Source organism: Arachis hypogaea, chromosome 16 (assembly GCF_003086295.3).
Source record: "Arachis hypogaea cultivar Tifrunner chromosome 16, arahy.Tifrunner.gnm2.J5K5, whole genome shotgun sequence".
Classification (NCBI taxonomy): Eukaryota; Viridiplantae; Streptophyta; class Magnoliopsida; order Fabales; family Fabaceae; genus Arachis; species Arachis hypogaea.
The window spans coordinates 133,907,112-133,979,200 of NC_092051.1; the positions used below are offsets into that span (position 1 = coordinate 133,907,112).

The following is a 72,089-nucleotide window of genomic DNA, read 5'->3' on the forward strand; positions in this document are numbered from 1 at the left end:
TGAACAAGCTGGTTCGGCTGCATAAGCAAACAACCGAATATGCAACAAAAAAGAAAAAAGGATGGTAAGGCTTGGTGTGACAGCTGTGTGCTTTTTCACAGATTTTCCATGAAGCGTAAGCTTGGAAAGCCAGTTACGTGTTGAGTGTTGAGAAGCTGCTGAATAAATGATGTGGTGTCCACATGAAGATGCGTTGTAGCTTAAGCTTTTGCATGACATTTTAAATGTATGATTAAGTACAGACCTGCTATGAAATCATAGAGATGGCTGTCTGTACCAAGTAAAGTGTTATATATTTCTGTTAAAACCAAAGAGGAAAAAAGTGGTGTTTTTTGTAAGATTATCAAATATTAAGTTGCTTGAAGTGAATCTTTACTTACTGTCAGTTTGGTGTCCTCTCAAAAATGAGAAATGGATTTTTCTTTTTAATAATTTTTTTTTTTATATAAAAGAAGAGAGTTCATTTAGAAGCTGCTAAACACAAAGCACCGACATTCCACCAAATTAGACAGAAAAAGGTATACCATTCTTGTTTCAATTATAGAATATCGATGAAGGACATGGAATGGCATGGGTTGGCTCTCCGTGTCAATATGATTAAACAAATCACATTTTCCAAAGGAATATAACATGACAGAAGGGGTGTGTGTGGTCGGGTCCGGTGATCTGGATTTGATTTTAGTATTTTGTTGGTTTATTGTGAAGTTTTGAATTTGATTTAAATTAATTTGAAATAATTTGGATTCAATTGGATCATATATAGTTAGTATAATTTTATAAATTTTAAATACCAAAATAAAATGACTTTAATTAAATTTAATAAATATTATATGATATTTATATAAATATATTTAAAGGTATCATTAATTTTATTATAAAATATGTATTTTTGCTATAGAGTATAAAAAGAATAGTGCATACATAAAAAATTAATTACCAAATCACTTATTATGTATTTGTATATAAATATATATTTAATTTATTTTTAATATATATTTTATAAAATTTACTAAATTTGGTGATTGCTTTTTTGTTGTATATAATTAGAATATAATTTTGGGATAGATTTGACCAATCCTTAATCCTAAACATAACCCAAAACTGAAACAAACATCCACCCATGACTTGTGGTGAAAATTGAATCAGTTGCCACCAAGTGCAGAAGTGCGTATGTTTGAAAAAACAGAACTTTGAAACACAATTTATTTATTTCTAACTTCCTTATTTTTTGGGGCTGGGTTTCTTTTTCCAATTTATCTTGAGGGGTCGATAGAACGAAGTGTTTTATTTTTTGGGTTTGAAAAACATAATCCATTAAAGTTTCATGAATTGATTTTTTTTTTAGTTTTAATTAACAATTCAGGTGATGACCCAAAAAACTTTTTTGAATAATTATTTTGTTCTATAATTTGTATATTGCTTGAAAATTTTGAGTATAATAAAATAATGAGTATATATAACTTTATTATTATCTTTATATAAAAATGTTTTCCTTTACAATTAATTGGTGGAATGTAGAATTTATTTTTAGCATGTTATATAAGTCTTATCTTTATCTAAAAATATCATTATTCTCTTTAAATAGTTATTTTTATCTAATAAGCCACATTTTTAGAGAGTGGCTAAACAAATATCTTTATGGAAAGATATTTTTAACATTTTGATTGGATTTAATAAAAAATAATGAAATGAAATTGTTTGATGCAAAAATTATTTCGTAAAAAATTAAAGTATAATTATTCTAATATCTTTTGAAAATTAGAGGATAAATTATTCTTTGTCATGTTCCCCACTTTTAACACAAATTGGAGGATAACTTATTCAATGACTTGTGTACTTCTTCTAACACCTCACACACTCATGATATCATGGATTCCACATCTTATGGATCTATCTCAAGCTTGGGTACTTGCACATGCAAAACCTGAATAAGATCTAGCTGTAGTGGGTCTGGTTGTGACTGCGAAGTCAAAAAGTATAACAAGTTCGCATCAATCGACGGAGTCGTCTGAAAGTCGAACAATGACCCAAATCCTCCAACGGTGGCGCTAGGGGGAGATAGCGACAATCTAGTGTAGTCCACTCTGTTGTGGATTCTACATCGGATGTTGTGCAACGCCTAGTGGCCTGATTGCGATTACCGTCCTTAGTGATACTCAGGCGTGACACGTCGAAGCTCCTCATATGAAATGTGAGCCACATCGAACATGTCATCCATATCAATGGCTAAGTCATCATGCAACTAACCGGCCACCGATGATGATCTAAATTCGTACACCGTGTGCCTCGGAGGCTGAGATGGCTGCGTAGTGGGTGCCTCATTCGCCGACCATCTTCTGGCTTCTCCTGTCGATGGTACTTAGGCTCCTCATCCTCATCAACATCTAGCTGTTCCCTATGCTATTTATGTCTCTCACCGATGTGTGCCTGTGTGTGCCTTTGTCTCCCATGGGGATAATTCACTAGAAGTTTTCGAGGATCATACAACGGTACATACTGTATTACTGTAGGCTACACGAAGGTAGAACATGTAACAAATGTGCATCCAGACGATCCAGGAACTTGCTACGGCAATCGCTAGCCCACCAAGTAAAGTACTCTACTGATGGTCGCATATTTGTTGTCAATATGACAATTGTTTGTCGGTGATACTCAAAGCGGGCTCTTCATGCACCGTACAATCTACAAGTTCCGATGGTCACCACTTGTCCTCTAGTCTAATGTGGAAACGATATGGGAGGAGTGTGTTTAATAGTCCTTAAACAAATCTCTATTTCTCTTATGAAACAAGACCCTTCGTCTTTGCTGAATTTTAAATAAATAGTATATTGACAAATTTAATAAAAAATAAATTGACATTAATCTAATAAACTGTATATCCTTAAACCACATATATACAATGTCTACATTTTGTATTCACTTGGAGCATAAATAACTTGCATACTATTTAATATTTTGTTTGGTACCAATACCAAAAGACAAATGACATAGTAAACTATAAAGATAAAAAATTAAAAATTTATATAAAATAAATTTTTTTTTGAGAATTATAATTTTTTCTATTACAAAGAGATTATAATAGTATTTTTTCTTAATAAAAAAAAAATACACCTCTCTCTAATTATAGGAAAAAACCTCTTTATGTAACTCAATGTTACTATTATTTTTGTTGGAAGGATTGATTGAAAACAAAATGACAATTTATAAGCGAATCCTTATTACGTAAATCACCCGACGTTACTATTCTCCCTCTCTCTCCATCATCAAAGTTTGATGGCTATTACGTAGGAGTATTTTTCTTCTTTCATTATTTAGTTTTTCTTTTCTTTTCTTTTCTTTTCCTTTTCCTTTTCTGTAATTAGCTTTACTAAACATACAATCTCCTACTTAAAGTTAATTTTGGTAAAATTTTAAAATTTATATTGCTCATGTATTCGATAGGCCATATGAGAATCTATACTATTCAAAATTTTCAGTGTTGATTAGTTTTGTTATGGCATATGCTAGGTTATCTTTAGTGTGAATCTTTCGCATATCAATAATTTCTTCCTCTACTATTTTCCGAATAAAGTGATATTGTATTCCAATGTATTTTGTTCTCGAATGAAAGGCAGGATTCCTTGCAATACACAATACACAAGAATCTTCTGCTATTTGTGGCCGAGTTCCTCCATTAATTTTTGGATCCAAATAGCTTCCTTGCATGCTTGTGTAGCTGCCATATATTCAACTTCTATAGTACATAGAGCTACAATAATCTATAACTTAGATAGCCAGCTCACAGCTCCTTCTGCAAGTATAAACACATATTCTGTAATAGATTTTCGTTTATCAAGATCACCTACAAAGTCTGAATCAACATATCCATTAGCAATGAATTCCGATCCTCCAAAATATATTGTAACATTCGAGATCCCTTTGATGTATTTTAGGATCCTCTTAATAGCATTCCAATGCTTTTTACCCAGATCTGCCATAAATCGACTTATCGCCGCAACTGCTTGAGAAATATATGATCTTGTACATATCATGTCATACATAAGGCTTTCCACCACTGTTGCATACGGTACTCGAGACATTTTCATCCGCTCTGCTTCACTACTAGGGCACATACTTAATGATAATTTAAAATTCATAGGAAGTGCGTGGCGTTGAAATTAGCTTATATTCTTGCATGTTGAAGCATTGCAAGATCTTTTTCAAATAGTTCTTTTGCGATAGCCAAATCTTCCTATCCCTTTTGTCTCAGTGGATTTGTATCCCTAAAATCTTGTTTGCTGGTCCCAAGTCTTTCATATCAAACTCCCTAGCCAACTCGGCCTTTAATTCTTGGATTTGATTTTTGTTAGAGCCTACCACCAACATGTCATCTACATACAACAGTAGAATAATGAAATCATTAACACCAGACCTCTTGTAATAGGTACAATGATCTGAACTAAGTATGTTGTACCGAAGGCTAATAATGAAAGAATCGAGTCTCTTGTATCAACACCTTGACGCCTGCTTTAAACCATATAGGGATTTAGTTAACTTACAAACCAAGTTTTCTTCACCTTGTTCTTCAAAACCTTCTGTGTAATACCCTTACTACCAGAATGTCACGCTTCTGATTGCGCCACTCTGATAGCGAGGACATTACGACAACATCCATATATTTAACAATAAGATAGGAGTCTTTTAACTCGAAACCGTATAAACTTTTCTCTTGAAAATATGGAAATATAATAAAAATTACAAATCACGACTCCTATGTCCTATCCCTATTACAAAAATATAATAATAATGGCGAGAAAAAAAATCACTAAGCTAATACAATGATATAACATAAATCATTAGCACAAGAATCCCTTCATAAGCTTCTTCGTCCATCCTAAAAGAGAAGTTTGTAGGGGGTGAGAACCTAACCACACGGTCTCACCATAGGAATTTTAGAATTGTCATAAGATATATAGAAGAAGTCTGTTTTCAATCGCAATGATCATCGCAAGTCTTATGAATCTTTTTTAAAACCAACGGTTAATTATCCGAAAATCCAAATTCATATTTTATTTGTAAAAAACTCTAAACCAAACATAATTCCATAATGTTCCACTGAGATCATTCAATCACGACCTCCGGCCCAAACATAGTCAAATCATAGCCTCCGACTCAACACAAAATCAAGTCACCACTCAAACAACCATATTTCAAACCAACCAGTTACAAACATAAGTAATGGAGTTCAAACATAATCAATAGCAATTACAGAAAATATGGCAATTAGCAGTTAAACATCAACATTTACATAGGCAAACCAAATACAATATGCACACCTAAACAATGTCACACATAAATGCATATGATGCATGCTTGTCTTACTAGCCATGAGCTCATGCACCGGTTAAACTGCCAAAACCCGACAAACCCGGTAGTTAACCTGAATATGGTCTCTCTGTTGCGCATCTCGAGGAGGCATATAATCGGGAGATTATTGTCCTACCACCTTTTCTTAGAGGTAGACATCAGCAGGGCATAAATCGGCAGATGATTGTCCTACCACCTTCTCCTGATGAGATCGTGCCATACAGATCGGGGAATTAGTGCCCTACCACCTTGCAACTAGAGAGAAAACCACGAACAAGAGGGATTAACCAAACAACCCTTGTTTGAGTTGTCATACATATCTAGGAGAAATCAAGAAGGGGATCCTAACCTTCCACCGTCTCTCTAGAGGCGATCTCACATTCCTAGGAGGAACAAAAAAGGGGATCCTCTCCTTCCACCATCTCACCAGGGTGGCACTTTTGACATATACAACTGGGATATAGTGCCCATGCACACTCTTGGGATATAGTGCCAGACGCACTTTTCAATCTCAATCAAACTCAATTCATAATTATAATCTGCAAGCGGGGTTAATCCCGGCCCTTGCCAGCACAGTGAATCATATCTCATTTCAAAGCTTAAAAATCAGTTTTCAAATGTCAAATGGGGTTTCCAAACTTGCTGGGAAGGCTAAACCCATCCAAAAACGGAGTTCTTTCAAGAAAATAGGACGGGTTCTACAAAATTTTTACGTTTTAGTTTTAAAGCCCAATTTTCAAACCTTCATAACTTTGTTTCAAAAATTCATTTTTTTTGCCCGTTCTTCGAACGTTATAATCTCGTCAAACCTAGTTTTCGTTCAAACCAATTTCACAAATTTTCGAGATCCAAGGACCAAGTTATGACTTGTCAAATTTAGTTAAAAATGAATTTTTAGCCAAAAACTCAACACTTTCAATATAGACTCCTTTCCAAATTCATTCTTTTCAAAACTTCGCTTTTCTTACATCACACCGTTTAACAGTTTTTCTCGAATCGTTTTCCTTTAAAAACCAATACCACCTTTTATAACCTTTTCCGAAAACTCCAAAACTTCACTTAAAACCATTTCTCTTTTATAAAAACTCATTTTCATTTAACCAAAATATCAAACTAACTTCAAAAACTATTTCAAGTTTGAATCTCTTTCAAAAGATTCAAATATCATTTATCGTTAAATCAATCACTTAATTAAATCCAAACTTATAAAAAAATTGATAGCTTCTCCCCTAAAATCCGAACTTTGCCACCCTTCACGGGTTCCATCCAAACCACATTTCTCAGCCCTTCTCAACAGATTCAAAACTAAACAATTCCTCAATATAAATATATAAACAAGATTTTCGATACAAAATCATTTCTCAATATAAATATATAAATCCGATTTTCAATACAAAATTATTTCTCAATATAAATATATAAATATGATTTCTGATACAAAATCATTTCTTAATATAAATATATAAATCCTGTTTTTAACATAAAAACCATTTCTCAGTATAAGCATTCAAATCAGCTTTTCCAAATCTATTTTCATCAACAACCGCACACCAACTCAAGAAATTAATAATTCAATTAATAACCAATATAACCATCAAGCGACCACTTCGATAACAACCAATGATTTCCAATAATTCAAGATAACCAATTCAACAACACCAACCGGCAAACCAGAGTATCCAACTTCTCAAACAGTTAATAAATCAATCTATAAAATTCACAAAATCATAAAAATATATTTTCCATGGTAATATCGACTTGTAATAATTCTAGATAATAAAACATTTTAAAGAAAAGACCCCTACCTCGAATAGTCAAAATCCGAAAGCTATAAAATGCGTCAAAACCCTTCTTACTCCCGGCCCACAACAGCGACAGCCGTTACCTCAGCTCCACTCTACTTTTGCAGCAACCGTAGCAACTTTAATCGTACATGCAAGAACTGAAATTCAACCCTACGGCAATAATGCCACAAAAATCTCAACAACATGTATTGGAACAACGATTAAAAAGGTTTTTGGACCAAAGATAACTTACTGTACCAAAAGGAACTAAGTACAGCGCAGCCGCAGCTCCAGCGGTTAACTTCGGCGAGCTCCAACAGCGGCGACTACACCTAGCGGCGGAAAAACCCACTGTGACAACATCATCCAATATATACGACTTAAGCAACAACCTTCACGGTAATCACGACTTTGGCATCACAAAAAGGAATCAAAAATAGGTGTAGAGCTTACCAAGAGGGTGGCGGATCCAACGGTGGTCAGAACGGAGGCATGGAGCTCCACTTTACTTTTTAAAATTAACGTAATATATAAAACATTACATAGTTTCAACACTTTACTTTTTATAGTTTCAAATACCAGGATATTCATATTGGCATAAAATATAAGAAAAAAAGTGTGATGCGAAACATAAGCTATAAGGTAGGCTTAATGTAAAAGATTACATGGTTCAAACATGTGATGGTAGTGTAATATGGTGAAAGGTTACAAAACAGGTTGGTATTAAAACCACAGGGATAACGTTCACACACTGATCTCGTACCAACTTCAGAACTTCGACGTGACGTACCTTCACCATTCCCAACCGTGCTTTATCGAACGACTCATCCAAAAGTTCTCAACGTCATCAGTCACTTCGCAAACATATAACTGGTCACAAGTCTAACATCCATAAAGCTCTTTCACGTGAATCAAAGCTCCACTACTTCCTGTGACATTACACACTTACAAGCTTCACCTTTCGCATCCACCAACCGTGTCCTAAAAACTAACGCATCGCTCACTATACCTAAAGGTCGCACGTGACACTAAAACAAATCTCGAGTTTACTTAGAAGGATACAAGACCTTGGGAAAAGGACCAGCAATAAGGACAATATCCGAAAGAGTTTGAAAGAATAGTTGAAATCACAAGTAATGAAGAGTGTTGGAAAGATAATCAATTTGGCATTCTTAAGAATAACTCCCGAATCAAAGAAATCTGATAGATATAATAAGATGAAAAATAATGCAGTAATTTGAAACGAATTCAAGCTGAGTCAAAGAAGTATGAGATTTTATAGAAGAAAAGTGGCTAAAGCCAACGGTAGCGCTTGCAAAATTTAAGAGTATGATTTGAACACCTTTGAATACATGGATTTTAAAGAATGAAAAACTTAAGGAAAATTATTTCACATTTTAAAAGAAAAGGTACGCAACCAACATTGTGCAAAAGAATAACAAGAGCACAAATGTTGCGTCATGTTAGAACAAGTGCAAGTTGATTATGCAAAGTTTGAAAAATGAAAACTAGTTTGGCTAAGAGCATAAATATTTTCTCAAATATCTTGAAAGATATTTAGGTGCACAACTAAACAAAATAATGCATATAATTGTAATATGGTCAGAAGAAAATTAAGTTGCATTCTGTCAAAACAACTTCTAAGTTAAGGATAGAATAGTTGAGATTTGAAAGATGAAAATTTATTGAGCTAAGGACCAAAAAAAATTTCTCGAAAGATACTTAGGTACTTAATAAATAAGGTATGCAGTGAAATTGCAGCAATGATGGAAGGGAATCAAATTTTATTCAGAAAAGAAAATATGAGGTAAGATTTTAAAATACATAAGTTTTCAGAGTTCATATAAAGAAGTGAATGCAAAACTAAAAACAATCTTATCAAAAATTCAAAAGGTTATGGACATAATTAGGCAAGAGAAGAATTGAACTGAAATCTTCTTCAAAGAGAATCCGAAACAAGAACTTTAGAAGGAAGTCACAAGGAATGATGCGTTCCACCAAAACGAATCTAAATCACAACAATGAGTCGCACAGCTCAAATAAAAGAATGCAAAGCCAAGGACAATCTTGCATAAGAATAAACCAAAACTTCTTTAAAAAGGTTTAAAACAAAATTCAAAAAGAATACTTGAAATTATAATCTTATAAGGATATTCAAGAATATTGAGATATGTTAAAGAAGGAAATAAATTCACATTTCAGGAAAGAAGCTTAAATCAAAGGATTCGGATACGATTCACAAAGCACATCAAATCAAACAAGTTTTTATCTTATTCAAAGGAATACATAGCTCATAAAGAGAAACAACTCAATTAATAGCGAATTCTCGAAGGTTTCAAAGATTACTTTGATGCATCAAGCAAGTTCAAAGTTACATTAAAGAGTACATGAATCAAGAAGAGAAGTTTAAACAATAAAAGGCAGACATCCCAAGGAGTTTAGGTAGACATACACAATTAAGATCAAACGAGAATGCATATAAACAAAAGAATAGAGTTGAAAGATAATCAAATTACTTTCCAAGAAAGAAAGAAATCCCAAATGAGAACATTCAAGGCAGACTATGAAAGAACAAGATAAGTAACCGAGTAACCTCGAGAAATATCTCTTAATGTTCCCAAAACCCGCGATAAGCATTACTGATAACTCCTATATCGTCTATGATAATCTTTTAATGTTTCCATATACATAAACCATTAGTGTTAAGCTGGTCAAACTTAATATCATGAGGTATACAGTGATAGACTAACATCATTAATCAATAGACCATCATGTGCATAAAACTCTAACTCTTGTCATCCGAACAAGATCTACTACATGACAGACGCTCAGAGTATGCAATTGAAGCATAGTCAGCCCATTCCTTATGCTCTACATGAAAGATTGCTCTAATACTATAAGGCAACACCCTTACTACCAGAATGTTACGCTACCAGTTGCGCCACTCTGATAGCGAGGACATTATGACAACATCCGTATATTTAATAATAAAATATGATCCTTTTAACTCGAAATTATATAAACTTTTCTTTTGAAAAATTGGAAATACTTTTTCTTGAAAACGTATGCACATACATACACACACACACACACACACACATAATAATCCAGAGTTCTTTATATAACAACTAATAAACATTGCAAATAACGACTCCTATCCCTCTTACAAAAATATAATAATAATGGTGAGGGAAAAACAATCACTAAGGCTGCATTTATTTATAGAGATAGGACACTGAGACAGAGACACAAAGACACAATCGTGTTTGACAGAGAAAACATGGACAGAGACAATGTGTCTAGGGACACTGAATTAGTATATTTTGTGTCCATCTTGACAAGAAGTACACAAAGACACTAACAAGGAAAACAACTTATTTTTTATTTTTTCTGTCATTATTCTTATTAATTTTTTTATAATTATATTTTTTATTATTATATTTTTTGTCTCAAATTTTTTGAATGAAAAAAATAAAAATAAATTAGATTTTCATAATTTGTTCTAGTTTATCACCAAACAAGATACAAGAACACAAAATTTTGTGTCTCTGTCCTTTATGTCTTGTTCTTAGTGTCTTGTTTTGTCCTGTTCTCAGAAACAAACACAGCCTAAGCTAATACAACGATATCACATAAATCATTAGCACAAGAATCCCTTCACAAGCTTCTTCCTCTATCCTGAAAAAAGAAGTCTGTAGGGGGTGAGAACTTAACCACTAGGGGTGTTCAAAACCGATAGGCCAAACCAAAAAATCGAAAACCGAAATAACCAAAAACCAAAAAAATTGAAAAAATGACGTTTTGCAATTTTTGTTGCGGTTCGGTTTGGTTTTTGGTTTTGCTAGGAAAAACCCTAACCAAACTAAACCGAACCAGTATTTAATGCAAACCCTAAATTTTAATAGCCCTCAAGACCCAGGCCCAAGCCAAATGACCTAACCCCTCTCCCTCTTCTCTCTTCGGTATTCACACTTGTAGTGCAGTTTCACTCCCTCCTAGTTTCCCACTGCCTCTCACTCTCTCAGCCTCTCACAGCAACGAAATCATCATCGCTCTTCTCCCACAAGCCACATCACCTTGACTCGCCCGCATCACGCGGCGGTGCGACCCAGCCCTCTCCCTCGTAGCACTTCTCTTCGTCCTCCTCATCGCAACGCTTGAATCCGTTTGCTGTTGTTGAAGCTGTGTGCCATCTACCCAGCCCGTTCGTCTTCGTTGCTGAAGCCGCGCTGTCCGTCCAGTTTCTTCTCCGTCGTTGAAGTCGTTCTGTCCTTCCGTCTCAATTTTTTGGTTCATCGTCGTCGTCGTCTCATCATCCTGCATCTCCATCATCCTCTATAATAGAGCCTAAGCCTTAAGTTTGTTTTGATTTTTTTTCTGATTGTATTCTTTTTTTTTTTAATTTTGGTTTAGTCTTCTTGTTGTTGATTCTAATTTATAATGAACACTTGGTTGGATTATCCTTGATTCTGATTTTTTTAAATAAAATTTTTTTGTCTTGTTTCTGATTTGGGATAATTCTGGTTTAGAGTTGAAGCTATGGTTCTATTTTATTTATTCTTGTATGCAGCTCTAGGGTTGTTAGTTTTGATTTTTTTAACCAATATGAAATAATAGAATGTGAAAGGAGGAACAATGCCTAGCCTCAAGGAATTTGAAGTAGGGTCACAAAAAAATTTTGTAGTTTCTACAAATGCAACAAATTTATCGATTGAAATTGAATCATTTTTTCATTGATTTTTGAATTGGATAATAACATGGAATCATGGATATTGTTAATTCAGTGTTAATGCAGGAAAAAGGAAGAATTTGTAGAATTGGTGCATTGACAATTTTTTTTGAATGAAATAAAAAATCGAACAAACCAAACCGAATCAAACCAAATTTAATAGGTTTGGTTTGGTTCGGATGATCTTAATAAAAAAATCGAACCAAATCGAACTGCACAATTAATATAAAATTGGATCAGATAGTTTTTTTTTTAAAAAACCGAAACAAACCGCACCGCGAACACCGTTACTAACGACACGGTCTCACTATAAGAGTTTCAGAATTGTAATAAGAAGACATATAGAAGAAAACTATTTTTCAACCGCAATGATCATCACAAGTCTTGTGAATATTTTTAAAAACTAACGATTAATTATTCAAAAATCCAAATTCATATTTTATTTGTAAAAACTCCAAACCAAACATAATATACCATAACTTTCCACTGAGTCATTCAATCACGGTCTTCAGCACAAATACAACCAAATCACGGCCTTCAGCCCAATACAAATCAAATCACGGCCTCTAACCCAACACAAAATCAAGTTACCATTCAAACCACCATATTTCGAACCAACCAGTCACAAACACAAGTAATGGAGTTCAAACACAATCAAAAGTAATTACAACAAATATGGCAATTAGCAGTTAAACATCAACATTCATATAGGCAAACCAAATACAATATGCACACCTAAACAATGTCACTCATAAATGCATATGATGCATGCATGTCCTACTAGCCATGAGCTCACGCGTCGGTTAAACTGGCAGAACCCGACACACTCGGTAGCTAATCTAGATATTGTCTCTCTATTGCATAACTCCAGGAGGCATATAATCGAAGGATTAGTGCCCTACCACCTTCTCCTAGAGGTAGACATCATGGGGCATAAATCGGGGGATGAGTGCCCTACCACCTTCCCCTGGTGAGACTGTGCCATACAGATCGGGGGATTAGTGCCCTACCACCTTGCAACCAGAGAGAAAATCACAATAAGCTGAATTAACCAAAAAACCCTTGTTCGAGTTGTTATACATATCTAGTAGGGATCATGAAGGGGATCCTAACCTTCCACTATCTCTCTGAAGGCGATGTTACATTCTCAGGAGGAACAAAAAAGGGGATCTTCTCCTTCCACCATCTCACTGGGGTCGCACTTCTGACATATACAACTGGGATATAGTGTCATGTACACTCTTGGGATATAGTGCCCGACGAACTTTTCAATCTCAATCAAACTCAATTCATAATTATAATTTGTAAGTAAGATTAACCCCGACCTTTGCCAGTACATTGAATCGCATCTTATTTCAAAGATTAAAATCAATTTTCAAATGTCAAATGGGATTTACAAGCTTGTCAAGAAGGCTGAATAATCCAAAAATGGAGTTCTTTCAAGAAAATAGGACGGGTGCTACAAAATTTCTAAGTTTTAGTTTTATAGTCCAGTTTTCACCCAAAACACAACACTTTCAATATAGACTCCTTTCCAAATTCGTTCTTTTCAAAACTCCGCTTTTCTTACATCACACCATTTAACACGTTTCCTCGAATCGTTTACCTTTAAAAACCAATACCGCCTTTTATAACCTTTTTCGAAAACTCCAATACTTCACTTAAAACCATTTCTCTTTTATAAAAAGTCATTTTCACTTAACAAAACCTCAAACTAAATTCAAAAACCATTTCAAGTTTGAGCCTTTTTCAAAAGACTAAAAAAATTATTCATCCTTAAATCACTTGCTTAATTAAATCCAAACTTATAGAAATTTCAACAACACCTCCCCTAAAACCTAGACTTTACCACCTTTCACGGGTTCTATCCAAATTACATTTCTTAGCCCTTCTCAACAGTTTCAAAAATAAACAATTCCTCAATATAAACATATAAATCCGATTTTTGACACAAAATCATTTCTCAATATAAATAGATAAATCCGATTTTTAACATAAAAACCATTTCTTAGCATAAGCATTCAAATCTGCTATTCCAAATTCATTTTCATCAACAACCGCATGCCAACTCAAGAAATCAATAATTCAAGAAACAAAAATAACCATCAAGCGACCACTTCAATAACAACCAATGATTTCCAATAATTTAAGATAACCAACTCAACAATACCAACTGACAAACCAGAGTATCCAACTTCTCAAACAGTCAATAAATCAATCTATAAGACTCACAAAATTATAAAAATACATTTTCCATGGTAATATTGACTCGTAACAATTTTGGATAATAAAACAGGTTTAAGAAAAGACCTCTACCTCAAATAGTCAAAATCCGAAAGCTATAAAACGCGTCAAAACCCCTCTTACTCCCGGCCCACAACAGCGGCATCCGTAACCTCAGATCCACTCCACTTTTGCAACAATCATAACAACTTTAGTTGCACATACAAGGACCAAAACTCAACCCTAAGGCAATAACGTCACAAAAACCTTAGCAACATATAACAAAACAATGATTAAAAGGGTTCTCGGAGCAAAATAACTTATTGTACCAAAAGGAACTAAGTACAACGCATCCGTAGCTCCAACGGTTGACTTCGTCAAGCTCCAACAACGGCGGCTACACCCAGTGGCGGAAAAACTCACAGTGACAACATCATCCAACATATATGACTTAAGTGACAACCCTCACGGTAATCACCACTTTGGCATCTCAGAAAGGAATTAAAAACCGGGGTAGAGTTTTCCAAGAGGGTGGCAGCTCCAACGGTAGTTTTCGATGGCCAGAACGGCGGCGTAGACCTCTGGCAACGGCGATAGAAGCTTCATCGATGGCGATGCGACAACGGTGACCAAAATAGTCCTCCCTTCACGGCACAGCTTCACGCATTTCTCTTCCTCTCTCTTTCCGAGTTCCTTCGTCCCTCTTAGTGACGGCGATAGATCTGACGGCAACGGAGGCACGAACGGCAGTGACGGGCTTCCTTTCGGCGACAGCATCAGGCACGATAGCAACACAAGCTGGCAGCAGCGTTCAGACTCCCTCTCTCTCTCTCTCTCCTCAATGTCGCACACACTCTCTCTCTCTTCCTCCTCGGGTTGACGTCGACGGCTTTGGCGAGGAGCACGGCGGCACATCACAACGGCGAGTTAGACGGTGCTACAAAAATGTGGCGCAGTGGCGGTGCGGGACAGTTCCATCCTCTCTTCTCTTCATCGTGTGGGTGTGGGTGTGTGCGTTTGTGTGAGTTTGGGGCAGGGGGCTGGCGGCTGTGAGGGACGTAAGTGTGGGTGAGTGTGTGTGTAAAGTATGTTAGGGTTAGGTTTGTGTAGATTATTGGGGATTTTGGAGTTAAGATAATGTAGTAATTTTGATAAAAATAAAAGCTTAATATTTAAATTAAAGTACATAAAATTCTCATTATTTTTCAATTATTAAAACTCTAAATTATAAATAAAAAATTGCCCAACTTATATATAAAAATCTCTAAAAATATAGTCTTAAATAAATATAATAAATCGTAAGTAACTTATTATTTAATTTTCAAAAATCCGGGATCTTACATTCTGGTTGGTTCATATATATCTCTTTTTCAGGTTCTCGATGAAGAAAAACATTATTTACATCTAATTTCTCTAGATGTAAATCAAATGCAGCATAGATAGGCAAAACTACTCTAATAGTAGTTAGTCTCACCACTGGAGAAAATATTTCATTGAAGTCAACACCTTCTTTCTTAACATATCATTTGACAACCAATCTTGCACGATATCGTTTCCCTGATTATTATTATCTCACTTGTTCTTGTAAACTTATTTGTTACTAATGGTTTTTCGACCTGCTAGAAGTGTAACAAGTTTTCACATATGGTTCCTATGTAATGCCTCAATTTCTTCTTGTATTGATGTCATCCACATAGAAGCATCTGGATTGCGCATAGCCTCCATAAAAGTTGTTGGCTATCCATCTTCTATCAAAAGAGAATATGCATCATGGCTTGTCAAAACATAATTTGAGTGTCATGATGGTGTTTTTCTTTGTCGAGTGGATAGACGAACTTTTATGTCATCGGCCTCTACTTCTTGTTCTTCGTGCTTTGGTTCTATTTCAAAAAAATCACCTTCTCTACATTTCTCATCTATTTGAACAGTTGTTATTTCTTTAATAATGATGTCATTTTCTTATTCTCTTCGGAATTCATCTTCTGAAAATATTATATTTCTGCTGATAACTACCTTGCGGGTAGTGGGATCTTACAAGCGATACCCCTTAACTCCGTCAACATAACCCAAGAATATATATTTTCTAGACTTTGGGTCCAACTTTGTTCTTTCTTGGGAATTGTACATCACATACACAAGACAACCAAATATATGTAAAGAAGAATAATTAGGTGGCTTATCTTGCCACATCTCCATTGGTGTCTTCAATCCAATTACAGTTGATGGTGATCGATTTATCACATAACAGGCAGCTTTAACAACTTCTGCCCAAAAAGACTTGGCTTAACCTGCAGTTTGCAACATAGCTCATGCTCATTCTAGGAGAGTCCTATTCATTTGCTCTGCTACACCATTTTGCTGAGGCGTATATGCAATTGCGAATTTTCGTTGAATATCTGCTTGCTTGCAAAATGTTAGAAAATCACCATCGATGTATTCCCCTCCATTATCTGTCCTTAAACACTTGATCTTCTTTCTAGATTCAAGTTCCAACTTTGCTTTGAACTTCTTAAACATCGCAAACACATCTGACTTTTTCTTGATCGAGTACACCCATAGTCTCCTAGAGTAATCATCAATAAATGATACAAGATATTTTGTTCCTCCTAGGAATAACTCCGGTGATTCCTATACATCAGAATGAATCAACTCCAATATGTGCTTGCTCTGAGCAGTTGATCTATCAAACATCAATCTATGTTGCCAGCTTGTAACACAGCGCTTACAAAATGGAAAGTTTACCGATTTGAGTCCAGGAATGAGATTACGTTCCACAAGAATTTTCAAGCCTCGTTTTGACATGTGGCCTAGTTGCAATGCCATGTCATCATCATTTTTTCTTGGCTTGCTGAAGTAATTGATGCCTCTGTCTCTTGCAAAGTATCTCCAGTAAGCATGTATAGATTTGCTGCAATCTTTTCTGCTTTTATTATCATAAGAGTACCTTTAACAACTTTCAAGATCTTACCTTCAATATGGATCTTGCAACCAATTTCATCCAGTTGTCCAATCAACAACAAATTCTTCTTCAAGCCTTTCATGTGTCTTATCTTTTGAAGTGAATGAATAAAACCGTTAACCATTTTTATTTTGACAATACTTATTCCAACAATTTCTAAGACATGATCATTTTCCATAAATACAGATCCTTCCAAGACAGGTTTATATGTACAAAACCAATCACGATGAGGAGTCATGTGCCAGGTTGCTCTTGAATCAACAATCCAAACATCAGTGAGCTGTTTGCTACCTTTAGAATTAATTTTTTGCTTTACCATACAGGATTTCTCCATCATTAGAGGTACTTGCAATACATCTTTAAGAATTTGATCCTTCTGGAACCTTCTCTATATTCTTATTATTCCAACAATATTTCTTGAAGTGTCCTTTCTTGCCACAATTGTAGCATTTGAATTGCTTATTTCCTTGTGACTTTGGTTTACTTTGTCTCCCATTAGAGTCACGCTCCATTGTTCTTCCTCTCGTCATCAATAACGTCTCTTCTTGCTTTGGGCTCTCTAATCTATCTTCCTTATTCTTACGCCTGGATTCTTCTTCAAGAATCGCAGCAGCCATATCATCAAAGAAAAGATAGTTTGTCAAAATATTATTGGTTAAGTTAGTGATGAGCTGATCACATGAATCTGGTAGACTTTGAAGTAGAAGTTCTGTACAATGATGAGAGTTGGGAAAATAGCGTATTAGATTGTTGATGTGATTTGTTGCTGATGTAGATTCACTCATTTGAAGAGTATAAAATCTTCTCTTCAAGAATATCTTGTTGTAAAGTGAGTCGACTTCAAATAATTTGGTGAGAACATCCTAAATTTCTTTTGCTGCCCTTTTCTCTGCTACACTTGACAAGACTGAATCATCTAGTGCCAAGTGTAAGTTTGCAACGGCATTGTCATCTATCTCTTTCCATTTTTTATCTGTAATCGTGTCTACCTTCAATTGCTACCACACAATTGTCTTTCCTCATAATTGCTTTTATTTTCAATTTTCATAAGGAAAAATTACTCCCACTAAATTTTGAAATCTCATACTTTACTGTCTTTTTTTTAGACGGCAACTCATAGCAGAAGAAAAAATTATTAATCAACAACCTTTGGCTCTGATACCACTGTTAGGTACCAGACAAATGACGCAGCAAAACATAGAGATGAAAAATTAGAAATCTATATAAAATAACTTTCTTTGAGAATTACAATTTTTTCTATCACAAAGAGATTACAATAACACTCTCTCTTGACAAAAAGACACTACACCTTTCTCTAATTATAGGAGAAACTCTCTCAAAGAAAAAACTTTTTATGTAACTTAATGTTACTATTATTCTTGTTGGATGGATTGATTGAAAACAAAATAAGAAAGTTTTCAAATTATAAGCGAACCTCTGTTACATAAATTACCCATAACATGAGGTTATTATTCCTCCTCTCTCTCTACCATCAAAGTTTAATGACTATTACGTAGGAATATTTTTCTCCTTTCATTATTTATTTTTTTTTTCTTTTCTATAATTAGCTTTACTAATCTGACATATTTTTATAATTTAATTTTCTATATCTAAAACGTATTAAAAATATACATTTATTCAAAAAAATATAAAACAAATATAAATTACAAAATTAATATAAAAATAAAATATAAATATAAATATAAATAACCTCTTTGTTCAAATACCTAAAATGTGTCCATCTTTATTGAGTCAGTTAATATCAACATTTCATATTATGTTTAAATTTACTTTCTTTCTTCCTTCTTCTCTTTCTCTCTCCAAATCTTTCCTTCTTTTCTCAAATTTTACAATGTGGCAAGAGTTGTTTATGCTCCATTGACGTTGAAAAAAAATGTGTTTATATAAAACTTTGCTGTCCATTTTCACAATCTCCAACATCTAAAATGGGAGAAAAAATGTGACACATTTTTGTAGCCACAATTCGCAACCTAAAAATACAAAAATGGGAGGGAGGTAGGTTGTATTTTCACAGGCTTCAAAAGCGAATATAGAAAAAAAATTGGTTACATTTTCACAGCTTCCGAAAATAAAAATGATTGAAATTTTAAAATTTTTCTCATATTTACAACAAAAAATAATGAAAATGTAATGTATATTTTTTTCATTTTGTGGCTATAAAATTACAATTAAATACATAAATTAATAAACTTCTATATTCTAATTCAAATTGATAAATAATTTTTTTGCATTTAAATAAAAAGTGTAACTTGAGATGATGACTCAGCATTGTGTAAAGTCTGTTAGAATACATCAACAAGTTAGTTAGAGTAATTATGTAATTTGTTAGATGGTAGAAGTGATTGGAAGGTTCTGGCTCTTTGTGTGTGATTGATAACTTAGGACACAGGTAAATTAAGTAGCTTAGCAAAGTAGATGTTATAAATAGGAAACTATTAGCTATTGTAACTAGTGAGAAAACTCATTTTTGAGATGTTGAATTTCATAGTGTAGATTTTTTTCTTCAAATTATAACTTTCCTTTTTTCTGTTCTATCCCTCTTACACATTTCTCTTCCACATCCCTTTTCTCTTCTCTTTACAGCTGAACTCGTATGACAAAGATGATGAGAATGCTTTACCTTCAACCATAGTTCTTCATCATGGTGCGATGAGCGTGAAAGAAAGTAATGACTCCGATCATGACATTAGGTGTGAAAGGTTTAAGTATCTCAGAAACAGTGACAAAAGCATTATGAGATCTGCATGATGAATCCTGAACAACAACCACTAGCAATGGTGAATTCTATAGAAAATCTTGATATTCAAACGATTGTAAACTTGGTGAATCAAGTGAATCAGCTGTAGTCTATCACGAATCGCTCGAATATGAGTCCGATTTCAGATCCGATGAGTCCATACTATTTAGATCCTGAAAAAAGTCCAGGAACTCCATTGATTTCTATAGTACTTAGACCTAATAACTATCATGCTTGGGAAACTGCAATGTCTAGAGCTCTTATGTCCAAAAATAAATAGCAATTTGTTGATGGTTCTATTAAGAAACCAGCAAAGGAATATCCACTGCTTAGAGTGTGGGAGGTGCAACATGTATGTGGTGTCATGGCTAAATTTGTCACTGGGCCAGATATTGCTTATAGTGTAATGTGGATTAGTGTGGTTGAAGATTTGTGGAAAGATCTGAGACATAGGTAAAACCAGGGGATATTTTTTGAATTGCTGAATTGCAAGAAGAGCTATTTGCAATAAAGCAAGGAGATCTCAGAATCACATCTTATTTCACAAAATTGAAGAAAATTTGGGAAGAACTAGAAAATCTTGATCCAATATTAGCTTGCAAGAGATGCAATAAAATCTGTGATTCTGGTTTAGATGTTGTTCGAATAAGAAAAGAGGAGACTTATGTAGTAAGATTTTTAAAAGGAATGAACGATCAATTCTCTGTGGTACAATCTCAAATGGTGCGTATGAAACCCCTTCCAAGACTAGATGCTGATTTTTCTTTGCTGCTTCAACAAGAAAGGAAGAATGGAGAAATTATTGAGTGCAAGACCCTAGCCACCACTGCTAATCCAAGATTTGACGCACAAGGATTTCAACAACAAGGATTTCAACCAACAAGAGGAGGAAGAACCTTTCGAGGTCAAGGACGAAGAAATGGTGGCAGAGGAGGTGAAAGGTATAAGTAGTACACCTTTTGTGGTAGAAGTGGCCATATAGAAGATGTTTGTTACAAAAAATATGGTTTGCCATTTCATCTGAGGAGTAGCAGTGGAAATGGCATGATAAATAGTGTTGTAGCTGATGAGAAAGTTGTAATTAGCAACTCCTACTTTTACTCAGGTAGCAAATAAGGATTCTGAATTTTTATTCTTTACAGACCAAAAATTGGCATTACTAGCTCTTTTAGAAAAGGAGAATACACGATATCCAAGTTATCGTAACACAAACCAAACTGTAGCATTGTCATCTAATCAAGGTATAGCATATATCATGTAGCATTTTGAATTAAAACATTCAAATCATTGCATCATATAAGACTTGTGCATGTGAATCTTCCAAATGGAACCTAAACCATCACCAACATAGTTAGAGTAGTGCAATTTACAAAATATTTTCATTTAGCACATGCATTGTATATACCAAATTTCAAGTTCAACTGGATTTCAGTATCAAGACGAATTGCTAAATTTAGATGCAGATTCATTTTTAATAACTTTCTTTCTGTGAGATTCATGATAAAATCTCCAACAGGATGATTGGAGTAGCTGAGCAAAAGAGAGACCTCTATGCATTTGAAAACCTCACACCAGTTTCATCTTCAAGCATTGCATTAGCATTGGCATCAACCATTTCACCCTCTAGTTCAAGCAAGAATGACATAATAGCTTTTTGGCATTTTATATTAGGACATATTTCATATCAAAGGTTAAAAATAATGCAACAGTCATATAGGTTTTTAGACAATAAAGGTCAGATTGACCCTTGTGATTCATGTCACTTTGCAAAGTAAAAAAGACTTCTCTTTTTCCATTAGCAATACAGAATTTGTATCCTTGTTTGATCTGGTTCACATGGACATTTGGGGCCACTTGGCACTCCATTTATTCAAGGACACAAATACTTTCTTACTATAATTGATGATAAAAGTAGGTATACATGGTTGTTTTTCATTAAATCAAAGTATGAAGTTTCATACTTGGTTCAAAATTTTTTTGCATTTGGTTCAAAACTAGTTTGACACATCTGTTAAGAAAATTCAAACAAATAATGGTTTAGAATTCAAGTTACCTCATTTTTACAACTCAAAAGGCATTGTGCATGTGATGAGCGGATATTTTATACGCTTTTTGGGGTTAATTTCATATAGTTTTTAGTATAATTTGGTTAGTTTTTAGTATATTTTCATTAGTTTTTAGGCAAAATTCATATTTCTGGACTTTACTATAAGTTTGTGTGTTTTTATGTAATTTCAGGTATTTTCTGGCTGAAATTGAGGGAGCTGAGCAAAAATCTGATTCAGGCTGAAAAAGGACTGCTAATGCTGTTGGATTCTGACCTCTCAACACTCGGAATGGATTTTCTGGAGCTACAGAAGTCCAATTGACACGCTTCCAATTGGGTTGGAAAGTAGACATCCAGGGCTTTCCAGTAATATATAATAGTCCATACTTTTCTCAAGGATAGACAACGAACGCCAGTTCCATGTTGCAGTCTGGCGTTCAGCGCCAGAAACAAGTTACAAGTTGGAGTTCAACGCCAGAAACAGGTTACAACCTGGCGTTCAACTCCAGAAACAGCCCAGGCACGTGAGAAGCTTAAGTCTCAGCCCCAGCACACACCAAGTGGGCTCCAGAAGTGGATTTTTGCACTATCCATCTTAGTTTACTCATTTTCTGTAAACCTAGGTTACTAGTTCAGTATTTAAACAACTTGGTGAGACTTATTTTGTATCTCATGACATTTTAGATCTGAACTTTGTAATCTCTGACGGCATGAGTCTCTAAACTCCATTGTTGGGAGTGAGGAGCTCTGCTGTGTTTCGATGAAGTAATGCAACTATTTCTGTTTTCCATTCAAACATGCGTGTTCCTATCTAAGATATTCATTCGTGCTTAATTATAGAGAAGGTGATAATCCGTGACACTCATTACCTTCCTCAATCTATGAACGTGTGTCTGACAACCACCTCCGTTCTACATTAGATTGAATGAGTATCTCTTAGATTCCTTAATCAGAATCTTTGTGGTATAAGCTAGATTGATGGCGGCATTCATGAGACTCTGGAAAGTCTAAACCTTGTCTGTGGTATTCCGAGTAGGATTCTGGGATTGGATGGCTGTGACGAGCTTTAAACTCGCGAGTGTTGGACGTAGTGACAGACGCAAAAGGATCAATGGATCCTATTCCAGCATGAGTGGGAACCGACAGATGATTAGCCGTGTAGTGACAGCGCACGTGGACCCTTTTCACTGAGAGGATGGATGGTAGCCATTGACAATGGTGATCCACCAACACACAGCTTGCCATGGAAGGAATTTTGCACTTTTGCATGCATGAGGGAAGAGGAATACAAGAGAAAAGCTGAAATTCAGAAGACAAAGCATCTCCAAAACCCCAACATATTCTCCATTACTGCATAACAAGTAACCTTTAATTCATGCTCTCTTGTTCATTTGCAAGTCAACTGATAACCACAAATTAATATCCTAACTAAGAGTTGCAAGATAACCATAGCTTGCTTCAAACCAACAATCTCCGTGGGATCGACCCTTACTCACGTAAGGTATTACTTGGACGACCCAGTGCACTTGCTGGTCAGTGGTACGAGTTGTGAAAAGTGTGATTCACAATTCGTGCACCAAGTTTTTGGAGCCGTTGCCGGGGATTGTTCGAGTTTGGACAACTGACGGTTTATTTTTTTGCTTAGATTAGGAAAAAAAAATTTCTTTTAAAATTTTCGAAATTTGTGTTCTTTGTTCTTCCTTCATCTTCAAGTTGTTCTTGTTTATTTTTCTTGTTTGATCTTTAGTTTTTCTTATTCTGTTTCTTTTCTTATTTTTCGTGTGCCTCTTCAAAATATTAGTTTTCAAAAAAAAAAGAAAAAAAATTATTCTTAGTTATTAAAAATACTTCTTCAAAACAAGTGTTACATTTACTGCCCAATTGGCTAGAGCGTTGGTCTATGTTCTTGGTAATTGGGTATCTTCTTTTTAAATTCTTTTTTCAAAAATAATTTTTCTATTAAATCTTGTGCCAAACTTTAAGTTTGGTGTTTTCTTGTTGATTTTTCTTTGGTTTTCGAAAATTTTATTTTGGTTTTCTAAAAATTTTAAGTTTGGTGTTCTACCTTCATTTTCTTGTTGTTCTTGTGATTCTTTGAAGTGTTTTTGAGTCCTCCTTGTGTTTTGATCTTAAAATTTTTAAGTTTGGTATTCATTGGTGTTTTCCCTCCAAAATTTTCGAAAACAAGGAGCATTAGATCCAAAAAATTTAAGTTGTGTGTCTTTTATGTGTTTTTCTCTTTCATCATAAAATTCAAAAATCAAAAAAATATCTTTTCTTCATTCCACTCATAATTTTCGAAAAATTAGCATTAAATTAGTCATCAAATTTAAAAATCATATCTTTTTCAAATCATATCTTTTCCAATCAAATCCTTTCAATCATATCTTTTTCAAAACTTCCTAACCATTTTTCTGCTTTCTCTCTCTTCATTTTTCGAAAATCTTCACCCATCTTTATTTATTTTATTTTAGTTTATTTTATTTTCGAAATAAATAAATAAATAGATAAATAAAAATATTTTTTCTCTATTTTACATCATCTCCCTTTCTCCATCATGGATCTAAGTGGAAATGAACAGTCCAGAAGGACTCTAGGGTCATATGCTAGCCCCACTACTGCTTCATATGGGAGTAGTATCAGTATACCCTCCATTGGAGTCAGTAGCTTTGAGCTGAATCCTCAGCTCATTATCATGGTGCAGCAAAGTTGCCAGTATTCCGGTCTTCCACATGAAGAACCTACAGAGTTTCTGGCACAGTTTTTACAAATTGCTGACACAGTCCATGATAAGGAACTAGATCAGGATGTCTACAGACTATTACTGTTTTCATTTGCTGTAAAAGACCAAGCTAAGAGGTGGTTAAATAACCAACCTAAGGCTAGCATAAAGACATGGAAACAGCTGACAGAAAAATTTCTGAATCAATACTTTCCTCCAAAACGGATGACACAGCTAAGGCTGGACATCCAAGGCTTTAAACAAGGAGATAATGAATCTCTTTATGATGCATGGGAGAGATACAGAGAGATGCTAAGAAAGTGCCCCTCTGAAATATTTTCAGAGTGGGTTCAGTTAGACATCTTCTATTATGGGCTTACAGAAAGGGCTCATATTTCTCTAGATTACTCAGCTGGTGGATCTATTCACATGAGAAAGACAATTGAAGAAGCTCAAGAGCTCATTGATACAGTTGCCAGAAATCAGCATCTGTACCTAAGCAGTGAACCTTCCATGAAAGAAGAGGCTAGAACAGTAACTGCTGAACTCAGTCCTGCAGAACAAGCCACTGAATTCAATCAGCAATTAGATTTTCTAACAAAACAGTTAGCCAAATTCAAGGAGAGACTACAAGAGACAAGAATGGCTAATATAAATATGGAAGTACAATTAAAGCAAACAAAGCAGCAGCTGTCAAAACAAATAACAGAAGAGTGCCAAGCAGTTCAATTGAGAAGTCGGAAAATATTAGATGCCCCACCTCAAGGTAGCAGGAAGCTAAGAAATGAGCAAACTACCCAAAATCCATCTGAGGACAGTAAGAGCCCGGAGAGGAATAATTCTGGCAATCAAACGCCAGAAATTGGGTGGAAAGCTGGCGTTGAACGCCCAAACCATGCTCAGTCCTGGCGTTCAACGCCAGAAACAAGCAAGGAATTGGCATTGGACGCCCAAAAGAAGCACAGTTTTGGCGTTCAGACGCCAGGAACAGGTGAGGAGTTGGTGTCCAACGCCACTCCAGCTTCTGACTCTGGCAATCAAATGCCAGTGAGGGATCAGATACACACCAGTGCTGATAACAACCCCTCAAAAAAGGCTTCCCCAACCACCTCTGTAGGAAGTAAACCTGCAGGAACTAAGGTTGAGGAATACAAAGCCAAGATGCCTTATCCTCAAAAACTCCACAAAGAGAAGCAGGATAAGCAATTTACTCGCTTTGCAGACTATCTTCCGACTCTTGAAATAAAGATTCCATTTGCAGAGGCACTTGAGCAAATACCTTCTTATGCCAAGTTCATGAAAGAGATCTTGAGTCATAAGAAGGATTGGAGAGAAACTGAAAGAGTTCTCCTCACTGAAGAATGTAGTGCAGTCATTCTGAAAAGCTTCCCAGAAAAGCTTAAGGATCCCGGGAGCTTTCTGATACCATGCACACTAGAGGGTAATTGCACCAAGACAGCTTTATGTGATCTTGGAGCAAGCATCAATCTAATACCTGCATCCACTATCAGAAAGCTTGGTTTAACTGAAGAAGTCAAACCAACCCGGATATGTCTCCAACTTGCTGATGGCTCCATTAAATACCCATCAGGCGTGATTGAGGACATGGTTGTCAGGGTTAGGCCATTCGCCTTTCCCACTGACTTTGTAGTGCTGGAAATGGAGGAGCACAAGAGTGCTACTCTCATCCTAGGAAGACCTTTCCTAGCAACTGGACGAACTCTCATTGATGTCCAAAAGGGGAAAGTCACCCTGAGAGTCAATGAGGATGAGTTTAAGTTGAATGCTGTCAATGCCATGCAGCATCCAGACACACCAAAAAACTGCATGAAAGTTGATCTTATTGACTCTTTGGTAGAGGAGATCAACATGGCTGAGAGTCTCAAATCAGAGTTGGAAGATATCTTTAAAGATGTTCATCCTGATCTTGAGGATTCAGAGGAATTGAAAGAGCCTCTGAAATTTTCTCAGGAAGAAGAAAAACCTCCTAAACCTGAGCTCAAACCATTACCACCATCCCTGAAATATGCATTTCTGGGAGAAGGTGACACTTTTCCAGTGATCATAAGCTCTGCTTTAAATCCACAGGAAGAGGAAGCACTAATTCAAGTGCTAAGGACACACAAGACAGCTCTTGGGTGGTCCATAGGTGACCTTAAGGGCATAAGCCCAGCTAGATGCATGCACAAGATCTTATTGGAGGACAATGCTAAGCCAGTGGTTCAACCACAGAGGCGGCTAAATCCAGCCATGAAGGAAGTGGTGCAGAAAAAGGTCACCAAATTACTGGAGGCTGGGATTATTTATCCTATTTCTGATAGCCCCTGGGTGAGCCCTGTCCAAGTTGTCCCCAAAAAGAGAGGCATGACAGTGGTTCATAATGAAAAAAATGAACTGGTTCCTACAAGAACAGTTACAGGGTGGCGCATGTGTATTGACTACAGAAGGCTCAATACAGCCACCAGAAAGGATTATTTTCCTTTACCATTCATAGACCAGATGCTAGAAAGACTAGCATGTCATGATTATTACTGTTTTTTGGATGGATATTCAGGCTACAACCAAATTGTAGTAGATCCCCAGGATCAAGAGAAAACAGCATTCACATGTCCATCTGGAGTGTTTGCTTACAGAAGGATGCCATTTGGGCTGTGTAATGCGCCTGCAACCTTTCAGAGATGCATGCTCTCTATTTTCTCTGATATGGTGGAAAATTTTCTGGAAGTCTTCATGGATGACTTCTCAGTATATGGAGACTCATTCAGCTCCTGTCTTGATCACCTGACACTGGTTTTGAAAAGATGCCAAGAGACTAACCTGGTTTTAAACTGGGAAAAATGTCACTTTATGGTGACTGAAGGGATTGTCCTTGGACATAAAATTTCAAACAAGGGAATAGAGGTGGATCAAGCTAAAATAGAAGTAATTGAAAAATTACGTCCACCTGCCAATGTTAAGGCAATCAGAAGCTTTCTGGGGCATGCAGGATTCTATAGGAGGTTTATAAAGGATTTTTCAAAAATTACAAAACCTCTAAGCAACCTGCTAGCTGTTGACATGCCATTTGTGTTTGACACAGAGTGCCTGTAGGCGTTTGAAACTCTGAAAGCTAAGCTGGTCACAGCACTAGTTATCTCTGCACTAGACTGGACATTACCATTCGAATTAATGTGTGATGCCAGTGATCACGCCATTGGTGTAGTACTGGGGCAGAGGCATGACAAGCTTCTGCATGTCATTTATTATGCTAGCCGTATTTTAAATGATGCCCAGAAAAATTACACAACCACAGAAAAGGAATTACTTACAGTGGTCTATGCCATTGACAAGTTTAGATCATACTTAGTAGGATCAAAAGTGATTGTGTACACTGACCATGCTGCTCTTAAATATCTACTCACAAAGCAGGATTCAAAACCCAGGCTCATAAGATGGGTGTTGCTTCTGCAAGAGTTTGATATAGAAATAAGAGACAGAAAAGGAACAGAGAACCAAGTGGCTGATCATCTGTCCCGGATAGAGCCAGTAGAAGGGATGTCATTCCCCTCTCTTGAAATCTCTGAAACCTTTCCGGATGAGCATTTGTTTGCCATTCAGGAAACACCATGGTTTGCAGACATTGCAAACTATAAAGCTGCAAGGTTCATACCCAAGGAGTACAGCAGGCAACAAAAGAAAAAATTAATTACTGATGCAAAGTACTACTTGTGGGATGAACCCTATCTCTTTAAGAGATGTGCAGACGGAATAATTCGTAGGTGTGTGCCTAGAGAAGAAGCACAGAGGATCTTATGGCATTGTCATGGATCACAATATGGAGGCCATTTCGGAGGTGAGCGAACAGCCACCAAAGTCCTCCAATGTGGCTTCTACTGGCCTACCCTATATAGATATTCCCGAGAGTTTGTACATAACTGTGACAGCTGCCAAAGAGCTGGTAATCTGCCTCATGGTTACGCCATGCCTCAACAAGGGATCTTGGAGATTGAGTTGTTTGATATATGGGGAATCGACTTCATGGGACCTTTTCCACCATCATACTCAAACACTTATATTCTGGTGGCAGTCGATTATGTATCAAAATGGGTAGAGGCCATTGCCACACCCAACTAATGATACTAAGACAGTGCTGAAGTTCCTCCAGAAATATATCTTCAGCAGGTTTGGTGTCCCTAGAGTACTAATCAGTGATAGGGGCACTCACTTCTACAACAAACAGTTTTACTCTGCCATGGTCCGGTATGGGATTAGCCACAAGGTGGCCACTCCATATCATCCACAGACAAATGGGCAAGCTGAAGTTTCTAATAGAGAACTAAAAAGAATCCTCGAACGGACTGTAAGTACCCGTAGAAAGGTTTGGGCAAGAGGCTTGGATGATACTCTGTGGGCTTACAGAACAGCATTCAAAACTCCTATAGGGACCTCTCCATACCAGCTTGTATATGGTAAGGCCTGTCATATGCCCACGGAACTGGAACATAAGGCCTACTGGGCAACCAGATTCCTGAACTTTGATGTCAAATTAGCCGGAGAAAAAATATTACTCCAGCTAAATGAGCTAGAGGAATTTAGACTCACTGCTTTTGAAAATGCCAAGCTTTATAAGGAAAAATCGAAAAGATGGCATGACAGAAAGCTGTCATCAAGAGTCTTTGAACCAGGACAAAAAGTTTTGTTGTTTAACTCTAGGCTCAGGCTATTCCCTGGGAAACTGAAATCTCGGTGGAGGGGACCATATGTGATTACAAGTGTATCACCATATGGTTATGTGGAGCTTCAAGACATTGATTCTGATAAGAAGTTCATTGTTAATGGACAGAGAATCAAACACTATCTTGAAGGTAATGTTGAGCAAGAGTGCTCAAGGATAAGGCTAGATTAAAAGCTCAGCAAGGTCCAGCTAAAGACAATAAAGAAGCGCTTGCTGGGAGGCAACCCAGCCATTGGAAAAACTTTTTCTGTTGTTTTGCCCTATTCATGATTTTATTTGTTTATATAAAGTTCACTATTAATAAGGTAAGAAGTCAATTGCATATGTTCACAGGGTTACAGAAGGATTCAGCAATCAAAACAGAGAAAAAGAGCTCACTGGCAAGAAAACGCCAGTAATGATAGCCATCTGGGCGTTAAACGCCAGAAAGAAGCAGCTTCTGGGCGTTTAACGCCAGATTGACAGCATCCTGGGCGTTCAGAAAAAACGCCCAGTGACAAAGGAGTTCCTGGCGTTCAACGCCAGAAAGAAGCAACAGCTGGGCGTTGAACGCCCAGGAGAAGCAGCATTTGGGCGTTAAACGCCCAAAACATGCAGCATTTGGGCGTTTAACGCTAGGATGGTGGGGAGGAGGTAAATTCGTTTTTTTTTTCACATTTTTTTATTTTAATTTTAAATTTTCATGTTTCAATTCATGATTTCTTGGATAAACATGTTACAAACCCTAATTTCTAAAAACCCTAATTTCTAAAAACCCTACTTTAAAAATATCAAATGTATCTTAATCCATAAACACAAATTCTTTTTCAATCCAATCCAACTCTTTTTCAAATTTTCCAAAACAAATCTATCTCTTTTCCTTCTAAAATCTTTTCAACTCATCAATATCTTTTTCAAATCTCCACATTATCTTTTTCAAAATCCAAATTTATCTTTTTCAAATATCTTTCATATCTTTTCAATTTTAAATCACATATTTTCATATCATACTTATTTTTTATAAATCATATCTTCTATCTTATCTTTTTAAAAATTTCGAAACCCACCCCCTCCCTTTTAAAGCCACATTTGACCTCCCTCCTCTCATCCACCTTTCGACACTAGCTCTCCTTCTATCCCTCTCCTTTCTTTTCTTTTGCTTGAGGACAAGCAAACCTCTAAGTTTGGTGTGTTTATCCGTGATCACTAAACCATACCCACTAAGATCATGGCTCCTAAAGGAAAACAACCCACTCCAAGAGGCAAGAAAGAGAGTATTCCAAAACCACTTTGGAATCAAGGGAAGTTCTTAACCAAAGAACATTCAGACCATTACTACAAAATAATGGGTCTAAGATCAATGATCCCGGAAGTCAAGTTTGATCTGAAAGAAGATGAATATCCGGAGATCCAAGAGCAGATTCGAAACAGGAACTGGGAAATCCTAGCTAATCCTGAAACAAAAGTGGGAAGGAATATGGTTCAGGAGTTCTATGCTAATCTGTGGCAAATAGACAGGCAGAGAATATCTGGAGTTGCCCTCTATGACTATCGGACTTTGGTCAGAGGAAAGATTGTTCACATCCACCCTGACAAAATCAGGGAGATCTTTAAGCTACCTCAGCTGAAAGATGATCCAGACTCCTTTAATAAGAGAATGATGAGAACAAACAAAGGCCTGGACAAGATTCTAGAGGATATATGCATCCCTGGAGCCAGGTGGACCACCAGCAGCAAGGGTGTCCCAAATCAACTCAAGAGAGAAGATCTCAACCCAGTCGCCAGAGGATGGCTGGACTTCATTAGGCGTTCTATATTGCCCACTAGCAACCGTTCTGAAGTCACCGTTAAAAGAGCAGTGATGATCTATTGCATTATGTTGGGAAAAGAAGTGGAAGTTCATCAACTGATTCCATCTGAATTTTACATACTTGCAAACAAGAACTCCAAGGATGCCAGGTTGGCTTATCCAAGCCTAATCTCTATGCTCTGCAAGGATGCTAGAGTAAGGATGGGAATAACGAAGTACATCTCAGTGGAGCAACCAATCACTAAAACCACAATGGAAAAACAACAAGTGCAGGATGAGCCCATCAAGAGGAGGGCGCAAGAATTTCTCCCGGAAGTCCCTCAATTTGAATATTGGGAACAGCTTGAAGCATCTGTTACCAAGTTGCAAGAATCTATGGACCAAATAAAGGAAGAACAGCAAAATCAAAATAGTATGCTCTGCAAACTGCTCAGGGAACAAGAAGAGCAAGGGCGTGACTTAAAGGAACTGAAGCGTCAGAAGTTATCTCTTGAAGGACCAAGCACCCCACAGACCAGAGGAACATCCACATCCCAACTTCAAGGTTGTTGAGTTCTAATCTTTGCCTTAACTCTGTGATAATTGTTCTTATTTGAGTTTTACCTTAGAAGTTATAGTAGTAATTAGTAGTGATTTTATCTCCAATTAAGCTATAATTTATTTTTCTCATCATCATTAAACATGAATAAAATAGAAGATTTTCTTTAGAATAAGGAGGCAATATTTTTTCGAATTCTTAATAAAACAAATTCTAATTGTTTACATGTGGTGGCAATGCTTTCTGCCTTCTGAATGAATGCCTGAACAGAGCATATGTTTTTGGAATTTGATGTTCTTGAATGTTAAATATGTTGGCTCTTGAAAGAATGATGAACATGAGACATGTTATTGATAGTCTGAAAAATCATAAAAATGATTCTTGAAGCAAGAAAAAGCAATGAATACAAAGCTTGCAAAAAAAAAAAAAAAAGCAAGCAGAAAAAGCCAATAGCCTTTAAAACCAAAAGGCAAGGGTAATAAAAAGGATCCAAGGCTTTGAGCATCAGTGGATAGGAGGACCTAAGGGAATCAAATCCTGGTCTAAGCGGCTAAACCAAGCTGTCCCTAACCATGTGCTTGTGGCGTGAAGGTGTCAAGTGAAAACTTGAGACTGAGCGGTTAAAGTCAAGGTCCAAAGCAAAAAGAAGAGTGTGCTTAAGAACTCTGGACACCTCTAATTGGGGACTTTAGCAAAGCTGAGTCACAATTTGAAAAGGTTCACCCAATTATGTGTCTGTGGCATTTATGTATCCGGTGGTAATACTGGAAAACAAAGTGCTTAGAGCCACGGCCAAGACTCATAAAGTAGCTGTGTTCAAGAATCAACATACTGAACTAGGAGAATCAATAACATTATCTGAATTATGAGTTCCTATAGATGCCAATCATTCTGAGCTTCAATGGATAGAGTGAGATGCCAAAACTGTTCGGAAGCAAAAAGCTACTAGTCCCGCTCATCTAATTAGAATCTGAGCTTCACTCAAGAACTCTGAGATATTATTGCTTCGTGACTTATTTGTATTCTATTTTATTTGTCTAGTTGCTTGGGGACAAGCAACAGTTTAAGTTTGGTGTTGTGATGAGCGGATATTTTATACGCTTTTTGGGGTTAATTTCATATAGTTTTTAGTATGATTTGGTTAGTTTTTAGTATATTTTCATTAGTTTTTAAGCAAAATTCATATTTCTGGAATTTACTATGAGTTTGTGTGTTTTTCTAAAATTTTAGGTATTTTCTGGCTGAAATTGAGGGAGCTGAGCAAAAATCTGATTCAGGCTGAAAAAGGACTGCTGATGCTGTTGGATTCTGACCTCTCAACACTCGGAAATGGATTTTCTGGAGCTACAGGAGTCCAATTGGTACGCTTCCAATTGGGTTGGAAAGTAGACATCCAGGGATTTTCATCAATATATAATAGTCCATACTTTTTTCAAGGATAGACGACGTAAACTGGCGTTCAACGCCAGTTCCATGTTGCAGTCTGGCGTTCAGCGCCAGAAACAAGTTACAAGTTAGAGTTCAACGCCAGAAATAGGTTACAACCTGGCGTTCAACTCCAAAAACAGCCCAGGCACCTGAGAAGCTTAAGTCTCAGCCCCAGCACACACCAAGTGGACCCCAGAAGTAGATTTTTGCACTATCCATCTTAGTTTACTCATTTTCTGTAAACCTAGGTTACTAGTTTAGTATTTAAACAACTTGGTGAGACTTATTTTGTATCTCATGACATTTTAGATCTGAACTTTGTAATCTCTGACGGCATGAGTCTCTAAACTCCATTGTTGGGGGTGAGGAGCTCTGCTGTGTTTCGATGAAGTAATGCAATTATTTCTGTTTTCCATTCAAACATGCGTGTTCCTATCTAAGATATTCATTCGCGCTTAATTATAGAGAAGGTGATGATCCGTGACACTCATTACCTTCCTCAATCCATGAATGTGTGTCTGACAACCACCTCCGTTCTACATCAGATTGAATGAGTATCTCTTAGATTCCTTAATCAGAATCTTTGTGGTATAAGCTAGATTGATGGCGGCATTCATGAGAATCCGGAAAGTCTAAACCTTGCCTGTGGTATTCCGAGTAGGATTCTGGGATTGGATGGCTGTGACGAGCTTCAAACTCACGAGTGTTGGGCGTAGTGACAGACGCAAAAGGATCAATGGATCCTATTTCAGCATGAGTGGGAACCGACAGATGATTAGCCGTGTAGTGACAGCGCACGTGGACCATTTTTACTGAAAGGATGGATGGTAGCCATTGACAACGGTGATCCACCAACACACAGCTTGCCATGGAAGGAACTTTGCACTTTTGCATGCATGAGGGAAGAGGAATACGAGAGAAAAGCTGAAATTCAGAAGACAAAGCATCTCCAAAACCCCAACATATTCTCCATTACTGCATAACAAGTAACCTTTAATTCATGCTCTCTTGTTCATTTGTAAGTCAATTGATAACCACAAATTAATATCCTAACTAAGAGTTGCAAGATAACCATAGCTTGCTTCAAACCAACAATCTCCATGGGATCGACCCTTACTCACGTAAGGTATTACTTGGACGACCCAGTGCACTTGCTGGTCAGTGGTACGAGTTATGAAAAGTGTGATTCACAATTCGTGCACCATGCATAAAACTACTTGTGTTGAAACACCTCAACAAAATGGAGTTGTAGAACAAAAATATCAATACTTGAAGTGACAAGAGCGCTAACGTTTCATTCTATAACACCAAAGAAGTTTTGGAACTATGCTACTGCACATGCAGTGCACATTATAAATAGATTACCAAGTACTTTGTGACAAAATGCATCACCAAATCAAATTTTGAAAAACAAATTACCATCAATTAAATATTTGAAAGTTTTTGGGTGTCTTGCATATGCATTTACTTTGATAGCTCATAGAACTAAATTATATAAAAGAGCAAAGAAGTGTGTACATCTTGGACACAAAATTGGTGTAAAAGGATACCTCATGTATGATCTTTCAACCAGAGAAATCTTCATTTTTAGAAATATAATCTTTTATGAGAATATTTTTCCATTTCACATCCAGCACCCACACTAATGCATTCACATTCATTTGCACAGATTGACCATGTTCGGTTGTTCAGGTGAATGGTGGTTCGATTGAAGTTGAGGTTGGAGCAACTGAGTGTGATAGAGGATCTGGACCTGGGCGCGAGCTACGAGAAAGAGATGATCGTCCAAGTGGTTGATGGGTCAGCGGGTGGGGCCACCTGCAAGGACGCTCTGACGCTCAAATTAGTGTCTGTATGAAAAGGCTGCTAAATAGGGTAAAAAAGTGGCGTACCTCTGGGAAGGGGGTAGGTCCCTTCCCTCTTATACTCCGTACTCGGGTGGGCCCATTATCTTGGTCCCACCCGTCTAGAAGCTTCTGCAAGTTGTCCCGGTTCTTAGCAGGTCATGAGGTGGCACGCGCGTCACCCTTGGGCGCGGGTCGAATGCTCGTCTGGTCGAGGATCCATAGGTGGATCCGTGGTCCCTGCTGGACTGGACTGGAACAGACCTTTTTGACATATTAACACACAATGCATTACTTGATGTTTCATCAGAAATATCCAATCCACCCAAGCATTACCTCACTTATCTCATCACTCCTCACCATACATTGCACCTCATGAAACTCCAAATCAATTTGAAATCCGTAGTGAAATAACTGTTGACACTATTGGAGGATCACAAACAGATACCTTAAGTTTGAATCTATTTTTTAGTGCTCATCAGTCATCATGAACAGCAGCATACTCTTAGAAGGTCAGAAAGGAAAAGAAGGCCCCTTTCATACCTAAGAGACTTCCATTGTATGCTTGCATCCTCTAATGGCTCATCTAACTCCAACTCATCACCAAAGAGCAAATATCTTCTCTTTTTCAGGTATTGTCATATAATTTCCTCTCTTTAAAACACAAATCAGTTACATTAGCTACATCCATGTATTTAGAACCTAAGACCTATGATGAAGCTGTTCTAGATTCGAACTGAAAAGAAGCAATTAACATTGAACTTTCTATTTTGGAAAAGAATAAAACTTAGATTCTTACCAAACTACTTGTGAAAAAGAAGATAGTAGGATGTAAATGGGTATTTAAACTGAAGCCCAATCCTAATAGTTCTATAAAAAAGTATAAGGCACGATTTGTTATCTAAAATTTTTCAAACACAGGGTGTTAAACTACAAAAACACATTCAATCTAGTTGTTAAAATGAATACCTTTCTAATAGTGATGGCCATAGCAGCAGTCAAGAATTGAAATTTAAATTAATTAAATATAAATACAGTCTTTTTATATGGAGATTTGGATGAAGTTGTTTATTTTTTTGATAAGTGGATGAAGTTGTTTATAGAACACTCCCTCTATATAAATCTTGACCATCTATCACAATTCATATAAGGGAGATTCTATGATGCTGATGATGGTTATAAGCATCACATGCTTACATGTGTTGTCATGTCAAGATACTGACGCGTGGAGTTAAGGATAAATGTGCGTATGAGACTACGAAATCTGTGGAGTGATTCCATTGTTTTCATTTTGATTGATTTGTACATGTGGTGGGTTGTTTGATGTTGGTTAAAAGTAAATGAAAAAATAAAAAAGGTCCCAAAAAAATAAAATAAAAAAAGTTCTTAAAAAATCTCAAGTGGCTAGCTGAAAAATACAAACTAATGAGAACCACTGCACTTCAAACTACTGCTTCCTCTCATTTTTAATTAATTTTTCTTTCTCTTTTTTTTCAAAAAAATAAAATATATAAATACACTAAAAAAATACTTCAAAAATTACACTATAAACCACCATCTACTCAAAAATATCAACAAACAAATATAATTTATTTTTAAAATTTAGATAATTTATTTATAAAAAATATTCATGAAAATAAATAAAAATAAACATAACTTCTTAGAATAAAGTATATAAAAAAAATTATTATATAAAGGTATTAGAAAATATATGAGTTATATTTAAAAAGAGACCAACTTCACAAAACTTTTGTTATTATTGTTGTTTATTTTTATTTATTTTTTATTTTTAAATAATTATATTAAATTATACACAAATTCTAAATTTTTTTATAAATGAGTCTTTAAATTTAATATTAATCTATATATTATCTAATTAATTTATAAACAATATAATATTTTTAAATTTATAAATTATAATATATAGTATAATTGATTTACGGATCTTAATCTAATTACTATAATTCTATTAGTAAACCCTAACCAAAAACCAAAAATTCTATTTCTACCATACTTTAAAAAATACTCTTTCTATTCTGGAAAATCAATGATTTCATCTAAAACAAAAACTGATTGTCATCCCACATTTCATGATATGCCTATTAAATTAAACTAAACCGAACTCTCTTACTAACTTTTATATTTTCATCATAATCATGAATCAATATAACAATAATAATTCCCTTCATGCCACATTCATTGGTAATGTTAAATAAAATAAAAACCCAATAAATTATCCTTTATGGCCCTTATATACATTTCAAAATACATGTTTCTAGCCCATAAATCAATGGCCCATTAGCCTAACACCTAATTATAAAACTAATTACTGTATAATTATTCTTAATCGCAGAACGAATGCTTTTCCTATTCCGCTCTGTCTCACAACCATTTCCATCCCCTACGTGTCGTTCTTTAGTATTGTCACACGAAGTCAGCATATTATGCTGAAAACATGTATAAACACGGTAGAATTTTCCTTCATATAAATCTAAATCAAAATAAAAATATAACTATATCTATTTTAGGAGAATTGGGTGAAATAACTAAAAAAACTAATAACTTTTGAATGTATAAATTCTATTTAATTGGAACGATTGACATTTAACTGACGTTAACCAAATAAACTAAAGTTAGCCTTAACCTTTTTTTAATTTTTAATTTTTATCTGTTATCGTTGAATCTTGAAACAATTTCAAAGCAAAGTAAATATTGTGTGACTCCCCAAAGGTAATGGGAAAACAAAAATATACGACCCCGCTCTTTCTCCTCGCTTTCCTCGGCTTGTATGTGCGTTTGTATTGTTTCCTACTTTCCTTAATTACATTCCTCAGCAAAACTTTATGACTTGTATGGGTGCGTAAATTGAGTAGGACAAGTAGCATTTCTTCCGTAACGGCCATAAATTGTGTAAATACAACAAACAAGGAAACATCGTTGGTTCCATTCAAGCATTATAATCGTGGATCTGACATCAGCTGCCAAAAATGCGAAACCTGCGTGCAATTCCAATCTCAACGCCATTTTATGATCAGTAACATCATCTTTTTTTTTTATTCTTAGGATCCGACGGATGAAAAATTAATCCCGCATGAATTTAAATTACATTTAAGAATTCTTTATTGGCTAATAAATTAACCAATGAATTATTGTATATATAAAAAAAAATTAAATTTTTTATATTTATTTAAATAAATTAGTAAATGAACTACTTGACCAACTCAATTTAATTAGTTACTTCTTCTTCTAAAACTTCTTACAAATAAAGGTAAAGTATTAAACTATATATATTTGTTAAAAATTTATTTATCAATTTCAAATTATATATTACAAATTTTTAAGAATATTTAATATCAAATGTAATGCTTAATTTCTCGTGGATCGTTAATGATCTAATTGAAATTTATGTTAAAATATATTTAGTTGCAGAGATATACCAAAATTCTAAAGTAATAAATTAGGAAAAAAATGTTCTTATTTAAGTTAGAGATATACTAAAATTCTAAAGTAAAAAATTAAAGAAAATAATTATGTGGCCAGTTATCTCCTCTTATAGTGTCACATTGAAATTTTGATATATTTAAATTTTTTAATAATAGTTAGTGATAGAATATATTGACTAATAAGAGAAAAACGGCTGACCACTAATCCCTCACTGTCAGGATATTTATATTTTAATTACTTTTCTTAATTGAATTTCCACTTTTTAAATTTTATTTTTTATAAATAATTATCCATTTGACAAATCAATGTAACATTAATTTTGTTTTCCAATCATATTTAATGAATGTGAGAGGATAAGTTAATGAGAGTCCAATGTAAAATTCTCCTAACAGTTTATGTCGTTATAACACATTCCAAATACTAATTTTCACAATCAAATTTAAAAAGAATAAAAATTCTTTAAACTTTTTAAAAAGTATAAATAAAAAATTTTAGGTATGAGTCACAAATAAATTGAAAATTTTACTCTAAATGCTAATTTTCTACGCATCAAATTTTTTGCCTTGTTGTCGGAGATCTAACCTCTATTTTTAGATTATGAACCCTTCACACAATTTTTAATCACTAAATTATAATTAATTTTGTATCTATGTCTAATAAGACCCTATCTTTTACTTTTATAATACATTTAATAATTTCCTTAATCTAATTGAACATTAAAAAAAAAACACTTAAGAATAAAAGGAATATCTTGATATAATTTAAAGTGAATACCCAAATTATTTTTAAAAAATTTTAGATACAATATTTTAGTTTTCACCAAATTTGTATTACTGTAAAAGTTTCTAAGAGTTATTTACGTAAGACAGATTAGCCATACTATTATTTGAAAAAAAAAATCATTTGTCTCATAATAATAAGTTTTAAAATTTAATTGTCTTAAAATAAAATTTATTAAAACTTATTTATCTAATATATAGATTAAAAATTTTATTAAAAACTACCTAAGGATCAATCTGTCCGATAAATGTTAGAATAATAAAAATTTATTAGAGACCAAAATGTACAATTTGAAATTCATTAGGAACTAGTTTGAATGTTTATTCTATAATTTATATTTATATCCAAATATATTAAATTATAAATTTAGTAAAATTCCAAAATTAACTATATTTGTACACAAAAAATCAATTATCAAGATAGTCATTTATATTAGCATATAAAATATACTTTAAAAGTGAGTAAAATAACACATATATTTATATACAAATACATAATAGTTAATTTAGTGATTAATTTATAGTCTACACATAGCATTTTTATTCCGTAATATATAAGAATTTAGTTTTAAAACACTATCCATATAAAATAATTTTACAGTAATTTTACAGATATATCTAATAATATAATATTATATTAATAAAAATAATAACTTTTTATATTATCTGAAATAATCAGAAAAAAATAGATGCGATTAAATTATATATAAAATATTTTACAACATCGAATTATCAAAATTACTGTCATAGTATATAACGAAACAAATGAGAAATAGCGAGAGAGAGCAGTTTGATGTACAAACAGCTCGCACTATTGCAGGATTCGGAAAATGACCACCGCCAAGAAAAGAAATCCTTTGGTCACATGTAACATCACTGCATACATGGGTAGTGACTAGTGAGCGTTAGCTTATAAATAGATTCCTCTGAAGGGTGGGATGAGCATCCTACCGGCCACAGCCACAAAGAAGCCACAAATTCACAAGGCTTTGTATTCTTTGTATTCCCCCCTTCTTTTTCTACCATGGCTTTGCTTTTTCTTTTGCCCCTAGTCATTTCCCTGAGTGGTGTTTCAGCCATTGAATTAGCAACTGAGCCAATATCTCCATCTCATGCATTCCAAGAAAACAAACCAATAACCCCAACTCCATCTCAAGCTTTTCCTGCAAGTTCTGAACCTATAACACCATCTCATGATTTGCTTGAAATTGAGGCAATAACCCCGACACAATCTCCTTCCCCTGCAAAAGAGCCTATAACACCATCTCATGATTTTCCGGAAAGCAGGTCAATGACCCCAACCCCATCTCATGCTCCTACAAATGAGCCTATAACTCCTCATATTGTGCTTGCAAGTGAGCCTGTAGTCCCATCTCATGATTTGCATGCAAACAGGGAAATAGCCCCAACCCCATCTCCTGCATTTTTCGCAAATGAACCAATAGCTCCTCATGCTTTCCTTGCAAATGAACCTTCTGCTGATGACGAGTCAGACCCCCCAGTTGATTCAGTGTCTCACATTCGAAGCTTCTACAGTTCCAGAAAGATTAACATTTAAACACGCCAATCATGTCTGAAATCGAGCGATCATGTATCTTAGTATCCATCAGTAATAATTTTGAGAGGGAAATATTCAATATCAAAAACGGTTGATTATATACAATATCTTAGTATTCAACGGCATTATATCTTTATGAATACTATAGAAACGGTTCAAGTTTCAGCATCTTTCTTGCGTGAAATTAATATGCAACATCAGTGTTAGAACAGAACTGCTTATAGGAGTTATTATGTAGCGGTCATCGCTTTTATCGTCTTTCTACTTTGCTTCTTTACTCTTTTTATCTTTTGTTTTTTATTTTTCTGGGTATCTATCTGATCAAGGAAGATTGTTGAGAACCTGCAACCAATAGCAGATTGGTTGGAATTAGTAATTTTATCATTTCAACACCATTAATTTTTGAAAGGTGAAAACTCAGGTGCAGTTAACTTCAGGTGAAATTAATAGCTGAAAACCGTTAAATGATTTGAATGATTTAACTAAATTTTCATCTAACGGCTTTCAGTTATCAACTTCACGTGAAATTGACTGCACCTGAGTTTCCACCTTTTTGAAAACAAATAACTAGTAATTTAATTAACAATTTTATCATTACAAACAGTATGAAATGTGTGGGATTAAAAAGAAAAATCTAATTTAGGTGAACTGGATGAAAATGTTTTAATTTCCAGTCATATTGTGTTTGCATGGTCATATACCTCCCTTGAGAATTTCATAGAAGTAACAGAGTTATAATTACCTCTCACCCTTCCAAACTGAATCTTTGCTTTTTCTATCTGTCTTGTCAATGTCGGAAGACTAGTTTTATTTTTGGGCTGCTGAATGGTCTGAAGAATTATCACATAAAGGAAGTTAATAGAACTAGTATAAAAACAAAACACTAACAAACTCAGGCACTTAAAAAATCACTGCAGATGGTTACGACTTACACGGTTAGGAATCACTTCCTGCATCTTTGCAGGTTACCAGATGCGCAATCTTGAATATTATAATTTTCTCCTTCCTACAAGAATCAGTGGCGATTTCTTTCCTTTTTTTCCCCTTAAATTGTTATGAAAAGTTAGCACCTATAGCCATAACTACCACAAATCACATGGTTTGCATCTCCTGCCTCTGTCCAGTTCCTTACATGCTCATCTGCGTAGCTTTACGGTCCATTTTTTCCGTAGTCGTCTGTCAGTGGCGTGTCAACCATTGAATATAATAGGCCACAACTGCAACCTCCATTAGTTAATGTTTTGCTTGCAAGCCAATAAATAGAGAGCCGCAGCCTGCATCAGTTCACATTAGAAGAGTGGCTATGGGTGATTATAGTGGGTCAGCTACTTCAGGGTTTAACACGGTTGCTTCTATTCTAATGTCTCATAGCTCTTTACTAGACTGGACACAAACCAAGAGGGGAAGATACATCGGGACCAAGTTCATCGCTGTTTTCCTCTAGGGAGATTAACTTTTATCGAGAAACACTCTAGACCAACACTTGAGTGATCTTTCATCTTAATAACTCTTGAAAATACCAAGTTTTATGAAATAGCTGTTACAACACTGTTCACCCTCTGCATTGATTATTCATTAACACCCCTTGGACATGATCAAGGCATGTTTAAGTGTTCATGTCATGGCATCTTTCTCCTAATAGGAGCATAGCAGGTCCTGGTTTGTCTGAAAACCTTCTATGTTATCTGAATCCCACAACCGTTCAGTAATGTTGACATTAGCCATTCCAAAGCATAACTCCATCCAAAATTTTAATATTAGCAATTCCATTTTGAAAGACACTTTTCAAAGAAGAAACTCGTTTGAAGTGAACCTTAAGCAGTGGTTATGTTCTTGCGACTAGGATGCGATCATCAGAGATTAATAAGTAGTACTGCAACACCACCTTTTCGGCAACCACCTCAACTAATTTTGGCCTTCCGAGTAGCAGAAACAGTTCAAATAGAAGTAATTTAGGATTTAATCAGGCACATTTGAGCAACTTTAAGTCTACTCCTTTTGTTAATTATGACAATTGAAAATACGAAATCTTTTGGACAATGCTCAATTAAGTAGAAACAAGGCTCCACCCTGGAGTTTTCTTTAGTCTTTTTTCTTTCATAACCCTCCTGTGTCTCAAAACTTCAATCCATTGTCCAGCCTCTGCATATATATTCGACATAGCAACATGAACACCATGATTATGAGGTTCCAGAGTAAGAATTTCTTCTACGACTCTTTTAGCAACCTTCGTATTTCCATTATTTTTGCAAGCTGCCAACAAAGCTCCTAAAATAACAATATCAGGCTTCCAAGGCATTCCTTTTACCAGTTCCTCTGCCTCTATCAACTTACCCTCTTTCCCAAGAAGATCCACCATGCACCCATAATGTTCAATCTTCGGGTCAACCCCATACACATTTTTCATCGAATAAAAGATCTCACGACCAACATCAATCAAGCCAGCATGGCAACAAGCCGACAAAACCCCTAAGAAAGTTAATCGTTCGGGATGACAAGTTGCTCCTCCTTCAGCTTCTCAAAGAGACCAAGAGCATCTTCAACATGTCCCTGAGCAGCCAACCCAGAGATCATCACATTCCAAGTAGCAACATTTCTCTCAGTTCATCAAACAACTTCCGAGCCATAACAATCTCCCCATTCTCTGCATACATGTAAACCAACGCCGCCCCAAGAATCACTTCCTTCAAACCCCTTCACCTTCATGAACTCATGAATCCTCTGCCCAAGCTCAAGATACCCCGCCCGAGCGCAAGCCGATAACACCGAAGCATGGCAGCATTGGGCTCCAATCCATCTCCAACCATCTCATCAAAAAGCCCCGAAGCCTCGTCATAACATTGATTCTGAGCATACCCACAAACCATCGTTGTCCATTGACTCAAACTCCTGGCCGGCATTTCATCGAACATATCGCGTGCACGGGCAAAATCACCGGAGACAGAGTAACACCATTGGCCACGTGGGAATCAAAGCACATTCCGAATTTCAGCACGTGTGTGTGAACCTGGGTACAGGCTGGCAGGGAGGGAATGTTAGAGCAGGCTTTAAGGAGAAAGGGGAAGGTGTGTTTCCCGGGAATAGCGCCTAGCTTCCTCATGGAGATGTGAAGGCAGAGAGAGTGATGGGGATTGGGGCTAGAGGCCTGGGCGCGGACTTGTTTGATGTGGTGTATTGTGGTGCATTGGTCGGCGAGGAGAGAGAGACTAGGAGGAATGGTTGAGAAGAGTGAACAGGGGAAGCGGTGTTTGAGCGAGACGTGCAGTTTTGGCGGCACCATTCGAAGAAAGGTGGTTGGTGATCAGAGACTGGGAGTTTCCCAAGGTATCCGCCACCGGCGGCAGCAAAGCAAGGTTGTTGCGGAATTCAATTCCCGACCGATTAGGTGCTTCGTGCAGAAGGCGGAATTCAATTCCCGACCCAGAAGAATGAAGTAACCATTCAACCAAGCTAAGTGTACTTTCACTGATTCTTATCATACATGTATGCACGTTATTTGACCTCAACGCGTTAGTTTTTTATGAGTCAAAAGTCAAAACTTTACATTCGGCCAATATCTAGTGCCAACTGGCAACTTAACAAATGATTGTGAAGACACACGTCACATCCAAATTTAACGAAGATTGTGAGTGCTCTCTTACCCATTTCAAATCAAGAACTCAAGGCCAGAACACAAAATATCTGCTCAGAAACACGCAGATAACGAATAATCCTCTCCCGCATTCACACAAAAAGTACAAATTAAAAAAAAAAATCACATCGCTAAAAAGTAAAAACCCTCACCCAGACCGCAGAACACGGAGCATCTGCCCCTCATCCCTTGGCAAAGTACCTTGTGCCACACCTCCTCATCCCCTATTTTCCTTGTCGCTTTTATAATTTTTTAAATAATTTTAACTGAATTTTTCCACATTATGGTCAACAGCGAAAATTCTTATTCTATTCTGTCCAAAAAGGAATTCTTATTCTAATTCCGAATCCTTTCTTTCTTTAACAAACAAAAATAAGGTTTTTCTTTTTCAATAAAGCTGCTTAGAAAATTAAAACAGAAAACAATATAAAAAAGAAAAAAAAAATTGGGAAAGAGAACTCCACACAAAATGCATAATATTATTCACATGATGAATTACATCCAAATTACACAGAATCAACTAACTAATTTTTTTTCATGATTAAATGCATAATACTATTCACATTATGAACTAGAACCAAACTACACAGAAGAATCAAGTAACTAATTTCAGTTTTTATTTACATTTTTGGCGATCTAATTTGTTGCCATCGGATAGCGACATAAAGGGCATAAATGACTAGTCTTGAGCCAGTGGATGATGCATTCTTGATGATACACATGCTTACAAGGCATTGATAAAACTTGTTCTGCATCATCACCGTAATCAAATTCAGATAGACAAATACTGCACCTCTCTGTTGCATTGTTATTCTTTTCAAGCTTCACTTCCTCAAGAGAATCAATGGCACTCTTCGAAGTAGGAACCATCTTAATATTAGTATTTCCCATGGACTCTTCAATGATGAAGTCGGTGATAATGTCGTCGTAGTCATCAACAAACACAAACGAATTCTGGATAATAATGTCCAAATTCAAACTGAACAAACGAAAATCAGGTCTTTCGTAGAGGAATCCGGAAGGACGAGTTTGAATTGTGTCTTCCGCGTAGGATATGACATCTGGCATCATGTGATGAATCAAGACATTTGGTATAACATCATCAGGAAAATGCAATTGCATGTGTGATGAACCGTTTTGAAGGAATTCTTGCGCTTGCATTAGAATTGAGCTGTGACATGCAAACGTATCAATGGCTCCTAACACCGGCGGATAATGTGATTGTGGTTGTTGAGGATGAGTAGTCCAACACGTTTGATGCCTAACTCGTACCTTGAGAATGAAGTAATCTGCTGTTTTATCTCTCATGTGAGTTAGATAAAGTTGCAAATCTGCCTCCTGTTCTTGCAACAATGAGGGAGATGACACTTCCCAGGAAAAACCAAATGGCCACGTCATGATGATGAAATTGAGAACTGGTTTGATGCTTCAAGTTCGTTTATCAGAAATATAAGAAACTTTCTCTAATAGAAATAAGAATCAAACTGAGAATTAATCTTGTTGCTTTCTGCTTACTTATATAGAAGGGAGGCCACTCAGATAAACACGCCTAAAATGTCTTTTTTTAAAGATGTCTTTATGTTGTGTTTTAATTGGTTTTGGTATAATTTATTCGGTCTTCCTCATCACATATTATTAAATTCCTCAAAAGATTTTCTTTCTAAAAACAATAAAAAACATTTAATTTGGACTAAAACAAAAAAAAGTAATAGATTAACTATTAGATTTTTTTTTAAAAGATTATTTACATCAAAAAATATATCACATTCATCAATATATATATATATATAAAACAAGCTCAAGCGTTTAAAAATTTTTATAAATAAAAAAAATAATTAATTTATATTCGTACAATATATAAAATAATTACTATATTATTATTATATTATAGATTAAGATTCACTAATTTAATTTTTTTTATTTTTAATATAAGTATTAGAAATAAATAAAATTTTTATAATTAAATGTAGTGTAACAAAATATATATAATATTAATTAGTTCTTAAAAATTTTAAAAAAATAGTTTCTCATTTTAGTAAAATAACTATTTATTAAAGTAGACAAATTAATTATTTTTTCTCATATACGGTTTTTTTAAGACATAAAAGCAATTAATTAGGACATTGGTTAAGATAATTAAAGTTACTATTTCATTAAATTTTTAATTTAAAGAAAAATCCTAGTTAATTTTGGTATAGAAATTTCGAATTTAAAAACATTGATAAAAATTATGTTGAATTTTGATTTATTTGATTTTCATTTAAATTAATCACTACATAAGTTAAAGTTCTGTTTTGAAGTTATATTCGAGCTTTAATCTGATTTTTAAAGTTTCAATTTACTTAGTTTGATTTTTTAACTTAGGTATCCGTGACTCATATTAGGGTTTTAAGTGTTTAGTTGAAAATAAAAAATAAGGTAAAAAAAATTTCAATTGTCACATCAAATAGTCGCTAGAATGTATAATGTAGCAGTCGTTAGTCCATTTCAACATGTCGTTAACGATTTTGTGAGACAGTGACAAAAATAAGAATAGGAACCAATGTGAGTCATAACTATTAAGTTGGGAGACATAATTGTTAGAACTGATTAGGAACCAATTGGGAGACATAATTTGTTGTTACTTGATTAGGAACCAATTGTGAGTCATAACTATTAAATTGAGTAAATCGAAATTTTTGAAATTAGATTGAAATATAATTGTTAGAACTGAACTAGTGATCGAACCGATCAAGCTACTGGTTCACTGGTTTATGGTTCAACTGATAAATCACTGGCTGAACCGATAAAACTGGTCTCACGTAAATATAAAATATAAAATAGTTAAAAACTTAAAATTAAAATTTGAAATGCATATCTTCACTAACATTTTATGAAGAATCAAGTCTCAACTTCTAAAAATAACTAATATAAAAAAAACCATAAAATTTTAATACTACAATAGTATCTTATTTTGACACAATAAAAAAATAATTAATTCACAAAGCCTATCATCTAACTATAATATCAGTAGATTTTAACACTAACATCAAAACAAATAACCTTAATCACAATACTAGCAATAAAATAGATCAAGTAAATTAATAAATTTTTAGTGAAATTTATATTTATATTAATAATGGTATATAATTAAAATATAATTAATTTTAAAAATAGAAAAAACAAAAATTAAATTAAATTAGATATTTATGTATACTATATAATTAGTATTTGTCAAATATAGTACTTAGAAGTGCAATGGCTAAGTGGCAAGTAGAGGTTACTTGACCTTGTGGAGACATTTTAAAAATTTTTTCAAGCATACCAGTTTGATTAGACCAGTTTGCACCGGTTCTTACCAGTTCACACCGATTTTATTCCTTAAACGGTCCAAAGAATAAATTGAACTGGACTATAATTTGGTCAAACCAACCGATCCAGTTCGGTTTTTACAACTATGGATATAATAATGGTAATTAAGTTGACCATTCAGTTGTTTTAATGGTAATTAAAATCTAATAATAGTTTATAATAAAAGAAACATTCTTTTGCAACAATGAACCTATAGTAATAGTTAGGGGTGTTCATAGATTAGATCATATCCATATAAATCCACAGTATTTATCCGTATCTGATCTGTAATTTGAGAATATGATCTGATATGTAAGATGATCGGATTGGATCGAATCAGATCCACACTCTAATCAGATAGAAGTAAATATGTTTAAAAAAGTAAACAAAAAAAATTATTGACTTTTTTTTTATAAAAATAAAATTTTTTTTATATTTTTTATTTTATGGATATATTTGATATCTGATCCAAACATAAAAAGTGCGAATATCGAATTTGATCTAATAAGTTTAGTGCGGATTGGATCGAAATTTCAGCCATATCCCATCTGTAAACACCCCTAGCAATAATAACTAAAAAATTATAATGATTATATTTTTAACTAAGAGGAAGTGCAAAAAAAAGTACTAAATACAAGAACATTTAATCAAATATTAAAAAAAATTTTACTTTAAAACATACGGTTGGACTTTTTTTGCTCATATATATATATATATATATATATATATATATATATATATATATATATATATATATATATATAATAATAATAATAATAATAATAATAATAATAATAATAATAATAATATTATGATAATTGCTTTGTATATCACACAAATATAAACATTTTTTTTTCTATGATCTTAAGAAAGGTTTTGTAAGTCTCTAACTTTGTTGTTGATTTTTGTAGTGTTAGCTCTCATATTATCAATTTGATTCATATATAATTCGGATGATAAATTATTTGGTGACGTGCTTTCTTTTTTACTGTGATATACTTGTTTTATTATTATTATTATTATTATTATTATTATTATTATTATTATTATTATTATTATTATTATGTACATTAAAAAATAACAGGCCAAATTATTGCCATAACATAATAGAAGTATGGAAGTTTATCATTCTTCTCTAATGGAGGAAACAAAATTCTTTTCAATAATTTATTTAACGTAGAATAAAAATAAATTTTATTAGAATAAATTTTAGTATGAGTTTAATATTTTTATTCATCATAAAATATTTATAGAATTACTCGTAGATAAATTTTGGAAAAAAGAAAAAAACCATGATTTTTAATTTTATTTTTAAATAAACTTTATTTTTAATTTTAAAATAAATTTTATTTTTATTTTTAAATAATATTAATTTTTTACCGTATATAATTATTCAATTATTTTTTAATCATATATAAATAAATTACTCTTAATAAGACTTTTTTGTGTTATTCAATTATCTTTTTTTAAAAAATAATTAATTATTAAAATAATTAAATTTTTCACAACAAAAATAATAAAAAATTATGAATGAAAAAAATTAACCATCCTGATACTTTTTTGTATTTTTATTCATATTTTAATTATAAACATAAATATAATTTAATTATATTATTTATGAAATATGACTATAGATGTAGATAAAATTTAGTTATATTACTTATATATAGTTTCATTGTATTGTATTGCTTATAAAGTTAGATTATAATTATGACAATAGAATTGTTCTTGTATTTTTATATGTGTGACTAATTGGTGGTGTTAAAACATTACTCTTAATTATAAATAAGGTTTATAATTTAAAAAATCAAAGACTCAATTAAAAAGATACGAAAAAATGATGTTAAAATATTCTAACTCTTTAAAATAAAAATATTCGAAATTTAATTAAAAATTATTTAAAATTTAAACTCAATAAAAATTTATATTCAATGTATTTTGTATTAAATATATTTAATAACCTATTATATCATATTATATCATATTGGTTGAAATTAGTTTTTATAATGTTAATTTTTTAATAACACTTTATTAGAAAAAACCAGCTTTTCAGAATTTTTTAAAAACTAATTAATATTATATATATTTTATTACAATATATCTTGTTATAAAAAATTATTTATTTTTAATGCTTATATTAAAAATAAAAACAAAATTTAAATTAGTAAATTTTAATCTATAATATAATAATAATATAATAATTATTTTATATATTATACGAATAAAAATTAATTATTTTTTTATTTATAAAATTTTTTAAGAGCTTTTATATATATATATATATATATATATATATATATATTTTGATGAATATGATATATTTTTTTATGTAAATAATCTTTTAAAAAAAAATCTAATAGTTAATCTATTATCTTTTTTGTTTTAGTCCAAATTAAATGTTTTTTATTGTTTTTGGAAAGAAAATCTTTTGAGGAATTTAATAATATGTGATGAGAAACACCGAATAAATTATACCAAAATCAATTAAAACACAACATAAAGACATCTTTAAAAAAAGACGTTTTAGGCGTATTTATCTGAGTGGCCTCCATATAGAAGAGGTCCTAGTAAGTTTTGGTACTGGATCTTAATTGTATACTAATTTTTTTTCTCAGAGTGATAAGAGAGGGAAGGTAGTTCAGTAATTGGATCTTAATTAGATATTAATTAACCAAACTATCTTTTTTAGTTTAATTAGGATAATAATCTTTTAGGATAATTATTTTATATGATTTTCTAACTACTTTTATTTTCTTGGATTATCATTCATAATTTAAAAATTAAAAATTAAAATTTATTATTTTTGTTAAATTCAATCTTATTTTATTTTTTTACTAACTAACTGAAACTAATTGTTATTGGAGATAAATAAGAAAAAAAATATATCGATCATTATTTATAAAAAATAATTAATATTTATTTTATTTATAAATTAAAATAACTGCCAATTATTCGAAATAATGTGTTTTTTTTCTTGGAGTAGTTATAAATAGATTGATAAACTGATTAGACAAAAGATATAAATTAATTTACAAAGATTTTGTACAAAGCAGTTTGATGTACAAACAACCCGCACTATTGCAGCATTCGGAAAATCACCATCCGCAAGAAAAGAAAATCCTTTGGTCACATGTAACATCACTGCATACATGGGTAGTGACTAGTGAGCGTTAGCTTATAAATAGATTCCTCTGAAGGGTGTGATGAACATCCTACAGGCCAAAGCCACAAAGAAGTCACAAATTCATAAGGCTTTGTATTTTTTGTATTCGTATTCCCCTTTCTTTTTCTACCATGACTTTGCTTTTTCTTTTGCCCCTAGTCATTTTCCTGAGTGGTGTTTCATCCATTGAATTAGCAACTGAGCCAATATCTCCATCTCATGCATTCCAAAAAAAAAATAAACTAAAAATAAACTGATGATCAGTGGTTAAGAGAAGGAGGTTGAATCTTAGCCCTTTTTTGTTGAATATTAATTTTTGATTTTTTAAAAAAACTTCAGGAGATTTTTCTGCTTTTGTCTCGTGCTGTGTTAAAAGACACTTTTGTTTTATCTCGTGCCGAGTTGAGAGACACTTTTATTTTTGTCTCCTGATTAACAGAAACAGAGAAAGGAGTAGATAAGAAGAATTGACACCAGATATATCCTGGTTCAGCCACTAGGTGCAATGTGGCCTACATCCACTCTCCATCACAACAATGATGGAATTTCACTATCTCTTTTTCAATATTACAAACACCAATTCTCTCTAGGATCTACCCAATTCTATCTGGGACAAGTCTAGATTCTAACCCAACCTGAACTTGACTAGGATTTGTAACACCCTAATTAGCCTAAGCCTTACCTCGCATCGTAAAGCAAAGGTTAATCAAAGGTTACGACAGTTCTAAATCTCATACATATAATATATAAAAGAAATAATATAATCTAGAAGCTCGATGAAGGATATAGCTCAAAAACAAGACTTGAAAAGCGCAAAACGTACTAACGAAGCAATTAACTTAAAGCACAAGATATAGATATAGATATAGTATAACAAAAGATAAGAGTATAATATCATAATAATCTAGCCACGGCTCGCGGAGTTTAAGCCGGCTAGCCATATATACAGACAAACCAGAATCTGAAGTTTAAAATAGCTTATACAAGTTTTTCTCTCTCAATACAAGCCTCTAGGCAAAAGCAAAGTACAAAAGTGAGAGATATATATAAACAAAATAAATAAAAAAAACTCCAAGAGTAACAGGATCTTCCACTTCTGTCACCATCCAAGCAACTCACCGAGGTTCTCAGTATGGTAACAGTGCCCAGTGATGTAAGATATAAGACCCCGGGATGCCAGAGGCAATCCTAGACTTCATATCCATCACAAGATTCATCTTAGGCATACTAAAATAATAAAGTATAATTATATAAATCTTAACATAAATAAACAGGGTACTCGATCTTAGGAGATTTCTATTCTGACCAAACACCGTTGTCCCACAGCCTTCACCAACCTATCCTCCATCCGATCCCATCGCCACCGCCTTCCGAACCTCCTCAATCCCAGTAGAAATCACAATTAATTACAATGCAAGTAAAACACAAGTAGAAACATATAAAACAAGTAATTCAAGTAAGCAAATAGGCATGTTATTCAATTAGGCATACAATTACAAGTCGGCAAAGCAAACAAACAGATAGAAAATGCACATGATGAATGCTTGTCCTACTGGCTGTGATATCACATTGTCGGTTCAACTGCCAACCCGACACACCTCCATGGAGATGTCGCACTTCGGAATCATCATTGGGAACCCCCGAGATATGGTGCTCGGATCACCGTCCAGGATTTTGTGCCTGCACACTCTATTGATCCGAAGGGATGCGAGCGGGATACTCTTGCCACAGACCTCACATCTCAACGTAAGCGGGATTAACCACAGTCCTTACGCCGCCGCCGCTACCTCTACAGGCGGGATTAACCACCATCTCTTCCAAGTGCATAACGTCTCATAATCTCAATGTAAAACAGTAGTTCAGTGGTTTTTCAGAAAACATTTTCAATACATCAATGATTCATCATTGCACATTCGAGTCCTCGACTCATCTCAACCACTGTCAAATCAACATTTCCATTCTGAGTCCTCGACTCATCTCAACTATTGTCAATTTCACATTTCTGTTCCGAACTCAACAGTTCGTCAGTTCTTATTTCACATACCAATCTACCTTCACACGCCGTTAAACCATCCTCAGTACACCCGAAACCTAGACCTCCGTTTTCTAATTTTCCAAAATGACATCAACTAAATCCCTAAAATTCTTTCCCATGTTCTCATACCTAAAATTATGTCCAAAAGTCTTAAAATGGTGACATAGAAGCTTACAATCTTGTTGGGAAGGTGAAATAGTTGAAAACAAAATTTAAATTTGCGAAACAAGGCATGTGCGTACGCACAGGGATGTACGTGCGCACACCCAGGAAGATTTTTAAAAGTGTGCGTACACATAGAGATGTGCGTACGCACAGGTACCAAATTTTGCAAGGTCTGTTCGCTCGCACAAGGTGTGCTAGCGCCCCCAACAGACTACCCTTCCCAACTTGTGCGTCCGCACAGGTTGTAAATCCTCGTTGGGTATGTGTGCGCACAAGCTGTGCTAGCTCTCTAAACAGGAAGCCTTTCCCTGCCTGTGCGTACGCACAGGTATGTGCGTGCACACAGGTATAAAATTTTGCTAGGTTGTGCGTGCGCACATACCAGAAATCACAAAATTCTGCAACTTTGCAGAATTTCAGATTTGGATACTAATTTTTGAATGATCATAACTCCCTCTACAAAAATCGAAATTTTACAAACTTTATATCGATTTTAAGAGTTTTCAATGAATTTTAATTCTAAACAAATTTCAACCAATTTTGAAAACTGAGGCATAAGTTATGATCAGACAAAGTTCACCAAAAACCAACTTTTACCAACACTCACAAAATCTCAATTTACCAATGTTCACAAACCACATCCAACCAAAACAATACCAAACTTCCAATTACAATACCATCCACCCTTTTAGGTCACCATTCGTCATTCACACCAATTTTCCATCACACTTCATCATTCTCAATCTCAATTATCAAACGTATAGCATTACAAACAATTTTCCCACCAATACATTCACCAATCATCCTTCTATCATCAATTTCAATATCAATCTCCCATATCCAACTACCAACATCAATATAGCCATTTATCAATCATTCCAAATCATCAATTACCATACAACACTTTCATCAACATAACCAAAGCTCATCAATTCATCATAAATCATCATACAGCAACATTCAACAACTCAACATCCATTTTAATTCAAACCTATCCTTTGGGTCACTAGCCTAAGTGTCCATGAATATTATATACTACATAGAGAAAACCGAAACCATACCTTGGCCGATCCCCAATATGCACCAAAACCCCAATATGAGCTCAAGATAATCTTTCAACCACAAACAAGCCTCCAATTCCACTCCAACAAGTTCCAAAGGCTTCCAAACTCACAATAATTGTAACACCCTACCACACAGAGTCTTATGCTTAAGTCATAAAACAGAAGTGGCGAGGTATTACGACCTCTAGAATAAAAATTTAGTACGTATAGTAGTGTAAAAATATTTGTAACTAGGAGCCTTTGAAGAAAAAGGGGTAAATCGAAACCGTTAAATCAAAACGCGCAACACTCTAATCGATGACATAAACGAAACAGATAAAGAGTAAGCTGACGCTAAGAGATATACAAAAGAGTGCCAAAATACATATATCAAGACTCGGGACTCGGCTTGCGAAGATAACCGGTCCGAGCATATAAGTATATATATATATATATATATATATATATATATATATATATATATATATATATATATATATATATATATATATATATATATATATATATAGGGAATTACCCAATGACAACCCAAAAGACAAAATACAAAACCTACTTCTCCAAAATACCCTATAAGAGGAGTTAATGTAAAATACATATACAGTGAAGAATATAGTATCTAAACAAGTATAAAATGACCAAAATAGAATCCCAAGATACAAGGATCTCTACCAAAAGGAAGTCTCCAGCATGCCTCAGCGAGGAGCCTCACATCCTGCTTCTTAAAACCACAAAATCCACATGAGTGAGAACCGGAGGTTCTCAGCATGGTAACAATGCCCAAATGTCTAACATGTAATGTCTTGGAAAAGCCGAAGGCAATCCTAGAACTTCCATTTGCATACTCAAAGCATATAAACAATTCTAATCCATAAGAAATAAAAATAGGTAACTAACTAAAGGTCTCCATTCTAACTACAAATCCCTATTCCAATTCCTGTAAACCTCCCAACTGCCAACAGTAATTGAGATGCAAACACAAGTATATCAAACAAAGAAATGCACAAGTAGGAAGCAGATAAGACAATTAGGCAATTAGCAAGTAATGATGCAATCAATTAGGCAATCCAGACAAATCACATATAATACATATGATGCATGCATGTCCTAGTGGTTGATGAGTCTCATCTATCGGTTATAAAGCCAGTCCGACAAGTTCTGGCAGCTAACCATTGGACTGTCCCTCTGTCGTGCATCCCCAACTTGAGTTATCCACAACATAAACATCATATATATATCCAACACCCTCACTGGTGTATATTTACGGGGGCAAGCTCATTCGGAACTTTCACTGTATCCGGCCACACTTACGACATAGGGTCAGCAGAGTATCGAGTCTCCACCTGGAGTACGTGGTGGCTAGCCACTGCTTTTACCCAGGAAAACTCGTATCTCAGATAGGTGGAGTGCAAATAATCACAATATCAATAATTCAATTCAGCATATATGCATTCAATTACAGCCATACATCAATATTCATTTCAGCCATCCGGCTTACAAATCATAATTTCATAACCAGCCATAATCATCATCACACACCGCCATTTGGCTCATATCATATACAGCATTCCACCATACTCCTCAACACCTCATATCATCATCATTCACCATACTCATCACAACATCCCCTTTCTTCCTTCACAAGTTACCCTCTTTCCTAGCTTACTTTTATTCACTAGGCATTTACATCAATTTAACATTAGAGGATGAAATTGGGTGTTTATAAGTGTGACATAACATCTTGGAAGGTTACAAGCTTTTTGGAAATGTGAAAGACTTAAAAAAATAGCTTTAGAAAAGAATTGGGTCGCGTGCGTACGCACAGGGGTGTGCGTGCGCACACCCATAAGCATTTTTAGACGTGTGCATACGCACAGAAAGCAAAATCTCTAGAGTTGTGTGTGCACACAAGGTGTGCCAGCACCACCAACAGCAAGCCATTCCCAACGTGTGCATACGCACAAGGTTGTACGCCCGCACAGCTCGAAATCCTTCGTTTTGTTGTGTGTGCATACAGGGTGTGCTAGCGCTCCCAGCAGCAGCCCCATTCCCGCGTGTGCGTACGCACAAGGCTATGCGTGCGCACAGGTCCAAATTCCCGTGGGGTGTGCGTGCGCACAGGGCTGTGCGTGCGTACACAAACCAGAAATCACAAATTCTGCAGAATTTGTAGAATTCAGATTTTTTGCCCAAACTTCCAATGATCATATCTCCTTCCACAAAATTCAGATTTCCACCAAATATAAACCATTTTAAAGCTTATGAAATTATCTTTCAATTGATATAAAAATCATAAAATTCCGAAAATAATAACTCAAGATATGATCCGTTGAAATTCATCAAAATTTTATTTTTACCAAAACTCATAAACTCCCCATTTTCAAAACATACTCTTACCAATCCATACCAAATCGACCCAAAATTCAACCATTCCAATCATCAATCATTTTTAAACCTCTTCCAATCATCAACCCATCAATTACACCATATTTAACCAATATCTCAGTTTAATAAATCTCACATCATAATGACCATTTCATATCTCAATTCCCAAAACAAACAATCAATTTCATCAATCACTATATATTTTCACATGTCAATATCATACTCTAAAAACATGCTCATCAACAAGAGCTTCAACCTTTTCATCAACAAACATATCAATCCATGTATCAATCTCAATCCAATTCATTCATCAAATATATCAACATGTCACAACCCACCAAGTTCATACATAACAACACAATTTACATCATCCATCAACTACCTCATTATTTCAAAACCCTATCCTAAGGCCATTAACCTACGTTTTCACACCACATTACATTTTAGATACAGAAAACTAAAACCATACCTTGGCCGATTCCTGTTCCACTCAGAACACCTCTAATATCAACCTTCCAAGGTTTCCAAACTCCACCAACAGATTTTCCCAACACAAAGCTCATTTCCAAACTTCCCAAAATCACCAATCAAGGTCCAATGCACACATATATAATGCCTAAGCCACAATATCACATCAATACACAATAACTCAATACCCAACACCTCAAATTCAAAATTTTCACTAGGATTTGAGATTCCTTACCTTACCCAAGGATCAAGGGAGTAAGAACAAGCCTTCCGCTCAAGTTAATATGATCTTATAACACAAAGGAGCTCACAAGTTCAATATTTTTGCCCAAGATTTTCGAAAATTAAAGATGGGAGAACAGAGATGAAACGTGTCTTACCTCAAGAATCTTGGTGTGGGTTTTGTAGAGCTTGACGCTGCGGTCGCGTGGCCGTAAACGGTACGTCAATTGGAGCTCCGGATCAAAAGATATGATCAATGGAAGATTGATGTGAATAGGAGCAAGGGTTTTCTTGTTTCCCTCTCCATAACCATCGTGTGTGTGTGTGTGTGTTTTGAAGAGAAAGAGAGCTGAGCTCTCTTTAATGAATGAGGCTTGGCTAGGCCTTTGGGCCTAACTTGGGTCCGGTTGGCTCAATTCGGGCCGTTCGGCCCAATCTTAGACCGATTTCTTTAAAATTTGTGTCAAAATTATCGTTTTTAATTTCTCTATCACATTAAACCATAAAAACTTCATTATTTCATTTTCTAGAATCTATTTTAATTTATTGTTTAATTAGCCACTAATTAACCGGGTTTTACAATAATCAAGCTATAATACACATAAATCATGACTAATCAACCTAGGGCTCAATATAATCAAAATCTCACAAGGGTTTCAAGAGCTCTTACCTTACCCAACAATTTTAGATGTCAAATCCAATGCTAACCAAAGGTTAGAGTGTACCTAAACACCCAAAAATCACAAAACCTCACTTAATCAAAAGCCATAAAACTCGAAATTTTAAAGAGAAGAACTGAGAGGGATTTGAGCTTTTCTTATCAGTTTCTTAAGTGGGTTTTGTAGAGCTCTCTACAAGAAACGCGTAGCCGCAAACGGTGCGGCAAACGGAGCTCTGTAGCTCAAGATATGAGCTTGTGAAGCTCTATGTGAATAGTGTTAATGGAGTTTCTCTTCTTCTCCTTCTCAGCTGGGTGTGTAGTGTTTATGAGGGTGTTATGCTGAAATGGGTTCATTTAAAGCACTTATATATGTTGGGCTTGGGCCCAACTTGGGCTCGGTCCAACCTGTTAGCGTTTTTAGCCCGTTTGTCCCAACTTCGAGCCAAACCTTTAAAGTTAACGCCCAGTTTTCCATTTCTAATATTTTTCTAAGGTTTTTGACTGTTTTCACTATTTCTCATGCAACACTGGGCAGATTTGAACCGGTTTGGCTGTCGGTTCGTGGTTTTTCATGGTTTTTCACCGAAAATACATTTTCTAACTCAGAAAAACCTATTGAGTCCAAAAATCATATTTAAATCCTCAAAATCTCACTCTAATTTTTCGGGACTCTATTTTGGGCAATATTAATTACTTAATTAGATGATTAATAGCTCGGTTCTTACATTCTCCCCACCAAATAAGAAATTTTGCCCTCAAAATTTAGTGATTACCTGAGAAAAGCTCGGGGTAATTCTTTCGCATCTCGGACTCCAGTCCCCAAGTATGCTCTTCAACTCCTGCTCGCTCTCAAGCAACCTTAACCAATGAGACTTCCTTTCCTCGCAGCTTCTTCACACTAGTGTCATCGATACGCACCGGTATTACTTGAAATGTCAAGTTCTCTCTCAACTCGACTGACTCAGGCTCTGACACATGAGCCGCATCCGACGTGTACTTGCAGAGTTGTGACACGTGGAATACGTCATGCAAGTTAGACAGATGAGGTGGCAAAGCTACTTGATATGCCACCGGCCCGAATCGTCGTAAAATCTCAAACAGTCCAATGAACCTCGGATTCAATTTCTTGGTTTTGATCTCTCTTCCGATCCTAGTCGTTGGTGTAACCCTCCGGAATACATGTTCTCCTACTTCAAATTCCAACGGTTTTCTTCTCTGATCTGCATAGCTTTTCTGTCGACTTTGAGCAGTTAGAATCCTCTCCTGAATCTTCTTAATCTTCTTAGTAGTCTCTGTTATCAAATCAGGACCCAATACACTTGTTTCACCGAACTCATACCAATAGAGTTGAGATTGGCACTTCCGTCCATACAAGGCCTCATATGGAGCAATCCCAATGCTCGCATGAAAGTTATTGTTATACGCAAACTCCACCAATGGCATGTAACGGTCCCAAGTTCTGGGTTGATCCAATACACATGCTCTTAGTATATCCTCTAACATCTGAATAGTCCTTTCCGACTGTCCATCCCTCTGTGGATGATATGCGGTGCTAAAACATAGCCTCGTACCGAAAGCTTTTTGAAAAGCTCCCCAAAACCTTGATGTGAATCAGGGATCATGGTCCGATACTATGCTCGACAGCACACCATGCAACCTTACTACCTCCTTGATGTACAATCTCGCCAACTCCTCCATAGAGCAGTTCACTCGAATAGGAAGAAAATGAGCGGATTTGGTTAAGCGATCCACGATCACCTAAACCGCATCAAATCCCGACCTAGTCCTTGGCAATCCAGTCACAAAATCCATTGCAATTCCTTCTCATTTCCATTGAGGAATCTCTAGTGGCTGTAGCATTTCCGACGGTTTCTGATGCTACATCACCTTTCATCCCAGGCCACTAGAACATCTTCTTTAAGTCATAATACGTCTTTGTACTTCCGAGATGAATAGAAAACCCACTATTGTGAGCTTCCTACAACAAGTCTTGCCTCAAACTCCCAACATCTGGTATGCAAATTCTCCCCTTATATCTCCACAATCCCTCATTATCCTTAGTGAATTCTCCACGCCTATTATCACCAACTGGTTGAAACAATTGCTGAAGCTTTTGCTCATCATGTTGAGCTCGGCTGACGCGATGCGTAAGCCACCACATTCCGGTGTTGCATCAACACGCAACCCAAACCCTTCTGTGAAGCATCACAGTATACTTTGAACGGTTCATGCGGTTCCAGTCGAATCAAAACAGGTGCTGAAGTTAACTTCTGCTTCAAAGTTTGAAAACTTTCTTCACACTCCAACGTCCACACAAACGGCACCTCCTTCCTTGTTAACTTAGTCATCGGTAGTGCAATCCGGGAAAATCCTTCAATAAATCTCTGGTAATATCCGGCTAAGCCTAAGAAACTTATGATTTCCATCACCGTTGTTGGTCTTTCCCATTCCATTACCGCTTCTACCTTCGAAGGATCTACGACTATTCCCCCCTTGCTCACCACGTGACCTAGGAACTTCACTTCCTTCTTCCAAAATTCACACTTCGACAACTTAGCATACAATTTTTGCTCCTTTAAGATTTGCAACATAATCCTCAAGTGTTCCTCATGCTCCTTTGCCGTCCTGGAATAAACTAAGATGTCGTCTATGAAAACCACCACGAATTTGCCCAGAAAGGGACGAAAGACTCTGTTCGTGTAATCCATGAAAACAGCAGGTGTATTTGTTAACCCAAAGGACATTACCGCAAACTCGTAGTGTCCATAGCGCGTCCTAAACACAGTTTTAGGGATATCATCCTTTTTCACCCTTATCTGATGGTAACCAGATCTCAAATCAATCTTGGAAAATACTCCAGCTCCTTGAAATTGATCCATCAAGTCATCTATCCTTGACAGTGGGTACTTGTTCTTCATAGTCACTTTGTTCAACTGTCGGTAATCCACACATAGTCGCATTCCTCCATCCTTCTTCTTCAACAATAAAACTGGCGCTCCCCACGGTGATACACTCGGTCGAATGAACCTCTTGTTCAGAAGCTCTTCCAACTGAGTCTTTAATTCAGCCAACTCTATCAGAGCCATCCTATACGGTGCAATTGACACTGGTCTGGCTCCCGGCACCAATTCGATCGCAAATTCAATTTCTCTTTGAGGTGGGAACTCAGGGATATCTTCCGGGAACACCTTCGGAAAGTCTTTAACTACCGAAATCTGGTCTAAGTTCTAGGCATCACCAAAAGCATTAGCAGCCAATAGGATATAACCCTGACACTCTTTCCCACTACAGTGCACCATTACAGAGTTCAGGTAGTACCCCTCAGCTATCACTGCTCCATTTTTTCTTCCGGCATAAACTTAATTGACCGCTTAAAGCAATCCAATAAAACTCGGTTCTTTGACAACCAATCAAATTCCAATATCATCTCCAACCCAACCATTGGTAAACAAATCAAGTCATGCACGAAGTCTCTACCCTCAAGCTTGAAACCTACTTGCCTACACCCTGACCTAGTCATAACCGTCTGATGCGAAGTATGTACATGCAGATCAAATGCTAAATCTGACACTTTCAAGCCTAGTTTCTCAACTTTAGCAAACGAAATAAACGAATGTGAAGCCCCAGTATCATATAATGCAACTAAAGTTTTATCACCAATTAGACATATACCTCTCATCAACGGATCCGCTTTAGAAGCATCCTTGGCGTTCACAGCAAAAACTCGACCTTGATGCTGACTCTGGCCCGCATTCGGGTTCCTCCCACGAGTGCAATCCCTCGCAATATGACCAGGCAAACCACAGTTGAAGAAACCACCTAAACCAATCTTGTAAGAGTCATATGGATGAAAACTCCCACAACGCACACAAGTCAAATCTGGAGAAATATTACTCTGATTTTCTCTCCTTTTAGCATATTGAAACTGATTCTGAGTGTTCTTTCTAAAGCCTCCTTGCCCTTGAGGTGCATATCCTCCTCTCTTGAAACTCTAGCCTCTCAGATGAAAATACTTGCCACGTCCTTTACTAGTGTTTCCTCCGTGAGTTTCCTTGGACGAAGCTACCATTTTCGTATACTCCTCAACCACCCTTGCTTTATTCACCAAGTCGGAGAAGGTACGAATCTCCATTAGAGCCACAGCAGTCATAATGTTGTCCTTCAATCCCCTCTGATACTTGATACATTTCCAGCTTTCATAGGTCTCCTGGGCACCCTAACACACCCTAGAAAACCTACAAAGCTCCTCAAACTTGCTTGTGTAGTCTGCCATAGACAAGGAACCTTGCTTCAACTGCATAAGTTCCATCTCCTTCGCTTCTCCTGCAGACTCCAGAAAGTACTTCTTATTAAAGGCCGTCTGAAATACGTCCCAAGGAACATCAGCATTCTGAAGCTGTAGCAAGTAGCACTTAGCTTGCCATCAATGCTGGGCCTTTCCCGCAAGCTGATAAGCAGCAAATTCTACATATTGGTTATTTGGAACGTGATGTGCTTGTAAAGCACACTCCATGGCCTGAAACCAGTTGTCTGCTTCGGTAAGGTTGGTTGATCCTCGAAAAATTGGCGAATGAACCTTGAGAAAAGTCGCCAAGGTCATCGGAGCACTTTTCGTGTTGTCGTCGTTTCCCTCAGCATTCTCATTCTCGTTTCCTTTGCCATTTCCATTTCCGTTCCCGGCCGGTTGGCCTAACCTCTGCACAGCTTGCAGAGTCGCAGTAGCATTAGCTTCCATGGTGTTTGCTAATTTCACCATTGCTGCCATGAATTCGACATGGTTATCGGCCGACTGCTCACTCCTACTCTCTCGTGAACGTGCTCGACCTCGTCCACGAGTAGCCATTAGGGTTCCTGTCTACACCAAACAATCAATATGAAGGTGATCAGTCTCAATATCAAAAGCCTAGTGCTTTAATTATCCTAAACAGGCACTCACAAACAAGCATGCTATGCAATATTAAACAGATAACCTAATACCATCAAAGAAAAAGACACACAGAGTATGAAATAAAGCACAATCGGTCCATCCCTCAGGCTCATGAGGACGAACCGCTCTGATACCACTAAATGTAACACCCTAATTAGCCTAAGCCTTACGTCGCATCGTAAAGCAAAGGTTAATCAAAGGTTACAACAGTTCTAAAGCTCATACATATATTATATAGAAAAAATAATATAATCTAGAAGCCCGATGAAGGATATAGCTCAAAAACAAGACTTGAAAAGCGCAAAATATACTAACAAAGCAACTAACTTAAAGCACAAGATATAGATATAGTATAATAAAAGATAAGAGTATAATATCATAATAATCTAGCCACAGCTCGCAGAGTTTAAGCCGACTAGCCATATATACAAGCAAACCAGAATCTAAAGTTTAAAATAGCTTATACAAGTTTTTCTCTCTCAATACAAGCCACTAGGAAAAAGCAAAGTACAAAAGTGAGAGATATATATATATATATATAAACAAAATAAATAAAAAAGACTCCAAGAGTAAGAAGATCCTCCGCTTCTGTCACCATCCAAGAAACTCACCGAGGTGGATTGCGACCTACATCTGAAAAACACAACAAAAATATGGTATGAGAACAAGTTCTCAGTATGGTAACAGTGCCCAGTGATGTAAGATATAAGACCCCGGGACGCCAAAGGCAATCTTAGACTTCATATCCATCACAATATTCATCTTACGCATACTAAAACAATAAAGCATAATTATATAAATCTTAACATAAATAAACAGGGTACTCTACCTTAGGGGATTTCTATTCAGACCAAACACCGCTATCCCACAGCCTTTACCAACCTATCCTCCATGCGATCCCATCGCCATCACCTTCCAAACCTCCTCAATCCCAGTAGAAATCACAATTAATTACAATGCAAGTAAAATGCAAGTAGAAGCATATAAAGCAAGTAATTCAAGTAAACAAATAGGCATGTTATTCAATTACGCATACAATTACAAGTCGGAAAAGTAAACAAACAGATACAAAATGCATATGATGAATGCCTGTCCTACTGGCTGTGATATCACATTGTCGGTTCAACTGCTAACCTGACACACCTCCATGGAGATGTCGTCCTTCAGAATCATCATTGGGAACACCAGAGATATGGTGCTCGTATCACCGTCTAGGATTTTGTGCCTACACACTCTATTGATCCAAAGGGATACGAGCGGGATACTCTTGCCACAGACCTCACATCTCAACGTAAGCGAGATTAACCACAGTCCCTGTCGGGCGCATAACATCTCATAATCTCAATGTAAAATAGTAGTTCAGTGGTTTTTCAGAAAATATTTTCAATACATCAATGATTCATCATTGCACATTCGAGTCCTCGACTCATCTCAACCACTGTTAAATCAACATTTCCATTCCGAGTCCTCGACTCATCTCAACTACTGTTAATTTCACATTTCTGTTCCGAACTCAACAGTTCATCAGTTCTTATTTCACATACCAGTCTACCTTCACACACCGTCAAACCATCCTCAGTACACCCGAAACCTAGAACTCCGTTTTCTAATTTTTCAAAATGACATCAACTAAATCTCTAAAGTTCTTTCCCATGTTCTCATACCCAAAATTATGTCCAAAAGTCTTAAAATGGTGTCATAGAAGCTTACAATCTTGTTGAGAAGGTGAAATAGTAGAAAACAAAATTTAAATTTGAGAAACAGGGCGTGTGCGTACGCACAAGGGTGTGCGTTCGCACACCCAGAAAGATTTTTAAAAGTGTGCATACGCATAGAGGTGTGCGTACGCACAGGTACCAAATTTTGCAAGGTCTGTTTGCTCGCACAAGATGTGCTAGTGCCCCCAACAGACTACCCTTCCCAACTTGTGCGTGTGCACAGGGCTGTGCATGCGCATAGGTTGTAAATCCTCGTTGGGTATGTGTGCGCACAAGCTGTGCTAGCGCTCTAAACAGGAAGCCTTTCCCTGCCTGTGCGTGCGCACATGTTTAAAATTTTGCAGGTTGTGCGTGCCGTGTGTGCACAAGGCTGTGCGTGCGCACATACCAGAAATCACAAAATTCTGCAACTTTGCAGAATTTCATATTTGGACACCAATCTTTGAATGATCATAACTCCCTCTAAAAAAATCCAAATTTTACAAAATTTATATCAATTTGAAGAGTTTTCAACGAATTTTAATTCTAAACAAATTTCAACCAATTTTGAAAATCGAGACATAAGTTATGATCAGACAAAGTTTACTAAAAACTAACTTTTACCAACACTCACAAAATCTCAATTTACCAACTTTCACAAACCACATCCAACCAAAACAATACCAAACTTCTAATCACAACACCATCCACCCTTTTAGGTCACCATTCGTCATTCACACCAATTTTTCCATCACACTTCATCATTCTCAATCTTAATTATCAAACATATAGCATTACAAACAAATTTCCCACCAATACATTCACTAATCATCCTTCTATCATCAATTTCAATATTAATCTCCCATATCCAACTACCAACATCAATATAGCCATTTATCAATCATTCCAAATCATCAATTACCATACAACACTTTCATCAACATAACCAAAGCTCATCAATTCATCATAAATCATCATACAGCAACATTCAGCAACTCAACAACCATTTTAATTCAAACCTATCCTATGGGTCACTAGCCTAAGTGTCCATGAATATTATATAGGGATGGCAACGGGTCCCCATGGGGGCGGGGACATGCCCCTCGCCCCCCGTCCCCCACCTCCAAAATATGTCCCCGTCCCCGCCCCGTCCCCGCTACGGGTAACGGGGACCCCATATCCGCCGGGGACCGGGGTCTTCACGGATATCCGCGGAGTTCTGTAAAAAACAATAAAAATCAAGAAAAATGAAAAAAATGAAAAAAAAATAGAAAATAAAGATAATTACATTCAAAATCAGCCAAACATAATAACATATACATCATCTATAAACAACCAAACATAATTTATCACATCAAAGAAACGTAATTCTCAATAATTCTCAAGCATTCTTCATCTTGTAATAGTTGTAATGATAGTGATGTGGATTCCAATTTACTTGAACCCTACAAACATAAATTACAGAAATCACAAACATAAGTCATGCAAATCAGAATCAGAATAAAAAATATAAATCATAATTAACCTAAATCAAAGAAATTATAACACAATCACATAAATTATGTAAATCAGAATCAAAATAAAAAATTGTAACATAAACACATAAAATCACATAAATCACAGAATTAACAAAGAATCACATAAATCATAAAAATCAAAATCAGAATAAAAAACATAAATTATAGTTAACCTAACTCAAACCAAAGTAAAAAAAAAAAGTAAAATTTCTGATGCTTCAAACCACAAACTAAAAATCAATATCAGAATCACAAACTAAAAATTTCTGATGCTTCAAAACAAAATCAGAATCACAAATGCTTCAAATCAAAGTAAAAAAAAAATAAATTCAGAGTTCATAGAAGCTACCTATCAGAAGGAAGAAAAGAGGGTCGGAGATCGGTGAAGATCGGCGACGGCTGAGAAGCGGCGTAGAGGCTCGAACACTCCAACAGCGAAGACGACGAAGACTGAGAAGTGGCGCAGAGGCTTGGATGCTCTGAAGGTTAAGACGGCGACGACTCACTGCTGTTGTGACGTCGAGACTGAGAGGGGAGGATCTGAGCGTTGTCGGTGAGGGGCTCAGCGGTAGGAGGTGGCGGTGATGAATTCGTGAGAGGAAACAGTTTGAGAGAGATAGAGTCGAAGAGAGGAGAGAAGGGAAGCAGAGGACAGAAGAGAGGAGAGTAACGCAGTGTGAGTGACGGCTAGGTTTTTCTTCAACTCTCATATCTTATATATATATATATATATATATATATATATATATATATATATATATATAATAGGGGCATTTTAGTATTTTCATATAAACGGGGATTAAACGGATCCCCACGGTGCGGGTACTACTATCCCCGTCCTCGCCCCATATAATAAACGGGTCCCCGCCCCCCGTCCCGGCGGGTTCAAAAAGCCCCCCCCCCCCCCATATCTGTCCCCCGGCGGGTAAATCCCCGCGGATACCCGCCCCGCCGGGGGTTTTTGCCATCCCTAATATTATATAGTACATAGAGAAAACTGAAACCATATCTTGGCCGATCTCCAATATGCACCAAAACTCTAATATGAGCTCAAGATAATCTCTCAACCACAAGCAAGCCTCCAATTCCACTCCAACAAGTACCAACAAGTTCCAAAGGCTTCCAAACTCACAATAATCAAGCTATAATACATATAAATCATGACTAATCAACCTAGGACTCAATATAATCAAAATCTCACAAGGTTTTCAAGAGCTCTTACCTTATCCAACAGTTTGGGATGTCAAATCTAATGCTAACCAAAGGTTAGAGTGTACCTAAACACCCAAAAATCACAAAACCTCACTTAATCAAAAGCCCTAAAACTCAAAATTTTGAAGAGAAGAACTGAAAGGGATTCGAGCTTTCCTTACCAGTTTCTTAGGTGGTTTTTCTAGAGCTCTTCACAAGGAATGCGTAGCCACAAACGGTGCGACGATCGGAGCTCTGTAGCTCAAGATATGAGCTTGTGAAGCTCTATGTGAATAGTGTTAATGGAGTTTCCCTTCTTCTCCTTCTCAGCTGGGTGTGTAGTGTTTATGAGGGTGTTATGCTGAAATGGGTTCATTTAAAGCACTTATATATGTTGGACTTGGGCCCAACTTGGGTCCGGTCCAACCCGTTAGCATTTTTAGCCCGTTTGTCCCAACTTCGAGCCAAACCTTTAAAGTTAACGCCCGGTTTTCTATTTCTAATATTTTTCTAAGGTTTTTCAAGCTCAGTGATTATCATTGCCTTATGAATCTTTTAAAAACCAATAGGTAATCATTCAAAACCTTTTAAAAGAAATAATGTTTAATCTTTCAAAAATTCGAAACCATTTCCTTTCTTATAAGAAAATCTCAATCAGAAACAAACCACGCAATCAAACAACACAATCATTAATTCAGCACCAAAGTTCATTCTCAAATGTAGCACGCTAGGACAAACACAGGCAAGACAGACAAAGAAAGCACAAGTAGGTAGCAGTTACAGCAAATAGTTCAAGTAGCAGTTAAGAACAGTTTAGCAATTAGGCAAACCAAAACAAGTTTAAACCCAAGCAAAGCATACAAATGCATATGATGCATGCTTGTCCTATGGCTGATGAGGCTCATCTGTCAGTTATCCAGCCAATCTGACAAGTCTGAATTGTCCTTAGATTGTCCCCTGACGTGCATCCCCAAGAGTCTATGTATAGCTTTTTATCAAATAATCAATATTGCTCAATGGGGGTAACATTCCCTGGAATTTATATAGTGCCCGGTCACACTTACGTCGTAGGGTCAACAGAGTATCGAGTTTTCAACCTGGTACATGTGGTGGCAAGCCACAGAACTTAATCCAGAGAACCTCGTATCTCAGATATTTCAAATTCATAAGCCATATGAATAATTCAAAGATCATATCTCAACTTTCTCAACATCATAATCATTCATCAATCCAAATCTCATTTTCAAATTCATTCAAAACCATATTTCAAAGATAATCCTCATCATTCTTCTTTCCGTCCCGTTCATTAACAATCCCAATTCAAAACATAATTCCTTCTTCGATAAATAAATCAATCTTAAAACATATAATGTTTAAAAACAAATCTTTTTAATTAATTACTTCAAATAAAACTTCCAAATTTATAAAATTTCGGCAGCATCTCCTCTAAAACTTGGACACTGCCACCCTTTTCAGGTCCCATCCAAACATTTCTCAACCTTTTCTCAACCATTTCCAAATCTCAATCATTTTCAAAATTCAACCAGTTCCAATATCAAATTATTTTCAGAGCGAATCAATGCCAATAATAAATCTCTTTTTAAAATCAAACCAGCTCATATACTAAATCATTTATAAAGTCAGACTAACTCAAAATTAAACCGTTTCCAAAATTATTTTAGTTTCATATTTCAGATCATTTTTAGACCCGATTCATTTACATTATCAAAAATAGCTTCAAAACCAAGAAAGCCACTTTTCATAATAATCAACTAAATAACCTTTCAAACTGATTTCTTTTCAGCAATCACAAACTACTCAAGCAATTGAGCAATCAGTCAATCAGTCCAACAAACAACCACATTTATAAGACAATCATAATCACAGACATATGTTTCTCACATTAATATCTATTTATAACAACTCTGTAAGATAAAATAAATTTTAAGAAAACCCCTACCTCGAATAATCGAAACTCATAAACCAAACGCATCAAGAAACCCTTTCTTTTCGGCCCGCAATCAGTGGCAGTTGCAACCTCAGCTCCAAACCGCTTACGCAGCAACCACAACTACTCTAATCACAGTAGAAAATCATTTTAAACACAAAAATTAATTCACTGGCATTAATCCCCTAAACTCATCAGGTACTCAATCCCAAAATATTTTAAGTTTAAAACAATCTCCTACCTCGATTAGCTGAGTTCGCATAAACCTATTGTAACAACTCCCTTTCCTTTTAGTTCATGGCAGCCACTTCGACTGCTTCTTCCAATAACAGCGACGATGGAACAACACCGCGAGGCAGCTACAAAACGACAATAGCGATGAATCTAATAATCTACTGTGGTTTAAGGCTGAGTAAGGATACAAAGGAATATTTATGTAAAGTATGACAGAGTTAATTAATGAAACATTATAGCGAGACAAGGTGCGACAGAATAACCTTATCAGAGGAACAAGAGACTGGAATTGCAGCAGCTCCGGCGACCCTCACCGGCAAGAACAGAACCGACGGTAACTTCAAGGGGGCTGAGATAGCAAACCCTAAGAAACAGAAGCAGAATTTTGGAGTAGCAGCAGCGGCGCTGGTGACTCAAAGTAGCAACAGGGAAAATGGTCTCCTTCCCCACCTCAGCTCGTGACTCCGACGACGGCGATGGCGGAGAGAGCAGCGGCGGCAGAAACCACCCCGCAACGCCTTCTCTCTCTCCTCGCGTTGTTCTGTCTCTCTCTCTCTTCGCATCGGATTCTGCTTGAGGCTCGATAACAGCTCGCAGCGCCAGTTCGACGACAACAACTCCACGGCGGTCTAACGGCGATGGTGATGACGAGGTGCAACGAAGCTGGTGGCACACGGTGCGATGGTGGTGGCAACGCTCCTCACTCGTGCGAGCTTTCCCTGCTCTGTGACACACTCTCCTCGCTCCTCTTTCATCGGCGACGATGGCGGCACGACGAGCGGTAGTGACTCGCCGGCATGCTCTCCCCCTTTCTCCTCCCTCCTGATTCGCACCCTCTCCTCTCTTTCTTTCTTTCTGTGGATTTTTGGCTGCTGCTAAGTGTGGTGTTGGTGAGTTTGATTTTGGAAGAAAAGGAAAGGGGTATGGCGGCTGAAGGGAGTGGGGTAATTAGGGTTAGGGTTTTAGGAAGTGTTTAGCAAATTAGGGTTTAATTTGAGACAAAAATGAAATTAATAATTTTAGGTAAATTGAAAATTGGTAAATTTTAATAAAATTAAAGTATATTGTATAAATTTGAAATCTGATTTAACCTCTTAAAATTACTTTAAAAATACTACTTAATTATCAATTTACTAATCATTTTTTAATCAAGTATTCTAATTTTAATTTTTTTCTGAAATTTATGGGTCTTACACCAAACATGTGCTCTCACTCCTTGATCTCAACCCTTGGCCGTTCACCCGTATTATAGAAGGGGAAGATTCCAAGGTTGAAACCGGTTCAACCAGCTCAGCAACTTCTTCTCCAACATAGGTTAAGTCACGGTTTGAACAAAGGGAAGAGAGAGGAAAAACCGAAACTACATGCATGTACCTCTCTCAACCTCTTTCATCGATTTTCTTCAATCTTGGCCATTAATCTTAACATTGGCCCCAAGAATTGATTTTGATCATTGATGAGCATCTGACCCAGGCTAGCTTCAAGCTTCCCATTTTTGCTTCTTCCCTACCTGAGACTCAGAGGCTATCTTCTTCACAAAAATAGAAATGAATCTTTGCTGTGCCTTTAAGATAGATTTGCTTCATGAACTGAGGCCTTTTTTTCCTTCCATGGCAACAATATCTTGAAGCCTTTCTTCAAATCTTTCCTTCCGTAGCAAAAATATTTCTTAGCTTCACTTTTCTTCTATCTTCTTCTCTGATGGATAGATGTGACCGAAGGAGAGAGGAGAGAGAAGAGAGAATAGCTTTTGTATGGAGCTTGTGACCTTTGTTCATAACCCACTCTCTGTGTATTCTATTTTCTTTCTTTTTTTTTTTCTTGGAAGATGATAGACGTGTGGTGCAGAATTTATAACCCACAAACTAACCTGCAAGTGCACCGGTTCGTCCAAGTAGTACCTTAAGTGAATGAGGGTCGATCCCACGAGGATTGATGGACTAAGCAACAATGATTTTGTGATTTACTTAGTTAGACAAACAGAAAAGAGTGTTGAGACTTCAAATGCATCAAACAGTAATTCAGAGAATTAGAAAACAAGCAGTAAATTGAGGTGAAATATATATGGAGAAAATAGTTAAAGCTTCAGAGAAATCTATCTTCCGAATTGATTTTTCTTACTAACTATTTTAATCATGCAAGATTCAATTCATGGCAAACTATATGTGACTAAACCCTAATTCTTTAGACCTTTTTAGTCTCCTCTAACCTTCATCAACCTCCAATTCCTTGGTCACTTAATTCCAATTAGAGGGTGAAGTTCAATTCTAGTTTATATGCCACAGAAACCCTAATTACCCAAATATAAGAGGATTATATATCACGTATCCCATTAAGTCCAGATAATTAGTGATTTAGGAGAATATGTTTTCAAGTTGTTGTTCAAGTAAAGAACTTTTCCAAGTTATACAAGAACTCAATTAGAACAAGGGTCATACTTCCATTCCACCCAAATTCATAAGATAAAGAACGAAAATAATTCTTGACATTGAAATCAATACATGAATTAAAATAGAAAAATAATAGTATCAATCCATACAATAGATAGAGCTCCTAACCTTAACAGTGGAGGTTTAGTTGCTCATGGTTCAGAGAGAAAACTAGTATTCTGAAAAACTGTAAATTGTGAAATGAGGTAGAAGAGAAGAGAAGAGTCCGAAGGGCTAATTCTTTTTCCTTTTATATCTAATCCTAATTAATGTAAAATATCTTTTCTAAAAACTAAATAATATCTTTTCCTATTTTAAAATGAATTAAAGTTTAAATCAAAATTAAATAAGGATCTTCGTGGC

At 35.6% G+C, this 72,089-nt stretch overlaps 2 protein-coding genes and 1 long non-coding RNA gene across 5 annotated transcripts in view; 1 reads left to right on the forward strand and 2 right to left on the reverse strand.

Moving 5' to 3' along the window:
- LOC112755091 (B2 protein) overlaps positions 1-385 on the forward strand; it is a 3,154-nt gene extending 2,769 nt beyond the window's left edge. For all 3 annotated transcript variants that reach the window (XM_025802996.2, XM_025802995.2, XM_025802994.2), the window contains exon 6: positions 1-385. This exon is cut by the window's left edge and continues 23 nt beyond it. In XM_025802996.2, the coding sequence (XP_025658781.1) occupies positions 1-25 (25 nt within the window). In that variant the 3' untranslated portion in view covers positions 26-385.
- A 39,671-nt stretch (positions 386-40,056) lies between these two features.
- LOC112755093 (uncharacterized) lies at positions 40,057-44,153 on the reverse strand. The gene is made up of 3 exons (XR_011874565.1): positions 41,595-44,153; positions 41,405-41,492; positions 40,057-41,004 (listed from the first exon to the last, which is right to left on the reverse strand). It is a non-coding gene; the product is annotated as an uncharacterized lncRNA (long non-coding RNA).
- A 776-nt stretch (positions 44,154-44,929) lies between these two features.
- LOC112759143 (uncharacterized) lies at positions 44,930-45,691 on the reverse strand. Its single transcript, XM_025807966.3, has one exon. It carries the CDS (start codon positions 45,689-45,691, stop codon positions 44,930-44,932), a length of 762 nt encoding a protein of 253 aa, XP_025663751.1.
- Between the last annotated feature and the right edge of the window lie 26,398 nt (positions 45,692-72,089).

Excerpts from the sequence above, each read along its gene's own strand:
- LOC112759143 (XM_025807966.3), bottom strand. The coding sequence starts at position 45,691 with ATGACGTGGCCATTTGGTTTTTCCTGGGAAGTGTCATCTCCCTCATTG.